At 39.1% G+C, this 70,851-nt stretch overlaps 5 protein-coding genes across 7 annotated transcripts; 1 reads left to right on the top strand and 4 right to left on the bottom strand.

Moving 5' to 3' along the window:
* Positions 1-1,394: 1,394 nt before the first annotated feature.
* Positions 1,395-15,147, bottom strand: LOC109991173 (axin-1). Its single transcript, XM_020643401.3, has 13 exons — positions 14,968-15,147; positions 13,389-14,082; positions 11,672-11,865; positions 11,421-11,576; positions 10,725-10,859; positions 10,509-10,605; positions 9,938-10,075; positions 8,748-9,135; positions 7,008-7,185; positions 6,719-6,895; positions 5,678-5,977; positions 5,447-5,596; positions 1,395-5,351 (listed from the first exon to the last, which is right to left on the bottom strand). Exons 2-13 carry the CDS (start codon positions 14,010-14,012, stop codon positions 5,225-5,227), a joined length of 2,664 nt encoding a protein of 887 aa, XP_020499057.1. The 5' UTR covers positions 14,013-14,082; positions 14,968-15,147; the 3' UTR covers positions 1,395-5,224.
* A 15,216-nt stretch (positions 15,148-30,363) lies between these two features.
* On the bottom strand, positions 30,364-33,507 carry thumpd1 (THUMP domain containing 1). The gene is made up of 5 exons (XM_020643649.3): positions 33,013-33,507; positions 31,868-32,045; positions 31,681-31,766; positions 31,242-31,404; positions 30,364-31,105 (listed from the first exon to the last, which is right to left on the bottom strand). Exons 1-5 carry the CDS (start codon positions 33,214-33,216, stop codon positions 30,768-30,770), a joined length of 969 nt encoding a protein of 322 aa, XP_020499305.1. The 5' UTR covers positions 33,217-33,507; the 3' UTR covers positions 30,364-30,767.
* Positions 33,508-34,268: 761 nt separating this feature from the next.
* eri2 (ERI1 exoribonuclease family member 2) lies at positions 34,269-38,517 on the bottom strand. The gene is made up of 9 exons (XM_020643213.3): positions 38,334-38,517; positions 37,969-38,033; positions 37,770-37,850; positions 37,548-37,675; positions 37,277-37,439; positions 36,919-37,019; positions 36,123-36,204; positions 35,945-36,033; positions 34,269-35,703 (listed from the first exon to the last, which is right to left on the bottom strand). The coding sequence occupies exons 1-9, from the start codon at positions 38,471-38,473 to the stop codon at positions 34,327-34,329; spliced, it is 2,226 nt and encodes a 741-aa protein (XP_020498869.3). The 5' UTR covers positions 38,474-38,517; the 3' UTR covers positions 34,269-34,326.
* Positions 38,518-38,918: 401 nt separating this feature from the next.
* rexo5 (RNA exonuclease 5) lies at positions 38,919-49,278 on the top strand. 2 transcript variants are annotated; one of them, XM_020643192.3, is made up of 19 exons: positions 38,919-39,019; positions 40,056-40,331; positions 40,473-40,599; positions 40,686-40,815; positions 41,205-41,312; positions 41,683-41,771; positions 42,415-42,530; positions 43,049-43,187; positions 43,336-43,430; positions 43,517-43,619; positions 43,763-43,851; positions 44,973-45,081; positions 45,442-45,558; positions 45,646-45,783; positions 45,885-45,977; positions 46,052-46,397; positions 46,481-46,674; positions 47,573-47,682; positions 47,759-49,278. In XM_020643192.3, the coding sequence occupies exons 2-19, from the start codon at positions 40,078-40,080 to the stop codon at positions 47,811-47,813; spliced, it is 2,412 nt and encodes an 803-aa protein (XP_020498848.1). In that variant the 5' UTR covers positions 38,919-39,019; positions 40,056-40,077; the 3' UTR covers positions 47,814-49,278. The 2 variants fall into 2 exon arrangements, with proteins under 2 accessions (XP_020498848.1, XP_020498857.1); XM_020643201.3 differs by having other exon boundaries at positions 38,923-39,019; positions 40,059-40,331.
* Positions 49,279-49,395: 117 nt separating this feature from the next.
* Positions 49,396-60,163, bottom strand: parn (poly(A)-specific ribonuclease (deadenylation nuclease)). 2 transcript variants are annotated; one of them, XM_065955883.1, is made up of 26 exons: positions 60,046-60,163; positions 59,714-59,791; positions 59,538-59,617; positions 59,356-59,423; positions 58,616-58,697; positions 57,616-57,676; positions 56,757-56,922; positions 56,372-56,434; positions 56,230-56,268; positions 56,104-56,146; positions 55,924-56,004; positions 55,725-55,781; positions 54,229-54,306; positions 54,077-54,120; positions 53,916-53,958; positions 53,338-53,413; positions 53,136-53,246; positions 52,968-53,037; positions 52,826-52,881; positions 52,237-52,323; positions 52,081-52,155; positions 51,824-51,998; positions 51,586-51,713; positions 51,052-51,118; positions 50,807-50,967; positions 49,396-50,339 (listed from the first exon to the last, which is right to left on the bottom strand). In XM_065955883.1, exons 1-26 carry the CDS (start codon positions 60,062-60,064, stop codon positions 50,296-50,298), a joined length of 2,052 nt encoding a protein of 683 aa, XP_065811955.1. In that variant the 5' UTR covers positions 60,065-60,163; the 3' UTR covers positions 49,396-50,295. The 2 variants fall into 2 exon arrangements, with proteins under 2 accessions (XP_065811955.1, XP_020499786.2); XM_020644130.3 differs by having other exon boundaries at positions 49,396-50,342.
* Between the last annotated feature and the right edge of the window lie 10,688 nt (positions 60,164-70,851).

Below are 70,851 nucleotides of genomic sequence, written 5' to 3' on the forward strand. Positions count from 1 at the left end.
TGGGAACAACTCTCTTCTCACCTTTGCACACTTGAACTCCACTGTTAAAGTTATTGGTAGTTGGAGTATGCCTTTCCCAAAGACCAGCAGCAACATCAACCTAGGAAATTGTCTAAACTGCGGACACCACAGCTTTAACTTGGCCTAGGAGCCCTGACTTATTTCTCCATCCTATCTCCGCTGCAACATTTTTCCTCAAATTGTTTTATCTGTTCCCTGTCACTCAGGTCCACATTAGACCACCTACCCAAGCTCTCCACTGACTTTTCCCATATGGATGGACTTTGTTCTTCATCTAATAAAGTCTTCCTCTCGATTATCTTCCCTCTGGACACTGTGATGCTTCTAGGTGTATTTATTTTAATTTTAAAGGGACAGTGCATATTAATCAATATTTCTGTAAATATGCCAGTTAGCCAAAAGGCTAGTTTCCATATGTAGTTTAGAGTAGGCTCCCTAAGATTTACCAGGCTTAATCCTTACCCTAGCCCAGTTAATACTCTGATTCAATCTCTCAAGTAACCTTTTTTTTTTTACATGCCACTGTTGTGGGTACCAGTGTCATGTAATCCATGTATGCTCTAATTGGTGGAAGGTACATCCCATTCTGCCGTGTCTCCCCACCTACCATCCACTTAGCTCTAATGATTACTGCCATCACCATTGAGAGTGCTAGTGGGAAATGATGCACCCTGTCATAATGCCTATTTCCAGGTGCTGCCAACCAGTTATAAAACCTGCAGTATGTATACACATTCTAGTAATGCAGACATATGCTTTTATTATGTGTATAATCACCCCAGGCACACTAAAGAACTCAGAGGAATTCCAAATGAGGATGAGCAGATCTAAACCAAACAGATCTGCCAAATCTAAAATACCACATTTTAATTGCTCGCCAAAATGCCAGAACATTGGTAAACCCTAAACTCCAGCCTCTCATTGTCATAAGATCTATCACTACAAGGATGACAGTGAATCTTTAGATTTATTTCATCAAATATTTGCTTTAAACCACCTCCAAAAATTCTTGACTCACACCATCACTCCCTCTGTGATAGAGACCCATTAGCAACCCTTATCTACAATTATTAAATAAAGTCCAATGAAGGACACCATTCAAAGCCCTGGAAAGGTTCCAGTATGTAAAGAAATCAGCTGCCAAGGTTAACCCCCCCCTTCCCCTCAGCTCAAAAGTTCCTACCAGACCCTCTCCAGCCCTTCACACGACGAGATCTGTGGTTGATTTAGAAACAGAAAAAATGTTTTTTCATGTGATGTGCCTCTCTCTGTGTTGAGTGTCCTTGGGTCCTTTGAAAAGCACTGTAACGTTTGACTACTGTTATAACCCTGAGAATGATGACAGAACAATATATATGATGTGAAGCAAGAAGTGTGAGGCAGTTTTTTTTTATTCAACATCTTTATTATGAAGTACCTTTTTAAAAGAAATGTACAAGTGGAACCAGCACAGTGACATCTTGGCGTTTACCTTTGAAAAACAGAAACACCGTGGACATGTGGTGCAGGTCTGAAGACACATATGAAATGATAATGTACATATTTACAGCAGAGGTTCTAACAGGAGTGAGCGAGAATGACTGCAGCTAAAAAAAAAAAGAAAGGAAAGAAAAACAACGGGACTGAGTGAAAGTAAAAAGTTCCATTAAAAAGTATGGATTGGTTCAATAAAGATATTTATAAAGATAACATGATAAAGGCACTGTGTTTCACACTAACTGACAACACAACAGACGTAGTTGTTTGTTTTTTTCCCCCATCAAATCATTATCACAAGAAACAACTCTCAACAAATGTTGTCATTCAACTGTCCCTGGGCTTTCTTTCTCACAAACATAAAATAAATCAGAGGGCCTTAGCAGTTTGCACATAAACATTAAAACAAAATAGATAATTCAACTCATCAGGAAAACATTCCTTATAAAGAACATGCTTGGTGTTTATTAAAATTACATTTTTTTTTTTTATAAACAAACATATCTAATATTTTGTTTTTATATTGAAGGCATAAGGGGTTGAAGCAATGACATATGTTTTTAAGATCCTATGCTTCCCTTGGCGGGCAGCAGCCCTGGACTCATTGTGTTTGACATTCCTGCACAAAGTTTGGTAGGATCTCTATGTTTGATGAACACATTCATTGAACTACCAGCATGGATAAAACAAAACAATCAGCATGAGATCACAACTGAAAACAGACATGATGATGTGACCAGCGAAGGGATTTCTGTTGAGGTTTAAAGTTTTTAAAAAAGTCAAAGTACATTCAGCTTACATAGCTGGTGTGTGATCAGTGCATCAGCTGCACGGTGCTTTGTGGTGTCCTGGCCTCGACGGCCTTTCTGTAGTAAAGTTTGAAGGAGTAGATTGACATAATTAAAAAATATGCTAATGAGTTGTCTCGCTGAAGCAACGCTGATAAAATTACTTATTTCTTTGAATTTTTTCATGAAGCTACAGCCCGCTAGCGGTTAGATTAAATTAGCATAGACACTGAACACTTGGAAACGGCTAGTCTGGCTGTGGCAATAGGCTACAGACCCACAACACATTCAAGAATCTATAATTTACTTGTCTTACCACTTATTTGATGGAAGGAATCTCAACTTTTCTTTTCAATGATGGCAAATAAAAAAATCCTTTGGTTGTGGACTGTTCAGGAAATTTGAAGTTGTGGCTTTGTGACAGGGATGAGCTTTTTTTTTTCCTTTTCTTTTTTACAGTATTTTGAAGCATAATCAAACTAAAATTGTAATCTCTAAAATAATTTGCAATTTGATCAATAAAATTCTCACATAATTTATTCCGTTGGGGTTAAGAAAACTGTGGTGAAATAATTTATGGATGAGTTAATACGTTCAGAAAATATTAAATGATAAAAATAAAGAGTATTTGAAGCTTTATTTTACTTTATGGCAGAAGCCAGGCTTGCTGTGGTTGGTTGGTTGGTTGGTTTGATACTAGCTAAGCTAAGAGCTGTCGCTCAGCATTTGCGATACAAACTTAAATTGTTGTGAATTTTTTCACCGTTTCACAGCGAGAAAAAAACAGAGCAAGTTTCCCAAAATGTCATGTATACTTTCAGAACAAGATGTAGATTTTAATTCAAGTTCTTAGTCCTAAGACCAAATAATTGAGGAATCTGCAAGAAGATTAAGATTTCATTCTGCTCATGATGGGAAAATTGATTCAAAACTCGCAGACTTGGACTGCACAGACAAAAGCATGATGCCAGCTCAAGGGACGCGCGTTATGCTCTTTGGCTGAGTTCGGGTGTACATGACATGTTTTTTTTCCCCCTCACACATACCATGATTCAGAATAAGCTTTCTAGATAGTAATGGCACTGGACAGGCAGGCACCTAGACTGAGCTTGGGAGTTACACAAACAAATGAGGTGTGAGCTGTTAGAAACAATAGATAGTGTGGTCAAAGGTGTCACACATTTTAGTGTGTTTTTATTTTTCATGAGAATTTTTGAAGTTTTACTGTAAAATCCGGTGTATAAGACGCATTTATAAGAACAATTGTTTTCATTTAAAAAGTTGGCTATGTCCTATATACCGGTGCGAACCAATATACCAGTATAAAAGGCTGACACACGTGCCATCATTACAGTGAGTGCCGCCGCCACCATCAACATTGCACGCCACCTGACGCTATTGAACATTTCCCTCTATACATTGTGTACTGCAAGCTGTGCTGGGATACATGGCATCGAAGACCAGGCTGGCAGCCCCACTTTTGAACCTTTTTCCTCCCTCATGAAGTCATGCACTTAAAAGAAAACAGTGGTTTACTGTTAAGTATAAAAAAACTTTGTGGAGCGCTGGTTTGATAGAAAAGATTCCCCAGTAACGTCAACGAGCGACCAGCTGAGCTGTGCAGCATGATTGTTGGGCTTTGGGTCCAACTGTCGCCGTAGCTCAACTACCGTACTGTAGCTCGTAGAAGTGGAAACTCCACAAAGCAAAAACAACTGCCAACTTCAGCTGCACAGGAACGGCACGTTGATGACTTTGCTGAACACGATAGAAATCGCCACGCAGGAGACAGTTTCAACCATTTTCCTCTCTGGGAGACCCTCAAAAACAGACTTTTTCTTACATACAATACTGGTGCGACTTGTATTCCGGATTTTACGGTAATTAAAATCCATCACTTAGGAGAACAAAACTGCACACTCAAAGTTAACAGTACAGAACTGAGGTGAAGATATGTTATTAAGAGGAGAAAACAAAACATTGCTGCCCTGAAATGACTAATGAACTAGCTTCAAAACATACACAATAATACAACATTAAAGTCGAGATACAACGAAATTAGGCTTCATTAATAAGTAATAGTACCTGCCTTGTACATAGACAATTCAAATAAAATGAAACAAGTAGCTAGGGTACTTGCCTTATCAAAAATATGTAGCTTTGGTAAACAAGTTGTGTGGAGAACTGTTGTGAGAACATGTCGGTGTCAGAGATCACTACATGACATCTAGGAATCACGGTGAGAAAAGTTTCTCCTTTGAGGCTATGACGTCGACAAGAGGAGAAGCAGGCTAAAGTTCCACTCCCCCCAAAATCCTCTGTCCTCTTCTCTCCTCCCCCCGCTGATGAGGAACAGAGACAGCAAAAGGCAGCGAGACTCCCGAATGGAACAACAACAACAAAAAAAAAACGCTTTATTTACTGTCCCGAGCACCGATTGAAGAGTTTCCATGGTAATGTAGCAGCATCAAAATGGTCTGCGGAGGACAGACTCCTCCAGAGCAGAGATGGAAGACTACTTACTCCTTTTCTCCTCCCCCAGCAGCCCCCTCACTCTTTTCCATCCATCGTAGAGGAAGACTGGACAGACATCAGATTTTAACAGCGCTCCTCATATATCCACAGTGGAGACGAGACGGTGAAATAATTAAAGTTCCTCTCCTTTGCTTCTGTTTCATCTGGCCGATCTTCTTCGCAGTATGTGTGTTTGATCCAGGCATGATGCAGATTTCCAGATATGCCGTGAAAATGAACCACTTCCTTATTACTTGAGCTTTTACCACGCAGCTCAATTACCTTCTGTCACACATCGCTCCTTCCATCTTTCTACTTTCTGTCGTACATTTTCCCACAGCTGAATTCGGTCCAATCCCAAAGTTCTCTTCCCATCTCCTTTTCTTTTTCAAATGATCCATGTCATCTTCCTGTTCCCAAACATTTCAGTCAACCTTCTCCACCTTCCCGATGATCTTCTCCTCGAAGATGGGCAAGATGGCGTCATCGTCACGGACCTCCTCAAACACCACACCACAGTCAAACTCGTCGCTCACTTTCTTGAAGTAGAACCTGCAAACAAATTCAGACAAGCAGGATAATGTTAGAGGGAAGTGCTACAAAAAAACTCACCATATTTCATAATACATGAGTCAAGATGTTCTTACCTGTAATGGCCCTTTTTGGTAAGCAGCTCTTTAAACTGGCCCAGAGTCACTACACGGCCTTTGACTGATGTTCGGTATGGGATAGGCTCTCCACAGAAGTAGTAAGCAACGGTCATGTTGTCACACACTTGGCGCTTACCAGACTTGTGCCTTAGAGAAAGATGTCAATCCATGTCAATTTAGAAAATAAGCCAACAAAGACACATTTGATTAGTGGTAAGAAAATTGTACCTCTGCTTGGCCTGCTGTATCGCATTCCTCCTTCTCTCCTCCTCAAGCCTCCTCCTAGCCTCCTCTAGCTGGGTGAGCGGGTTGGGAGCCGGGTTGGGTGGCATAGCTGGATCCTGGATGAATGGGTGAGAGGGCTGGACCTGTGTGGACACAGAGCCAGGGAGGGCCGGGGACACGGAGGAGGGGTTGTTACGCAGCTGTGCAGAGACCCAGGGGTGCACAGCTCCAGGTCGCTCCACTGATGTTGGACGCGGTGATTCGCTGCTGGCCCCTGTCCTCCTGGAGCTGCTGGTGCTGCCGCTGGAAAGACGACAGGGAGAGGGAAGATGAGCATCAAGGCTTGACATTAAAAAACAAAAAAAGGAATCTAGAACAGTATTTAATCCAGCTTCTAGAAGTGAAATCCCCCAAACATGATTTTTAGCCTGCTTTGTGTAGAAGTGTGTGCATGTTTGTTTTTATATACTGTATGTGGACATGACAACAAAAGTGACTGATAGAGCCTACTGATACATCCTATCAATTGGAAAGCGTAAGGGGAACACAAATTTGTGGTAAAGCAGTATTAGTCAATATTTTCTATTAACAGTGGATCAATTGAATGTGTTTAATATGAACAGGCTCAATTTCCTAAAAACTTTGAGTGAGTTTTTTCTGTGAACAGCAACATGAGCTTCCACATTCTTGGGTATGTTGTACATTACAGTGTTTCATTGTGTTAACAGTGTTTTCTGTTGCGTTCCTTCAACATCATCATCACCATGAGACCCCATAGTTTGTTACCCTAAATTTCATGTCTTGCTACTTTTGTCATACAACACGTCAGCATTCACAGATCTAGTGAGTCCACTTCTATTGTCCTGCATTTTTAGTGCTGCCTCTTGTCTAATACTTTTTCTTGAATAACTATACTGGCACATCCGTTTGGGCTTGTAAATCAATACAATCTCAATCAAATGAATCAATCATTACTCAAACTATCAATATAAAGCCAAAAACACATTTTAACCAGTTGTAAGACATTAATATAATACTACTCACCCATGTGAGCTCTTCCTTTGTCTATCTCCTTCCATCATCCACTGCAGGATCTTCTGATTTCTCTCCAGATCATCCAGTGGTACCTGGCCCTCCATGCCTCGCCCACTATCATCCACTTTCCCAGGTGTCTCTGACGACTTCTTACAACCTCGCCGAGATAGTGTGCTGCCTTTACTACTGCAGAATGAACAGATGACACAAACCAGGTGAGATAATCAGAACAAAAAACAGCATATGTAGATTGCTTAAGGCCAAGAATATGTGCTAGAATTCAACCACAGTAGCCTACCTGTAACCCATGCCCTCCAGCGTGCTGGCTCCCGCTCCATCGGCGTAGTTACGACTTCTCCCTGCATACTGGCTGGCTGGGTCTCCATTCCATAAGATATTGGCCTGGGACCTAGAGCCGGCCTCCTCCTGCCCTTCTCTTCCTCTGTGGTGGTACAACGGTTTGTGGTGATGCATACCTGAGACAGACATCACAGCGAGGCTAATTAGTAGAGGAAGTGAATCTCTCCTTTACAAGACGATTCAATACGATTGGATCTTCTAGAGCGACGATCCTGATTCAGATCGGTATATCCATACACCACTGCTAATTAGTGAGATAATAGACTCTCTCCATGAAATGTCTATGGCTTTTGCAATTTCTCCAAAGCTAACTTGAGGGATGGCGGTAGAACGGAGAGTTCTACCAAACATAGAAGGCAGAGGAAACAAAGCAGTTAACATGGTCGGCCTCATTGCAATATATAGATGTAATATAACATCCCAGTGATGGTGGGAAAGCGACAAAACACTTTGAATCAAGAGACAGTTCAACATCACATACGAGAGTACTCTGCCTTCCCTCTACAAGAACATATGAGAAGCCGAGTGAATGGATGTTAAAGCTAAAAGCTTCACCATAGACACCTGGAACTCTGATGTTACTGCACAGTGGGGTGCTGCAGGCTTCAAACTTACACAGAGCACACACCGATGATTCAATTTCAACCGCAATCAAAGAAATGCTTTATCAGTTCGTGAAATTTAAATCTAAAAAGAGATGTTAGCCACAAAAAATACACTGACAACAAGGGAGTGCACAGCTTCTGCTGCTTTGCACATACAATGCAGCTCATAGTCAACAAGGGCTCACTGTGACAGCAGAGTATAGATTCTGTTCACATGCCAGACTATTGGTGCACCTTTGATAGAAATACAAGTTTGATGTTGAAAGACATTTACCACATAAGGTTAAAGCACAAGGAGAAACCAACAGAGACAGACAACAGGCAGTCTCACATCAAGATATTTGATAACCCTGTTAGCATGCTGTTGTGATGACACCAGAGCGAAGAAGATTAGCCTTATGCCCAAATAAGCTAAAACTGGAAATATGCTACCATTAAGTTTTTTATGGAAGGAGAAGGCTTCCTCAAGCACATGGAGGAAAGATTTATGAGTAGCAGAATTTTGCAGAACAGTAAAGTGTCTGTTAGTACAGGCTGGTGGACAGCTTGGTGATATGTCTCAGAAGACATAAAGGACGGGAGGTCTGTGTTAGATTCATTTTTTTTTTTACGGTAAAAAGATATAATAAGCAAGTACTTGTTCATAAGGTTATGCAAGTATCTGAGAATTTGGATTACTATAAATGTCCATCTCTTCCAGTCTCTGGACATAAAAAACCCTTATCATCACTTGCAAAACCAGTGTAGACTGTCTGTATTAAAGATCTGATGTGGAAAGCAAATCTGATTTGCCAGTGACCTGAGGAAAACTTAACTGAGGGCAGAGAGGTCGGAAATTAATGGTGAGATGAGCTACTGTTCAGTGTTTGTCTCTCTATGAGATTTGTTTCTAATCGGAAAAATGCAGTCACTTCAATTTGACAGCTGCAAAACAAGGGGATGTGGTACAATATGAGCATATAACAGCATCTTATCTAATGAGAACAGGAATACGTACAACAGAACTGTAATTAAGAGTTAAAGTAACAGAAAAGAATCAGTGCACGTGCCCCTTCAGCCCCACAGCCTCTTACTTTTGACCCCGGGAACAGGCAGAGTGTGAACTCCCCCTCTGTGAGGGGGGAAGTGAGGAGGGCCAATCCCCCCATCAGGCGAACGTGATGATTTGGGAGGAGAATGTCGACCTCCTCCTAAGGTGCTGTTGGTTGCCCCTGGCGACTGGCAGCCTGGCGTTTTCATCACACGCTGCACATGCTCATCCAGGATAGATTCTGGGTCGTCATCAAGGGGATCCTCCATGGCAACAAGGCCGCCATATGTGGCCACCGTTGCTGTGTTAGCAGTGGTCTCTGAGTAACGGGCGCCGTAGAGAGGTTGAAATGATGAGGGGAGGGTAAGTGGTATGCTATGAGAAGACATGGAGGTTGTCACGGAGACGTCAGCATCATCACCCTCTTCTTCCTGTTTGAATAAGGGGACAAAGATTTTAAAGTGTGACCTCACACGCTTAAAGCAGTAAGAACTAAGTTGGTTGGTTGTAGAAACGGTTGATATTCAAGATTCTCTTGGATACTAGACGTTATATAATGATACAATCTGCTTTATTCTTGTGTTTTTCAGTATTGAAAGTACCTAAGCTCTAACAAACAACAGATCTACAGCCCTATTTGAAACCTAACACAGCGGTGGCAGATAGACATAGAGAGGCATTAAGGAAAGTGATCGCCGCCGATGAAAATTAAAATGTGAAATAGAGAAAAAAACTTTGGAACTAATCTAAATAACTTTAAAAGATGTTAGACCTCTGGTGACTGTATTATTTGCTGCTTGCAATTAGTCAGGAAACATCAAATGATCCAATACAATGCCAACCAAAGTACAGAAGCCATTTTTCAATACAATGTACAGGAGAACTTTGTTTAGCTCCGTGGTCCAACACAAATAAAAGAAAACCTGATTAAAACAGTTTCAAATAAGGACTTTCTCCTGATCAGAACAACCCTCTTAGTGACACAATACTTGAATTGCGTTGTAGGAATAAAAAAGTATCCTTTTTTGGTCATGTGTTGGAGGTTTTCCGCTTTTTCTGCATTATGATTTCAAAACACGATATTTCCATTTTTAAATATTATCATCTTCTCCTTTATCAGTGAGACAATTTGCAATCACACACTCTTAAGTAAAAACATAAAATGCTAAATTTGATTCAATATTAATCAAGTGTTTCTCAGGAAACACCACCAGCACGCTGTTATGAACTCACCAGTCGTACTCTCTTCAGCCTCTCTTCAAGTCTTTCCTGAGCCTCCCTCTCTCTGAGAACCGTCTCTAACTTGCTGATAAGCTCCGCAGCAAACCTCTCAGGCTGTACATGGATGTCCTTTGGCATGCGATACGTGCGCTACAGAAAGACAAAAACAAAGAAATTATTTAAAACAAGTTTGCACCCACATCTGAAACTGAAATATAGGTGCCCTCTTAATAAACTCAAATGAGAACTATAGTCAAATGTATCCAGGAAGAATTGTTATAACTAATGTATCAAATGGCTCCAAAACAAACACAAAAATGCCACAAAAAAAAAGAAGTTAAAAATGGAAACCTGAAATAGAATATGCTTATTCCAATTAGGAACAATATTGGGAAGCCATTGTATTTATATTTTGTTATTGATCTAACACAGTTACTGTGTTACAAGATTAACTTCTCTTCGCTATTTGTAGTCTGCAACAGCGTTTGTTACGCACATATTGGAATAAAGTCATCAGGGATCATGTTCCCATTAATGCTACATGAATGCCGATATGAGGCTAATAAAAAAAAAAAAAACTCACAGGTATATGAGGTAGGGGCACACGTCCATTAGCTTTGGCACTTTCATGCATCTCTTTACGATGCTGCTTCCGATATCTGTATGGAGGAATACCATCTCTGCAAACAAAGATACACATACACAATAATCAAACACTGACCTCAGCAGCAAACTAGTGTTGTGATTTAACATGTTTAGTCCAGAGCGATTTATGTAAACAATCTTTATGTGTACTTACACGCTGCTGTCGGGGAGTGACAGTGTGTCCGCATCGCTAGACATGCTCTGCTGCTCACTGTCATTGGCACTGGTCGCTGGAGCACGAGCATAGCCCATGTTTGCGTAGTACGGGTTTACCGGCTCCCGCCATGTTCTGAGAATGAGAAGAGATTATGATCTAGTTAGTTTACATTGAAGTGTTGTATTTGGGACAAAGAAGGCTTCAGCATATCCCCAGGAATAAGTGAAGAGGGTATTTGAATCACATCAAAAATTCACATTTATGAAATAGACCTGTCTCCATACTTCTAAAATACGGTTGCGTCCAAGGCAGCGCCCATTTGGATTGCTGTTTTCTTAAGACTTAATTACTTTCCTAAAGTATTAAAAATTATTATTTTTTAAAGAAAATTTCAAAGAGAAATACTGAGAAGAGAGAGTAGTCACAGTATAAGAGATGAGAACTAATATATAGACATCTAAAACAATCTCCGGTAAAAAAACAACCCAACTTAAATTCAATTCCTTCTAAAATCAGTTCAAGTAAAAACTGCCTGGGTAAAATAACAAGTTTTAAAAAGAGCTGAATATATTCAAAGTCATTTATTCATTCATTCATTCATTCAAGTAGTTGTTTGTTAGTGGTGCATGCATATGTACGTGAGGAAACAATATTAACTTTACCACACAAGTGGCTTGTTATACACATACACACCTGTACTCCCTGCTGTCCGGCTTCCTCCTGTTCGTCGTGGCTCTCTGCGGTGCTGTCTGCATCAGCAGGCTCTGAGTCAGCCTACTAGCTGGTGTGTCTCCACACTCGTCTTCATCTTTCTCTTCCTCCACATCCCTCACACCTCCTCCTCCGCACCTATGATCAGATTTTAGAGCTGTTCGTTAAGCATCATATCATATCACACGTTATGAGAACATTTTTACGTTTTTTTGAGTGTGGCATCAGCTCACCTCCACTCCTCATCCTCAGCAAGTGTGGGTAAGTACCCAGGCACAGGTTTTGCTAGACCCGATGAAGGACTCTGATCACTTGGGTTAGGCTTGGGGCTCTCCCCTCCTGTCCGTGTGTACTCCAGGTACAGATCTGACTTCAGAAACAAAGGGTAGGTGTTCTCCTCCATCATGGCCTGGATCTCTGTCTGAGCCTGAGACGAACAAACACAATGGTCACGGACTTTAGATAGTTCACAAATAATGTTTTAAGAGGTTGCCGTTTTTAAACACAAATTTAAATATGATAATTCAAGTTTAAACGCAGCTTCTCATCAACACACCGCCTATCACAGCCTTAGTTTTGATCAGTCTTAAAAGGTTTGACCTGACTGTTTGCTTGCAACTTCTTTTATTGACTTAAGCATGACACAACAACAACACAGCTTGGATTCCAGCATACAAGTGAACACAGGTTACTTATCTTACTGTCCATAGCAAACAAATACACACTCCAGGCCAAAACAATTACATATGGTGAACATTTATGTAACCTATTATCTATCCAGTCACTCCTCCCAGAATGAAACAGAAAGATACATATAGAGGTAAAACACAATGTAACCATTCTAAAAGCTTTTCTGACGGTCCTCATACAAAAGGTTTGAGTTAAAGTCGCTCAGTAATTTGCTTTGCTGACATGTTTTTAACTAGAAGCAGAAATGTATAATTACTGACTTCTTAACAACTTTTAACCAACTCATAAATCCTCTTTAAAACAGCAATCGAAAAGAAAGCAAGAGAAAGTGTAGGAAATAATTCACTGCAGAGAAAACTAAAATCAGCCTCAATTGGTTCATTATTGAGATTATGTAACCTCTATCTGTGACTACATTTTGTTTAGCAGTGGTGTGTTATGAACTGCAGTTGTAAGGAAATAAAGTTGGAGGGGCCAGGTAGCTGAAAGGGTAAAATACTAACCTCCAACCAAAACGTAACCAGAGTTAGTATTTAGTTGTTATTTACTTAAAAAAGCAGCAAGCCAGAAACCTCTGCAATCTTTACCCCGCTGTTTACAAATATGACTTTAATTTCTACTACAGTCCTTATGGCCACGGTGACATATGGGCAACAGAAGAATCATTTTAAGTACTCAGGTACTCTCAGCGCATTTCAAATTCAGTAACCTAGGTCCAGTTATAGATCCTGGGCCATAGTTCCTGCCCCCTAAAGATTCTTTCCAGGAGGGAAACAACATTCCTGTACTGAATATGGATGGCATATCCATCACAAGCACTTGGCCTGCCTGAACTATTGAGCAGCTTTTACATTGGATGCAAATCTCCCAGAGAAAACATACACCAAACAACATGCTATACTGAAAATGAAATGAGATTTGACTTATGCATGACGTCACTTTTCAAAGATAATCTATACCAGTTTTAATGGAAGCAAACTGTACAGCCCGGGCATCACAGCTAATCAGGGTATTTTCAGGGTGTAACACATGATCATTCCAACAGCCACACTTCAGTTTCAATTGCTGTATATAAAACAATAAAATATAGCATGGGCTAAAGTTGTTACTGCCTAAAATTTCAGGACAAGCCTGGCTACACCAGACCTATTCAAAAAACTAAGATGGACCACAAACACAGATTGTGAAAAATCTATGTGTAATTCAACATACACTGCCCATAGTATGAACCTTTACACATGATACCACTGATTTTATTACCTGTTCAAACATGGCAGGGTCTGGTTGTGGCCTTCCAACACAGTCTCTGATGAAGCTCTTGGTCGCTGCTTTGATCTGCCTGGAGACAATCCCACCGCCGTCCACAACGTACTTCCTGTAGATGACCTTGGCAAGCTTCGCCCTCCTCTCCTGGCTTGTCTTCCTGAACCCCGAGCAAGCAAACCAGAAGTCAAGAAGGTCCGCACACCCTTCCTGGCAAAGGAAGTTTCGGAACAGCTGGATGCCTTCCTGGTCATCTAGGAGAGAGTGAAGTGACTCGGCCCACTTCAGGTAAGGTGGAGTTGGTGAAGCCGAGCCCTCAGGTTCATATCCCAAGTCCAGATCAGGGCGACGCGGGGTCGCTGACGAGGAGGAGGGTGTATAACTTGATGGATCCCCCATTTTAGAGGATGAGGATGAAGTGGGATACCCAAGAGTTTGGGAAAGGGCGTTAGGACGGGTGTTGGCCGACTGGACTGGGGGGTCCACATCAGATCCCTCCTCACCAGGAACCGGGGGTCGCGGAGCATCCTCGGTAAAGTGGGTAGGGCCGCTCAGAGAGGCCACAACCCCGCCACCGCCGCCCCTGTACCCAATCCCATGTAATTCTCTGACAACACTCATGTCTCTGGTTGCACAGTGCAGAGGTCAGATCTTCGCCTCTTGCAATGATTTTGCTGGAAAACAATTCACCCTGTGATGAAAATAAGAAAAGAAGGTAGTTATGGCCCTTGAAGTGAACACAAGGACCTTAAAGGTGGATTACTCATCCAACCCCATTAACTGTGTCAAGTCATAACAACAAAATGATATGATGAGCAGAAACGATACAAACACATAAAGCATTAAACGAGGTTACAGACGAGTGTGGTAAACATTGGGAGAAAAGTCTCAATACTTAAAATAAATTTGCTACAATGCTAAATCGATACACACAAGGAGTTAGCATTGGATGTAGTTAAAACCCTAACACACTTTTAACTAGCAACTAAGACGCCTGTCCCATCAGAAACAGTTCAATAGTTTGTTTGAATTCACATCTGAAGTTCAACTTTAAGTTTTAAGGCGTTAGTTTAGCAGCTAGCTGAAAGCCTTGCGTCAACAGTTGTCAAAATAAAGCTTCGCCTCGATGGGACACGGGTTTCTAAATTACCAAGTAATGTTAACAAGCTAAGACAGCTAGCTAGCCTTTTAGCAATGCCACCACCAATGCCATCGCTTTGAAGTGAGAATCTCATTCATCTTGGCCTGCAAAAGACTGTGGGGGGATGGGTACAGAAACAAACTCTACAACCACACAAGACGGGCCTGCGTGCAAAAAAAAAAAAACACTTCAACCCAAGCGCACTTTGTAAATCCATTCATGCTGAGTTAACTCACAGAGAAGGAAGGTAAACTTTCGTACCGACAAACACCAACAAATCTGCCCATCTAAGATCAATCAAAACAAGAAAGCGAAGGCACGTTTTTCCACTCTACTGGCTGCAGCGCCAGCTAGCCTGAGTGTTAGCTTGTTAGCTGGCTAGCTTAGCTAGGTACGTGAACGTCCCGTGTTTTCCCACAAAAGTATTCCTCCTACCGTCTCTGAAAGCCCGGTCCCCGTAATCCACTGCATTGGGGATACTGGCGTGAACTGTTTGCCCCAAAACGCAGCATATGGATAACTTTCTGATATTAAATATTAACGAAAATAACCCGTCGAGTATCCCCTTAACTCCCCATGGTGGCTGCTGTCTGAGCAATAATACTGAGCCACAGAGACGTCGTGCGTGCACGTCGACGTCGTGCCGTACGTAAAACTTATACAGGCATCAACAAGCCCTCAGTCTGTCAGAGGTGAAGTACTAATTTACATCATTAACCTTAGTTAACTTAAAAGTTGCAATATCACAAAAGTGCTGGGACGCCTTCAAGTAACTTTATTTAATAACGACTTCAGTCAAAGCGAATTAAAGAAAATTCAATTTAAAAGAACCTAATAGTCATGGGACATTTCCTTTGGATCTTTTATAGTCTACTTAATTTGATCTATCATTAAATGAGAATAAGTTAATGTTGTTAATACACGTTTTGAGAAAAAATGAATGTTAAATAGGCTAGATTCCAGTGATAGTGAATTTGTAATTTGAAAAGTGATTATAGCAGACAAAAGATTGCGGTATAGGCAAGAATTAGGCCTATAAGATTCCTAATTTTGGTCCAAACCTTTTCATTCACACTTATCTCTTACAATATTTCCGATTATTATGTCATTCCTCTATTGCCCATTGTTTGATTCCCATATGCAACCCCAAATATGTGACAAGGCCTATTGGCTCACTGTCTGAGGGATCAGTACATACATGTTAATAGTATCTAGGCTATATGTTGCCTTTGAAACTATATACGATATTTAAGCTATTCTTTGTATAATTTATAATAATATAATATCATTATAATTAATATAGGCTCCCAACCTCAGTTAAAATCACAGGTAATAGAATAGATCATAACGGTATATGGCAGAGAAAGATCATCCAATTAGCGCCCTCTACGGACACCAAAAGGTCATTACGCAATTTCACAAAATAAAGTGAATGGTACAGGCTATCCGTAGCCTTTAATTGAGACTAATTAGTATTCTTGACTATTAGCCTACACTGTTTACGGCAAGTTTTTAGTACCAAACGTCGCCGTCAATTTAAATGTCATTGCATTGTAGCCTATTTAAATAATTTTAAAAAAGCACCAACACAGGCTACGACACATGCAGGAACAGCACTGTACTCGGATATTCACACTGCGAGACAAATCTGAGACTCCCTCATGTCAGGTGGAAACTGTGACAAAACAATCAGACAACCCATCGCGGCTTTTCTTACCTGAGTAAAAACAGGTGTTCAGTAAACGGATCCCATCTCCGCTGACGGTAGTAGGGTGAGTGACAGGACACAGAGAGCACATCGCCGCCGACACCACCTGAGCATCCCGCCTGTCACTCGCCTTCGCCGGGCTGTCAGTCAGTCAGTCAGTCAGTCAGCCAGCCAGGAGCTCCGAGCTGCCACCACCGCTGTGAGTGTGTGTGTGTGTGTGTGTGTGTGTGTGTGTGTGTTTGAGAGAAAGAGAGAGAGAGAGAGAGAGAGAGAGAGAAAGAGAGAAAGAGAAATGAGGAACAGTGGAAAAAGACACAAAAGAGAAAGACAGAAAGATTAGCACACAGTTAAGTGTCATTAATTCCTCTCTTAATGTCACCAATAGATTTAACTTATCCCTAAAAACATGTGAAACTAATGTAAAACATATTTCTTATTCAGAAGCTGTTGTTTTCATTTGTGATGCAATACATTTTTCACATTAAATTCGTCTTTTTAAAAACCTATTTTTTCTAATGTTGAATGGTCTCAACTTAACTAATGTTTGAATCAGACCAGTTGTGAGGAAATTAAAACAATACTTGAAAAAAAAATGTCATGTCAATGTCAGCCCCTTCAAAAGGACCATTTAGTAGTTGCCTATTTTTTTGGGTGAACTCTGCCTCTTCCAAGGTCAAACTCAAATTTGAACTTTAAATCAGCAAAGTACATGCTTAAAAGAAATATTATTTTAAGTGTATTTGGATGTTCAATCAGTGTTGATTCCTAAATGCAACCTATATTGACTATAAATGAACTTACTTCTGGATTAGTGCTGGCAGTGGCTACATGTACCAGAGCAGCCCCTGTCTATACTGCATTTCTTTGGCTGTAATGGGGTGGCAAAAATGAATACGGCTAAACATCACAGTAAGCACTGTAATAAAGTTTTTCATCCCTGACATCCTCTGAACATTCTCATATTTTTTGTTCAAAGCTTTGTTTTGTAGCAAGTTTGCAAGGAGACAAGAAGTGCTGTTAAGGGATAATATCAAATAAGTGCGCTGGTGGCCAGAGATAAAAAATGTTGCAGCTGGATTGAGCTGCACTAAAGAGGCATATAAACATTAATATTATTATTTATTTGTTTTTACAATTTTTAACAAACTTGGATGGAGAGTGGTATGGTTGACTTTGACTATCTACAAACACCCTTTACAAGAAATTCAGGTTGCTAAAATAAAGCAACAAAACACTGAATTCTTTAGCAAAAATCAGTAATAGAAATACAAATTAAAGGTAAAAATATCTCATGTTCATTACATTCCAATGTCTTTGAACAGTTAAATCAACATACAAATGTTGACAAAACACACTCAAGAACATGCAACTCTAATAATCCAATGTGAATTAATGACTCAGGAATGAATGAATGTCTGATGAGCTGTCTTCAAGCAGCTTCAGTGTTTGTCTCTGGAGACATCATAACAACACTCAGCTTCATGAGAGGCTAAAGGTTTTACTGTATTATATGAAGAAACTGCAATTACATAATAAACAGTGTGATACAGAAGATAGAGTTCATCTTCTCCTTTTAACCTCTGAATTAAAACATAATGTACCAAAGTTAGCAAAGACGTTTACCATGTCTCTGGTGAGACTAGCTGTTCAACGTGGACAGGGGGGGTCAGGTGGCTCAGGTGAGGTCCACATAGCTGTCCTCATCTCTGTGGACAGTTCTTCCATTGTTATCTGAACCTGGGAAATAAAAAAATAAAAAAACAGCTTTAAGACATCAAACTGAGTACCAGAGAGGTACTTTCTCAAGGGCACCTTGGCAGTGCTCAGGAAGTGATCTGGCACCTCTCCAGCTACCAGATTTGGTCCACACAGGGACTTGAACCGGCAACCCTCTGGCTCCCAACCAAAGTCCCCACAGACTGAGATACTGCCACCCCAAGGTAGTTCCCTGACTGGGAATTGAACACGGACCGCGGTGGTGAGCGCACAGAATCCTAACCACTAGACCACCAGGGAAATAGCCTTAAATAGCCTACTGTAATATATTCCTGAGAGATATTGAGGATATTGGTTAGAAAAATTGACTTGGTTTCAGCAAACCAATCAATCAACTTTTATTTATACTTGTGAGATCATTCAGGAGCAAGCCTGAACAATATCAAGACAATAACAAAAAAAAGGGAAAATGGACAATGAAGCGTTTGGATAACCAGAAAAGACAATGATAACATTTAATTCAAATGTAAACTCCACGGCTTTACAGAAAATAAAAGCAAAAACAAACCATCATGACCTACATGTGAATACACACCGGTCCATACAAAGATAAACTAAATGCCAAAGGCCTGAGGAAAAATCAATGTTTAAGGCCACTTTTAAAATAACATAGTGTCTCCACAGACCTCAGGTCAGCTGGCAATTTGTTTCACAGATTGGCACCATGGTGACTAAATGCACCTTCCACCTGATTGTGTTTTAATTTTAGATACATTCAGGAAGCCTGTACCTGATGATCTCAGGGATCTGATTGGGCTGTAGTCAGTGAGCTGGTCAGAGAGCTATTGAGGGGCCATACCATTAAGAGCTTTATAGACAAGAAGTAATATATTGAATTCCATTCCGTACTGGACTGGAAGCCAATGAAGATTTTTCAATACAAGAGATCCTGAGAAGTGTTTCAGTGGGAAGTAATAAAGACTGGCAGCATTGTTTGCAGTATAGCTTTCAGAAATATTAATAATTGTTTTCAGTGTGCTTGACTGGCAGACCTTACAGCCAAGCTAAACACGCTCCATTATGTAAATATATTCATATAATTTTGTTTTATTACCTCAGCAGTTAATACACACTCACTCACACACACACACTCACACACACGGGCACACACACATGAGCAAACAGGTTCTAGTTGCAACAGGCTGCTGTTGTTATGGTTGCTGTGTTACCTCTGGAGACAATGAGGGGAGAGAAAGGAGACACTGAGAGAATACTGAGGAAGATGAACTTGACCTTTATGATGTCTTGGTGAGGAGGGGTTGGGGGCATGTTGTTACTTATGAATCTGTAATGAATCTTGACTTTGTATGTGTGTGCACGCACGTATGTGTGAGTGTGTGTTTGCGCGCGTGTGTGTGTGTGAGTTTGTTCTGTAGAGGTCTAAGCTCTTAGCTGAAAAAGGTCATCACTCAGGGGGGGCACTAATACACCTGGCTGTATGCTTCCTCTGACACTTACTCTATCTATGGATCTATGAGAGCAAGAGATATGTGGGACTCTTCTTAGTCATCGTCGTCTTCCTTAGAGTTTGAAGAAACTGCTGATAACACTCATTCCACTTTTAGCTTAGCTTAACTTAGCTTAAAGGCTGGAAACTTGGGTAACTAACCCTTCTTTTTCCAAAACAAAAAGATACAACAAAATACTCCTTGCATCATCTTTGAATGTCACCAGTCATTTTGTCTCTACAAAAAAACTAAACTAAACGGAACATTTTATGGAGGTCCAGGCCTTTTTCCAACTAGGTGTAGTGATTCCCACTGCTGCAAAAAAAATGTTTAAATTTGACTAAAGTTTAAAAAAAATGTTCTGTCATGATGTTGCAGCAGTTACAATTTGGGCGGCAGTAGCTCAGTCTATAGGGACTTTGGTTGGGAACCAGAAGGTTGCTGGTTCAAGTCCATAGTCTGGAAATTGGTCTGGTATAGCCAGTCTACTTACTGAGCATTACCTTGGTGCCCTTGAGCAAGGCACCGAACCCCCCCTACCAGCTCAGGAGTTTACAGCAGTGCTTGCTGTGGCACCCCTCACTCTGACATCTCTCCATTATTGCATGTCCATAGGATCCTATTTGCGCATTTCAGAAATGTGTGTGTAGCATGTTCAACAACAGAGTGTAAAAACCTGTGGCTAAGGTGACACGATCATGAAGGAGTGAGAGTGAGTAAATGCAAAAAAAGTATTACCCTGTAAGAACCATTTCAGTTCTAGCTAAATATAGTATGAGCAATTTTAGAGCATGTGATATTATGTTTGTCTAGTCAGTGTAATTTGTGTTCGGATTTCTTATATGTATTGACTATTGGCCAAAACCATTAAATCTAAAAATACCCTCTAACACCAACTATAGTGATGATCTTTTAATGGTTATGCATTTTCCCCCAAAAAACACATTTGCCACTCCAGTTTTCTTAAAAGTAAGGATGAGCTGCTTTTGTTGTTATTTAGGACAGCAAATGAAGAGTCATTCCAGGCTGGTTTATTATGCAGATTATAAATTGTCAACAAAGTCAATGTTCAATTGTATCCGTAAATACAAAATACTGCTAACTTGTCAACCTTCACAGATGTGTAGTGCTTAAATATCTACAGTATGGTTGTAATGATATGTCTCTCTCACAGCACACATGTTGTCTTATCATGGAAGAAAAGAACAAAGGTAACCCAAATAACATTGTTATTGAGCCCGAGTGACCTTGAGACCACATCAACAATACCAGGACCCCAAGGTGCAGGACAGCCTAGAGGTCGTGTTGCAAAGCCCCATACACGGAGGCTATAGTCCTCATTGCAGTGGCCATGGGTTCGATTCTGACCTTGGCCCTTTGCTGCATGTCGTCCCCTACTCTATCCTCCCAACATATCGTATCTCTTCAGCTGTACTATCAAATGAAGGCAAAAAAGGCCCAAAAACTAACAAAAAAACAAAACAAATACAATACCGGGACCCTTATAGTAAAGCAGCTAAATAAAATTCAACAACCTGCAATTTTATCATACACAGTTGTGTCTTTATTCTAGTGTATCATTTATGAGTAGATCCTTGCAGTTAATCAGTGAATTAGATTTATACCAGTAGACATTGAAATCAATTTTTTCACACCATTCATTCTTAGTAGTTCTTTATTTTTTATTGTGACACATTCTGTGGCTTTAGTTTTTACAGCAATAGCCACAGTGGAACCATGACTGGTCAATTACATTGTCAATGATTAGTGGTCAATATATACCCATCAACTGCTGCCCTTTCTAGCTAGTCTGAACTACTTTTAGAGTCATATGACTAGAAAAAGAAGCCATATGAATTACTCTCTTTGAATAGTCAACTATATGATAAAAACAACTATTTCCAAAAGTGGATTATCAATTCTTAAATTGAGGCAGCCCCTTTAGACTACTGAGATGGGGCTTTTTGTCAGCGTGCTGGTGTAGCTCAGGGGTCCCTTTGTTGCAGCTGCCACAGCAGATTTGGGTGTCTGTACGGAGGCCTGTCAGAAACAGGCTTATCTCTTGGGGGCCTCCCAGCACAAAGACCCATTTAGATACTCACAGAGAGTGAAATCTTCATTATATACCTCTTGAAAGAGAAACAGACCTCTGCTCTTTAAGAAAATTAATTGGACACAAGTTTTCTGTTTAGCTGCTAAGAAAGCTACCTAACAAAGGACAAGGAGCAGGCCTCGTCGTGTACAGTGAAACGTTTCATTGTTATATATGGAGGATATCTGATATAATGTATAACTATATGATGAAGATGAAGATATTTATTTAGACAAAGACATGATGGACACTAAGAGATGAAGAATATGTCATTTGTCTCTATTTTTTGTCACAATTCTACAAATCCCTCTGTTTTTCTTAAAATACTTTTAAAAAGTTATAAAAGAGGAATGGATAAACTGTCAAATATAAACCATGACATTAGTTTCAAGGGTTTCCAACCTTCTATGCGATTGTCTCTTATCTCTATATCATCTATCCAAACATCCATCTACCCACCTATCCATCCATCTGTTGGCCTTTCCCAGCCATGCCTGCAGTGAGAGTGTCAGTATATCTGCCATGGCGTCCTGCTGATGTGTATTGTGATGGGGTTGAATACTCCAGCTACCAATATGGCCTTCACCAATACTGGATTAGCCACAGTGGATTAGCTGGCTGCCCTCCTGCTGCTTATTCAAATATTGTTTCACGTATTGTCATCATTGGGGCAGAGCTATGGCCCTGTAGCCTGCAAGCCACAGAAAATTCTCAAAGAAAAAAAAAAAAAACAGAAAAAATATCTTTTGCTTCAATTTCCCCGACAAAAGCGTCTGATTTTATTTTTCGGGGATGGGGAAATGTGGAACACTCAGGGATGGGAGGAAATGTCGATGGGTTTTGGGGAGCGTATGCAGCCCTAGAACACGGAGAAAAAAGGGAGGATGGAAAGATGATGGAAGCAAAACCCAACCAGGGCCAAAATCAAGCATGAAAGCGTGCCTTGATCTTTGATACATGGTGTTCTTCTTTTTTCTCCTCTCTCCCTTTCTCTCTTTCACCCTCACACATACACTTGGGAGTCAAGGCAATTGATGTGCTGCCTTTGATGGCAAAGAGAGGCCTATATTAACAGCCAAAAGACCATGATAAAAGGGCTGAGAAAGAGAAAGAAAATGGGTACAAAATGTGTTATCAAAAAGAATGGCAACTCATGATAAATAGTAGGGATGGAGTGGTGGTAACCAGACATCGGTGCGTCCACAGTTTGATGGTTAAACAGCAGCGGAGGAAAGACTAAGGTAGACGGAGAGCTTACCGTGCTAGCCCAGCGGTAGTTTGGTGGCTGAGGTTGGCTTGGTTGTTCCAGTATGTCATGCTGGTGGTCATCCTGTTGGAATAAGGGCAGTGAATACGCCGCACGTCCATGGTTCAAACTGGGGATCCGAAGGTCTGGATGCTAGTGGACGTCCCATTGCAGAAGCAGTCGCCATCTTTGTCCCGTTGTTGTCTTGGATATCCTCTCCTGCGTCTTCATCCCTCCCTCTCTCCTTTGATCATGCCTCCCAACCCTCGCTCTCTGCCGTATGACATCATCACGCAGCGGTATCGACAAACATCAAAGAACCTCTGGGCAGGACTGTGTATCTGTCCGTCTGTGCATTTGAAAGGAGTGTAAATATGGAGCATAAAGGGTGCTGTAACCCCCCACCCGCTCCCCACATCCACTGTTCTCCTCTCCCTGCAGATGGATGGTTTATTAGGCCAGTACCAAACTAAACACACACATGCACACACCCACACCACCCAACTCTCAGACGGGTGTATCCCAAGACCCCCTGCTGTGCCTGCAGCGTTTGATGATGTCTTTTACGGCTTAATTCATCCCAAAGCTAGCTCCTTTTACAAACCCATTTTTTTGTATCTCTCTTATCCATGTGTCCCAAGCTGTTCTAGCAAACACCAATGTGTCTTTTAGTAAACTTTGTGGCTAAATGACAGTTAATTCCTTCTCAAACCGATCTATAAACACTCCCTCTTGCGTCTCCACCCCTCCTTTCTCCCACTTTGACTCTCATCCCCGGCTCTTTCTCTCTTACCTCTTACAGCTGGTGGGTACCATTTCCAATCCTGTTAAAAGTTGTATGTCCTCTGGAGGAGCCCTTCTGTTTGTCTGTCATCTGCCTGAAAATCACATATACATGTTTCACTGTCACACTCTCAATCCTCTGCAGCAGCTGTTATCCAATCCAAAGAGATCTCACCCTGAAAACATACATAATTAGCAACAGAATAAGAAGCGTTTGACCAACGATTGTGTTCCAGCAAACAGAATAAAGCCGATCTTTTACACTATCAGCATATCTTTGACAAACAGTTAGTTTCAATAACAGACAAACTGTATTCTTGTGTCTGAACTACAAAGGCAGAGAGCAGTAATACAGTGAAGTGGACAAAAAGCTGTTTTATATTTCAAGGCTAGCTTAAAGATGAGTTACAGATAGAAAGGTTGTAAATCCCTTGTATATCCATTTCAAGGCTAAATTTATTACCTAAATTTAACCACAGAAAGAGGGCAGTTTCTGCTTACTTGCTGGGTTAGCCTAGTTTTATTTTAGAAAAACTAGTTCAGCTGTTTTTTCTTTGTCATGGGTCGGTTATGCTACAGCTACACTTGCTAATGTTAGTTTTGATGAATAGATAAAAGATATCTTTTATCTCTTTAATAATATAATAAAACATGTGCCCTCTTGCAACCTTTTTATGAAGACACTCTTTGTTGTAGCATTTTTGCAATTTAGTAATAAGATATAAATGTGTACTATAGATTAAGCTAGCAAATTAGTTAAGCAAACTCAACATAAGCCAGTAAAGCAGCTGAATAAATAAAATCAGCTACATTAAATCAGCTACATTTTGAAATTAATATATTAATTATTAATTAATTAATTATTAACATTTTTTATTAATTATACAGAAAAATAAATGTGTATGACACACAAAGCCTAACTAGTGATCCAGTGTTGTTACTTTGCCCTTTGACACTATGTACATTTAAAACGTTATAAAGTGAGTAGGGAACAGTGAACTAGAGAAAAGTTTCACACAAAGCCCATGAGGTGTTTTGTATCTTTAAAATTTTTTTAGAGACATTGGCCCACAGAGGAGAAAAAAAAAATCAATTGAAAAACTCATATTTTTTGAGTGTGTGTAAATGATAGTCCTCTACATCTTAGCTGTAATGCATTTTCCCTGTTAGTACAGAAATAAAGAAAAGTCACAGATATGTGTTTGTTTGTGTAAATGAAGGTGTTGGAATAAAGGATTTGTCTAAGAGGTAACACTATTAGGGACAACAGTACAATGAAACAGCCCTGCCTTAGATTTTCATCATTTTAAGCTGTGATAGTGTGGGAGTAGTGAACATTAAGTTTTATGTATTGAGGTATTTGTGAGAGGTGGATTTGTGCCACACTGCAATAATAGAGACAAGTTTCTTCTATTCATGCATGTGTAAGAGGGAAGGACAAAGTATCAGTATCATCTTCAGTACATATGGACTCCAGTGCAACAACAATTTTAAACAACCCAAATTAAAAAAAAAAAATAACCACATTCCTCAAAGCCAACTATCTAAAATAAAATATAAACCTTGTGAAGGTAGTATTCATGGCAATGCTTTTGTATTGAACTTTAATATAGTTTAAAGGAAACAAATTTTCAGCTGAGTTCATCTTTCCTTCAGGAATGTCTAAACTATATTGATTCCTTTAACATCATAAGACATCATACCATTCACTTCATTATTAAGCTCTTCTGTGTGAAGGTCATCGGCATAAGTCTCCCAGTCATTAGGAAAGCAACCTCACCACTCACAAGAATTACTGAGTAAATGTGAGTGTGTGTGTGTGTGTGTGTGTGTGGATGGGAACAACTGCTCCTAAATTTGTTGCACGACCCTGATTTTCCATCTCTCCAGCTTGAGAGACATTTGCATCCACACATCAAAATGTCTCTTTGCTTTCCTAAAAAAAAAAAAAAAAAAAAAGCCTTCGCCCTCATGTTTGCGCTCCAATCATATAAATATGTATTTACATCCAAAAAGCAACCTCATTCCAGGTATTAAGAAAACTAATTTTACCACATTAAAGGAACCCTTAAAAATACCAGTTTATTTCCTCCACAAATTACTGTTCCCATAATCCCCATCAACTAAATCCATCTGCTGGTTGCTCTTATTTTCAGGGACAAATATGAATGTTTGGAATCAATGCGGCCACTCTTGGCCTACCTGTAGGATTGTTGGGGTAACCGCTAATAGCACCAGGCTGACAGGCTGGAGACGGTTGATAAGCATTTCTCATTACTGAACCCTATTCACATAACTGGCTGCCACACACATATATAGCACATACACACACACTCAGACATCTCAGAGAAATAGATGTCCTCCAAACCATATTCCCATCAGTGTAACAATAGATAGAAATAAATAATAAGAAATCATTGGTATGTGCATCTATTGCCAGTGCATGTTTGTGACAAAAGAAAAAGCATCTGGAAAGCAAACTGACACCTTGTGGTGGACGAAATAACAGAAAAGCCTCACCATACAATAGCTCTGCAGTAAATACCCATTTAGCAAAGCTCATAATCCGTTTGGGTTGTAGCTGACAGATGTTAAGGTTGAACTCAGTGGTCATGTTTGCAGCTATCTTTTGTTTTCATTGAAACTACTTTCACTGTCCATCAGTCTACGTCTTACTGCCAAATATGCCATAAGTTTCAGCTGCTGATTTTAAAGACCCTGCACTTAACAATAGCGCACAGACCTTCATTAGAAATGACTGATTCACTATGAATTCTTATTCATAGTATATGATATAATGTATTATACATAATCATATATATGAATGCAGATTCTAAAGTGTCTCTGATGGAAGTTGTTTAAAATTTGTACATGCCAAAAGTCGCTGAAACATTAAATCAACACCTTTTTTGAAATCTCATGTAACTGATTTGTAAACTCATGGTACAAATATGGGGCAGCCATATGTCGATGTGTCCATGGGCAAGACACTTAACCCCAAGTTGCCCCAACTGCTTCGTCATCAGCGTGTGAATTTGTATGAATGGATTTGTTAAAACTGATGGACACTTGACATAACAGCCTCTGCCATCAGTGTGTGAATGGGGTGTGAATGAGTAAGTGTGACCTGTGGTGTAGAAGCTGCAGGTCACACTTACCTTTCCCTATTGCCAGGACTGGACTGTGACTAAAAATCTCTGCTGGCATTTTTGGTGCACAAATGATTGTCCAAAACATGACCCAGCAGTGGCCCCTTAGTTACCCCTCCTGTACCCTGTGTCACCCTTGGCAGACCCCCCTGATGAATAAAGGTTGCTGAGGAGTACACAGTATCCATATCAAGCAGAAATATGTAAGTATTGATCATCAAAGAAAAAGCTTAAGTGTTCAGAATTAATCCTCATCTCCAAAAGTATGTTGTGCTTAGACGAGCTGCTTAGTATTCTAGTCTAACGTGACAGCTATAATTCAAATCTAGCACAGCTTAGAACATTGATAGCAGTAAAATACATCAAGCACGTTGATGATAATACAGTTGAACACAGGACTTTTACTAGTTAAAGCTCGTTAAGTCATGTTGACGCTGCAGCTTCAGTCCGTCTTTCTCTCTGCTTTACTAAACACACACCTGATCATCCCGCTCTCAGCCTGCACGGATGCAGATGTTATTCTTCTGGCCTCTACCATAAAAATAACTCTGTGGCGGCGCTGATGTCAGGTACCTTCCTGCACCAATCAATTTTTATTTTAGAAGCATTTGGATCAGATTGTGATCAGGTCACTCTCAAAAAAATATAAAGAAACCACACCAAGAAAGGAAGGCAGCTGAGCTTTACTCTTAAAACATATTACTGTATATAGGAAGGCCTTTAAATGATTGATTGCTAATTCATGTTTCTGCTCTGATTTATTTAATTCTTACTTATATTATTCATGATTTTGTAATTCGCCCCTGTTTTCATACTGTGTATTTTGTGAAGCACTTTTAATCTACCTGTGTTTTCATTTTGTTTTATTCTATGCATTCTGTAAAGCACTTTGTAACCTTGTTCAGATAAATGCTATATAAATAAAGTTATTATTATTCTTAAATATAGTTTTCAGGTAATAATCTAGAGGGGTTGTATGGTTTAAAACCAACATGTGCTGGTTACCTGGTTACTTTTTAAAATCACAAAACGCAGACATGGGTTACTAAAAAAAAATCTCTAAAGCTCAACATTTTCATTCTGGAACAGGCAGAGAGAGGCGGCTACAGTGGTGAGGGGGTTGAAGCCATTGTTCGGGTAAAGTGAGACAAATGAGGCCCTGGAGAGCACTACTTAGCCACTCATAAAGGTCAGATATGGAACCACACCAATGGATGCTAATCCTGACCCCTGGGACTGTGTGCACATGCGCCTTTCGGATGCATTTGTTTCACAGGCCTGTGACATTTAAACCTGAATTAGAGTACAGTCCTGGGTGGCAGACCAATGCGTACGTGTCTGAATGCCTGTTTGGCTGGAGAGCAGTTGGCTTTAGTTCCCACTGAGGTTTAATTAGACATGGCCTTGGGTGCAATTAAAACATCAGAGGCTGTTTACTTGTGTGGACAACACCAAGTGGTTAGTGCTGTAAACATTCTATTGATTTTGAATGTGCTGTTCCTGATTCAATGTTAAAAGCTGTAAGCTTTCACAGGATGCTTTACTTTGAATTTAATAAAATAAAAAAAATATGAATAAGCAAAAATGTCCTTTGCACTTTCACTTAATCTTTTAAATAGCCATATTGTGCCATTAGGATTTCACCTGACAGCAGGAATCTTATTAAGATGCTGTGATATCATTATGAGGCACCACTGTATGTGAGCCATTACGTAGGCTAGTCACACAGTGTAATTGGTATTGTACTAATAATAACACTGGCAGGCTGAATACATCCACTCATTTCACCCTCGTGTTGCAGCTGTAAGCCTGTCAGCAGGTCACACTGATCGGAGCACCTGAGAGCTCGCAGGAATGCAATTTGTGTTTTTTAGCTGAACAGGGTGGAGATAACGACAGTCAGGTCACAACAACAGTGCAGCACAAGTTTAATGAGCAGAAAGAAAATTCATATTTCTGCTAATGTGTACATGATAGAGATAGAATATCTCAACTGTGTAAGTTCTTACTATGATAAATGCCTTTACTGAAAGCCTATAGGAACCTAGTTATATTGCACCATTTTCCCTGGGGAGAATATTTTAAAGTCCATTTCCTTTTCAGATATTTGTTTTTTATTTGCCTAACCTCAAATCTTTAAACAAAGTCAAGTTCTCCTGGTAATATCTTCAAAAGACAAACTGTAAAAGTGTTCATGACCTTTGCAGAAAGGCTCGGTGGACAAGGAGGAGAAACCCAGAATAATTAAAACAGAAAAATGGGCGTGTAGTAAAACCACAAAATGAATTAAAAACTCGTGCAAGGGGCATACGACCTATCTAATCACAGTAAACAAACAAACAAGTTCATACTCATATTTGGTTGTGTTATTCTAGTGGTGTTTTCTAATAAGTCCACCAGTTTGATTTAGACAGATATCTGAATTAGTTGTAATGAAATGTTGTTCAGACCTTGAAGCTTTATGAGTATTAGGGGCAGCAGCCTCAAGAACATTTAAAAACCAATTATACTGATTGCATTACAATGATCATGTCAGATGATAAATGATTTTAACAATGGTGTTCCCCTGATGTTTTGAATCTAATACAATCATCATCTCAACAAAAATTGAAGTTGTCAGATTATTTGGTTTGTGAAAAAATATCTGCAAAACTCTGTGATACGGTCAGGGTCGGGCCTTATTGTCCTCTTATTTGAAGCTAATGACAAATGTTATCATGCTACAATATACTGGTGGAACTTACATGAATTAAATATTTCACTTTATATAGGCCTACAGTTTAATGCTGCAAACAATCAACATATTCACAAAGTCGTGAATTGTTACTTCATTCATTGATATTTTTATTGATACTTTTTCCAACAGTGTCTTACGATCATAAAAATGTTATTTGTGATGAATAATGATCCGTTTTTAAATTATGTTTGACTTATTCTTCACAAACTCACCCCAAATCAATGCAGTAATTTAGCATCGCTAGCAGCAGTGGATCTTGTTCCTTTATCACTTTCCTGCTGTAAATGAAAAGTCTAAATTTACGACACATCTCCAATAACAGATAATATATCTTTGATATAAGAGTCATGTTTCTCCTGGAATTAAATTCTATACATTAATCATATTTCTACATTGGGCAATGAAGCAAAGATAATTGGAAGGTCGTTTTAAAATATTTAGATTTAGATTTATTATACGTATACACCCCTGAGCAATAACCACGCCATGTGCCGATGCCCACAAAGTAAAGGATTTTACTCCATCTTGTGGTTCAGAGAAGAACTTCCAGTTTAGTCAAAGTGGCAGGAATAACAGTCGAAAAGGACATGATGTGAAATGACCAGGTGTCAGTGGTCTTATTGTAAGTGTGGGCAGACAGTCTGTCTTATTGTCTTATAGTCTGCTTGCACATAGTTTTGTAGTTTTGTGAAGATGATCTGCATCCTGGTGGTTTGAGGCAGCAAAGTGTGTCCTTACTTTATAAGGTTTATGTATTTCTACATCCCCCTCATACTGTGCCAGCTGCCAACAAATGAAGAATGTTGCATGATAAAAAGGGAAGGGGTCAAACACACAGGAAGCATTCATTCAAGGGACTGTTTTAGAGGTTACAAACAATAAGCCACACCAGTTCACCTGAACAAAACTTTATGACTTTGTGTCAAAACACAAAAAATAAAATGACACTGAAATTGAAAACTCATTTCATCTTTAAAAAAAAATTAAAAAAAACCCAAAAAACAAGCTGAGCCTTGAGCTGATGGAAATAAAAGCTGCAGATAGCTAACTTGTAGATTCCATTGAAAACCTGCTTTTTAAAATGAATCATATCAATAAAGTTGGAAGTATTGTATTACAGATAGCTATGTTAATATGAAAAAGGAAATATTACATTAGAAATGCATGTGATTGGATGCTGTGAGCTCAGATTTTTTTTTTTCAACCTTCCATTGAAAACAAAAGCACAACAACTAAAAGCAGCTTGAGATGATGTTTTAAAAAGTACAAACTGACAGTTTCTCTGAATGGGAGCCGTTACTCCCTATCGACTTCGCCCTCATCACCTTCCTTGTTGTCCTGTGCGACGTTTTTGTCATTTGTGTTTTCCTCCTTGCCTTTCTTCTCCTCTTTGTCCTTCTCCTCTGTATCACGTTTCTCTTTTTCTTCAGCTGTATCGGTTTCTGTTTTTGCTGTGGTCACATCAGGCTTCGGTGTGTCCTCCTTTACGACTTCTTGAACATTGTACTTTCTATACAGTGTATAGTCTTTTACCACACTGATGCAACACACAGCCCTGATGACCTCCACAATGATTGTCAGTTCTGGGTTGGTCAGATCAACTTTATTCTTTGGGTTCAGCTTCCCGACTAGACCTGGAAAACATAAAAAGGAAGAATCAGTTTTGTTAGTTCACTCCTCTCTCCCTCCCAGTTGTCCTCCTACACTCATCTGAAATGTTTTTTATAATATCAAATAGATCAAAAAATAAATAAAGGACAAAATTATTACCTGCAACAGATTTGATGATCTCATCTCGCTTGTTGTGACTGCTGTTTCGGGCCTTGAAGGCGATCTGGTAGGTAGCACAGTTTGGGGTTTTGAACCAAGGCTCCAAGTAAGTGCCTAGGTACTTGACTATGTCCTCCTGGAAGGCCTTACAGGTCCCTGTTACCTGGATGAGAAAAAAACAAAACGAGGGCTAGAGGTTGCAGATGACAGCATCCGACTAAAACGATTTTAGTCATGATATATACTGAAATAAAAACTTTAAGTTACCAGAAACTGCTCAATGCAATAAACACAAGAGAACAATTGATGTGAAAACTTGGCCTCGCGTATCATTTTTAAAACCACTTCCTCGTGTGTAATAAGCACAAGCACTTATTAAATTTCAGTCCTGTAAAAAAGATTTCCAAGTTATGCTGAATGTTGTGATTTAGCTTCTCACCGGTAGCATACGCAGGATCACTCGTGACTTTTTCTTCTTGGTGGAGTGGAGATCCGACAAGATGTGATGAACCAGTTTGTCAGATTCTTAAATGAAATAAGACAAAAAAAAACAAAAAAAACATTCTGTCAAAAATGAAGTTCACAAATAAATCCCACGAATTCTTTTGTCAGTAAAAAGGTCTCACCCAGATTTAGAGTTCTGATGAAGATCACATTGTTTGCTCCACTTTCAAAGGCCTGGAAGCGCCTCTTCCTTTTGGCTCCAGATGATTTCAGCTGTGCAACTTCCTTCTTCAGCGCCTCAGTAACATCCTCCTCCTCGGCATCCTCTTCTTGACTGCTACTCTCGTTGTCGTCTTCAAACTATGACCATAAGATTGACACATTATTGATATGTTAACATGACAAAACATCATGTCGGTAAAACAGTAAAAACTAGGACTGAATAAGTTCAAATCAGCTGTGTGTTATTGCAATTCTTCAGTATTGTTGTAACAATAAGTTTGATAATAAACTAACAAACATCGAAGCTTTCATTTTTCTCTCTTACTTACAGTTTATCTGTTTTTTTGCTGGTGAGCAAGCTTTACACAGTAATCATCAATCTAAAGATGGCGAGCTGGAAATTAAGCAAAATTATGTAAATGTAAGGCCTGTGTTCGCAGGGCTCTCTGAAAGGTTAAAAATATAAACGCTCATATGGCATCTACACATTCAGTTGTTTTTCTTGTCGCTTCTGAATAGTTTTATTTTCAGTGTAATTATTGGGCATGTTCTCATCACAACGAGAACGTCGAAGACAATGAACTCACTATCAAGATAAACAAGCAATTCCTGAATGGGTTTACATTTCAGTTTACACACAAATTTCACATGTGGAACCTGAAAGATTTTTATTATTTTTTTTAAAATCATTTTAAGCTGAAGCTGAAAGATCCTTTAAACTATAAACAGGGCAATAAGGTCAACACAAATCTAGTGATCCCAACCAGATGGTCACAATCTAGTTGTTTCTTAAACCATGGTTACATCCATCAAAGAAGCAATAGTGACGTTTGCATGAGAGTTTGCATGAGAGACCAGAGTCTATTTTCAAGGAATGCACAGTTGATTAGTTTTGCTTGACTGCCTTCATGCTGCAACACAAAACCAAAGAGCAATTTGAAAATAACAAAATATGAACCTTCCCTTTCCCCACTGCTTGAACAGTGAGCAGTTCTTAAGTGTTTACTTCCACAGAAACAGGACCAAGTGAACACCTGCCATTTAAATAACAAAGATTGGGGTCTTATATGTGAAACAGGACACATTAAAGTACTTCTGCACTCACCTTCTCAGGCCCATAGAGCTTGTCTGCGTACTCATTGAGCAGATTAAAGGCCTCCGCGGTGCACTTCCTCTCGTTCATGTTACATGTGATGAGAATCCCCTCCATGCCGACCTCCAGGAAGGAGCCTTTCCACCTCTTGTTGGGCTGACCGCCCCCGTACCGCTTCTTGCTCCGCTTTCTCGACTCGTTTGCCACGGCCGACATGCTAGCAAACAAGGTTTCTGTAGAATTAAAACCTTGTATTTAAGCTATACAGCTGCGGGCTTCCTTGTTAATCACAGTATTCTCTCCGGTTTTATGAGTCGATAGCTTGAGACTAAACAAACGCTTGAAAGCTTTGAAGCTGCAACGACTGGAGCCACAATCATGTAAAGTTTACTGTATGTAACAGCAGTCAGTGGTCTCTACGTGAGGTTTAGATCTAAACTGGGGCTGTTTTCAATGGACGAGCTCTCATTCAGTCACAACATAGCACGTTTTTTGGTTTAGCTGTACGGTGTGCGAAGAGGTACAAAAACTAGTCTTCCGCATTCTCGCGAACCTTGCGCACTTTAAATGACTGTTTGCGTTATAATATTTACAGTCTATGGTAACTCCATATCTAAACCGTGAAATTGAGAATGCAGGGCTTTCTCTTTTAAAGAGTACTTTTTTTAAAAGCTTAAACAAAGAGAAGAATATGACGTTTTTGGTAAAAAAAAAAAAAAGAACAATTACAAAATTAAAAATAATTTTAGTTAAGTTATTAAACATTTCATTTGACATTTCAAGGCACACATCCAAAATAACAATCTTACTGTACTGTTTAGATACATTTTTTCACCATGTTAGGCTATGTAATTCCACTGTCTATATAGTAGTAAATATTTATTTTGGTCCATGACCACAAAGCATAGAACATACACGAACAATAATAAAAAAAATAACTAAAAAAACAATGGCAGAACAGGTGTAGGATGAAGCCGAGGCTTATTATGCCTACCCTTTGAACATTTCATTTATACAGTATATCAAAACAAGAATAGCTGCAAAAAAAAAAAAAAATCAATTCATCAGAGGTAGTTTAACTTCATTAAAAGCCAATAAACATTTGAAGATGGACTCAATAGATTCAATTAAGCATTCTTTATGTCGATAAAATAACAGTTCGTGTTCATGTACTTCTGTTTTCAGTTCATAGTCAAAGATCATGCTCTTTAGTTTATACCAGTTTACAAAACATTTAGAAGTGAAAAAAGAGGTTAAAAATGGTTAAATAGTGCATTGATCACTTTGTACGGTTTATTCAACCAAGGTAGAACATAGACATTCAGTTCAACAGCTCTTTCTTACTATTGACCTTTGAGGTCGACCACAGCTCAGTGTCGAGTTCATTTGACAGAGTGAGACAGAGGACCTGAAAGCAGCAGGGGACACTGAGCTGCTCTTCATCAGAGCTGATTCCCACTTAAAGAACTCACATCCCTTCTGGATCCTGCCTCCACTGCCTGACCGGCGGACCGGACAGCAATAAAACCCTCGACCCTGGTTTGGACCTCCATTTGATACAACTTGACGTTTTGCACGGCGCCCGCACGCACAAAGAGGGGATGTGATTTTTTGTCTTTCTTTTAATGGACCAGTAATTGAGGACTGATTGGCACGTGAGGAAAGTGTGTTCGTTAACAAAGAAGAGAGGACATTCTTGGAGCCATACATGGAGGAAGAGGAGCGTTTTTCTTGGTCAGTGTAGATATTAAAAGAAGATTTGGGGGTTACGTTGTGTTTCGCAGGTTTGGTGATGACTGGTTTGGGTTTGGCAAAGGAAGTATAAGGGGTGGAGGTCTTTTCTGGGATAAAGGGTTTATGCCTGAAAGGAAAGGGTGTGTTTGTTTTTGAGTTTGTATTGGTTGCTTTTGACTTTTCTTGTAAATGCAAAGAGGTTTGAAGTCCTGTTTTGTGCTTGTTTGATTTGGAGTCCAGAGGTTTTGGCACAACAAACTCAAAACTGGATTCTGAGATTGCTGAATTCTGCCTGATTCTGTTAAAGTGATTGGAAACAGTAATGTTGGATCTGACATCTGCCGCTGAATGTGTGTTATCACGCTCTTCTTCAAAGACATGATTTTTGCAGTCAAACCCTGACACATACTCAGTATCAAAAGCCTCATCTGTTTCATTAATAAATTCAACATCACCCTCCAAAACCACATCATCATATGAACCACATCTGTCCTCCGTTTCCACAAAAAGTTCTGCGCCTTCCTCTTCTTCCCAAGCACCAACTGTTGCTGCTGTGCTTGAGTGCTGGTTTGTCCGAGGCAGATTTGTAAGGCAGCCCATAGTAGTCGAGCACAGATCAAGGCTGATGTTGTTTTTATTGTGTGTTGGATTTATCATAACCGAAGAAGAAATATTAGGGACAGCCTGTGCTGCGATAGACCTCCTGCTGCGTCCCCACACTGTCGTAGTCGTCTCATTCAGCAGTGTTTTGGGTGAGATCAGGCTTTGACGGACTGGACTTGTGTTCTCCTTCCTGTCTTTATCTTTTGTAACTTTTTCTAAACCTTGTTTTATGTCACATAATTTCTGAGGAATCTTACACGACGAGGGTTTGTTTGTGTTGTGCGTGTTTTCCTCTCCGTTGCTGTTCTCTTCTTTCTTGTTGTCTGCAGTTGTGTTCCCAAACAAAGGTTTGACCTTTAATTGGGTCTAGAAGAAGAAGATGAGAGATTCAATCAGTGACTCATAAAATAGCATCCATTTTTTAATTTGTGATCTGTTTAAGTCCAGAGATATATATATATCTTTATTTATAAAATATTTATTCACACTTTTGAACAAATAAAGCTTGAATCATGAAGACTTTCATTATAGTAGTCATTATCCTGTGGTACTCAGAAGGGAGGCCAGGGATTTAGGAGTTGAAATTCCGTGTTGGACGGGCACTCACCTTCACCAGACTTCTGGTAATCTTCATCACACACCCATCCCTCATCATCCTCGCTGCCAACTGAGCTGTATTTCTGGAGTCATCCAAACCTGAGAAAATCAGTCAATTAAAACACACGAGTGTAGTCTTGTTTCTTTATTAAACGTATTCTTTGTCAGAAGGACTTATTTTTTCCTACCAGAGTGTTCTCTTCCTGAAAACTGTATTCCGAGATCCTGTAGTGCCCCATTAAGGCCTTTAGGTTTCCTATCATAAAACAGCTGACACATAGAAAAAAAGAGCATTAATAAACAACATTGAAAGTGCTGGAGGTGCAGGGAATATTAAGTCATCAAATGTCATTAACAATCATTTCTTCAAGCTAAAGCCCCTATGATGACTTTTAAGCTGGCTATAAAATAGACTGAAATAAATACAGATATATCCTTAAGCGCTACAAAAGCAAACCCGACCATTACCACAATAATTGACTTTTATTATAGTTGTTTGAAATGTCAAGAGACACTGCCAATAGGTAGTTTAATGGCAAGCCACAGAAATACACTTTTATTTACAATTTCGATGGAAAAGATTCTTGGTGAGCCATACATCTGACAATTTAAAAAAGCTAGATGAAACTTTTCTTGAAAGACACAACTGAAAGATGTACAGGACAAAATCAGCAAAGAGACAAGAGATACCACTTTGTTCACAAGTAGTGAACTGAGTGGTAAACTGAAAGGTTCCTTACTGGAGCTTTAAACATTTGTCCATGTTTATTGCAATTAAAACTAATATCTTTAAATTTAAAATAGACTTTATGAACTTCACTAAGAGCTCTGGGGATTGAGTAGACTACAAAAAAACAAGGAAGGAAGTTACTGTATAACTAAACCGTTTAAAAAATATTTGTTACGGCGATAAGCATGAATGAGAAAGCATGAAGTAATAAAACAGAACATAAGATGTAAAAAGGTGACTGAGCCTCTGCTTACTCTGTAGGTGCTTCTCAGGTCGATCCAGCTGTTGAGCATGTCAGGTTTGTAGAGCTGCTTACGTTTACACTCGTACTGCAGACAAACTCCCAGATCCCAGTCTGATACGAAACACCAATGGAGGCAAGTTAAAAAAATAACAATGTGTTTATTTCATATTCTCTCCTTAATATTTCCAAATCCAACAAGGCAAAGCTTCTCTGTCCCAATAGCAAAACATTTTACAACAAAAATGACAGTAGTTAGTTAGTTTATTTCTACTAATGTGTGTCAGAGGTAGAGACCTACTGTACCATCATAAGATTGTGATAACTGAAGGTAACAACAAAATGTTTGCACAAGGACAGCTGACTTTTACCTGACCATGTGACAAAGGCACACAGTTTTTGAGAGGGTGAAGGTGCAGAGGATTTCTGTTGTCGGTCGGAAAAGACCACACCCTTCTCAAGTTTAAGACTTTGCAACCAGCGGCCAAATCGAGAGAGGCAGATCTGAAGGGGGATCCCCGCTTCAACTTGCATCTGTGAGACAAAGAAATGTAGTTGTCAGATATTATGAATGGAGGACACAGCACCAGCGAGTCCATTTGTATGCTTGTATTAGTGTATAAAATGGCTATACACGGATACCTGAGTGATCCCAGTAAGCTCAGTGCAGAACTCGGACAGAAAGGGGTGTTCTTGCGGTTGAACATACGTATGAAACTCAGACTCGACCTCCCAGGTGGACGTGTTCAACAGAACAGCAGGAAACTCAACTGTTCAGTAGAAAGTAAGGAATGAGAGAAAGACTGAGTTATAAACGTGAACAATTACAAACGATACAGACATAACATATGCAGGCTTACTTACTTATTTCCTGCCCGTAGTTGTTTTTCTCTCTCCAGCAAGTTGACTCAAAATCAATGACAATCAGGTAGGAAAATGTTTGATCTGGAAAAATAAAATAATACTATTTCCGATCACAAGGGCAACAGCGTAATACAGTTTTGCAATCAAACAAACAAGAACTATCTGTATGCATATTATCAATTTAAATGATCAGACTTACTTGTTACAGTCGATTTCCTGGATCCACAAGAGGACTGGCTCCGCTGCCTCAATAACCCCAGTTCTCTGTGGAGAAGGGGAATTTAAAATGAGGTTAAATATATATATATATATATATATATATATATTACTACAACAAACCTGATGTACAGATTCACAAAGGAGCATCAAACTGGGACACATAATATTTGTATTCACACAAAAGTTCAGGTTTTTTTTTTAATCAATATTCAACCCCTCGGTCAGAAACAGATGCATTAACTTTCTTGTTATCGCAGAATTCAAAACTACATCAATGATTCGTTGTTTGTGTTTGTTATTTGTTTTTGTTCATGTTAGCTGTTAAGGTGTAAATCGTCTACTTACTTGGCTAGTTTCTTTGTCGACATCTCGTTATATGAACCCAGGAATCCAACTTTACAAAAGGATTGGAACAATTCAATTCTTTTGCCAATGAAAAATAGGAAGAAACACCGCGCTGTTTTTTTTTTTAAATCTTCATCCATCCGTCTGGGATTGATTGTTTCGTGCTGCAAGTCATATAAATTGACCGCGGAAACATCGATCCCAGCTAAGTGGGTAATGTTAACGGAACTTAACAATCTGCACTTCCGGTATTTCCTCTTTTACCTTCGAAACAAAAGACCTAAATAGTGGCTTTAACAATCAGACCATATTCAACCCAGGATGAATAATATATATATAAAAACACACAAGATTAACATTAGTTTAATTTTACAATTAATTACTTTAGTATGTATGCAATTCAAGCGACATACATTGAATGTGAGTCAATACTAAGATCGCTTCAACACTTAACTTGAAAAGGTACAAACCGGATGTACGTATCGTACTGTAAATATTACAGCACTACACACTCTTGTGCAGTAGGTGGCGGTATGTACCTTTAAGCTGTTTGCGATACCCCCACCCCAAAATAAAAAAAAACACGCGAAGAAGACGAAGCAGCTCCGTGAGTTAGCCATGTGTTTGTAGCCTCTTCAAGAGAGATATAAGCATGACTCTGGAACAAGCAGGACCAATAACATCTGGTATTTATCCATTTTGTAGTGCTTACTGTTCTCACACGTACACTTAACGTATTCGTTCCCCTCAAGTTTGATTGTCAAGTAATTTCAAAAAGTGTAATATCAAACTAACATAAAGTCTTGAATGGAGGTTTTTTTTTACCTCTTAACCAGCTCAGTTTCTGAAAATCACTTTCGGACTCTGCAGAATTAAAGCAAACATCATGAAGAAGTTACGAAATATTGCTTCATGCACATTTACATTCAATCTTCCATATTTAATCTTCCTATTTAAAACTAGTAATGCTTAGTGAAATCCTGGTTGTATATATTCACATTCCTATTTCTGATATCTTTTAGTACTTATTTACTTTGTATTTAATATTATATTAAATTTAGATTTGCAAACATTGTGTTTTTTTTACTCATTGTGTGTTGGATAACCTGCTGCTGTAACGCCACAATTTCCCAGTTTGGGATCAATAAAGTAACTTTATTCTATTCTAAAGCTGACATATATTCTCAGTGGGTTGGAGCTCCCTAATAACATCACTAACTTAAACCTTACTATGTATAAAACATGGACTGTGAATATAATAAACCTGTGTCTGTTTATACCCACGTTATGAGTACTAACTAAACTTCATCTGAAATGCTTTTGGGAATGACAACATGTGACGTAGTTGTAGTGTTATTCAGACCAAAATGAAACCATCATTATTTCGTCATTAGGGATATATTGTCCTTAATGGAAGTATGAAACCCTTACCTCCAAATTCCTTCATCATGTTCTCTCTGTTTCTTGTGGCTTAGCACAAAGCTGCAAAAAAATCTCTAAGTCATTGCTTTTATTTCAAGAAATATCTGATCAAAGAGAAAGAATATAACACTTACATTATTAAGCTTTTAATTTTCGATTGTCAGTTTTAGAAAACAATTTAGTTTCAATAGTCATCACTTATTTGCTGAACACCAGGCTTTCCTTTGGACGTTTGACATTGTTTGACAGACATTTGTCATTATTCATATCTTATTTATTTATTTATTTTTTATCTCCTAGTAGTAGAACAATCAGCCTGAATATGGAGCCTTCCTCATCATCAGAAACATGCAACAGTCAGAAAAGAAAGAACATTGACCTGACAGCACACGAGAAGGCCAAGAGATTAAAAACTGTGCAGGATGGTGAGGAGTTGCTGGAGTGTGAAAGTTCCTCCCGCCCACCGAGGATCTCTGTGCTGCCCGGCCACCTTCAACAACCAATTACAGTGAATGAGCTGATGGAGCTGCTGCATTACGCCGCTCTGGGGAGAACAGGTGGCATTAAACAACCCAGGTAATGACTATGGAAGTGAGATCTCATCAGCTCTCATCAACTAAGTCTATATAATTTAAGTGATGTCTGTCCCCATGCTCTAACAATAACCTAAGCGATCTATTTGAAGTCTTATGTCTTCTCCCTCTGTGTCTCACATAGTTGGTGCCGCCTCCTTCATCAGAGGAGGATTAAAGCTATAAATGTGGTCATAGTGGAGGGTCTGACCCAGAGCCACTTTTACAAGCACTACCTTTCTCTGAAACACCTCCGGAAAAACTACTCCACTGTAAGTTAAGAGTGGAAATGGAAGAAATGAGATTCACAGTGTCATTGTTTTTGGTTAACACTAGTCTTTGTTTTATATCTGGTTAGAGGGTCACCTTCACTCCATCGTCTACCAACCTGGTCTCGGCAATCTTCAGCAATAAACTTCCTGAATCAGATGTTCTAACCCTTAACCAAAGACACAATGGAAGCAGTTTAAACAGTGGATTGCACAGAGGTGAGAGCCCCAATATGCTAATATGTTCCTACCATGTGTGTAGAACTTATGAATCTATATGAATAGAGTGTCTATAAAACATCAGACTAATGTCTTCACCCTTCTCTAATTTGTAAAGGTGGTATGAGTATTTTCTGAACGTATGTAGAAGATTAAAAAAAACAAACACATGACTAACATCATTTGACTCGTCATAACAAGCGCAACAGTTTTAATTGTTTTTATCTTCCTACTCCTTTAATTCTTGTCTCTAAAACCTTGCAATGGGTTTTAATTGTGTTTCTAAACTAAAAGTGTTCTCTAATCTTATCTTTAGTTTTGTGTTTTCTCCCTGTGTTTTGCTTTTTTTTCTTCTCAAATGTGTGTGTATTATTTTTGCTCTTCTGCAGCACTGAGGAATCACCCAGTAATCACTAAGTTTGGGACACAGAGGAAAGGATTAACAGCGTATACTCTCCCTCAGGAGGAGATGATCAGACGACATTTCCCTGTCAAAGGTGAGTCTCTCTGATCTTGTTTTCACACACTGGCAACACGACGGAAAATCTCTAGAAAATGTCTAAACTGGCCGCCCCTGAAATCTGGCAAAGTCAAAGTGAAAATAATCCATCACTACTCGTTTTACACATGCAGAAATATATTAATGAGGTTTTTTTTAAACCTGTGTATACACAATTCAATTTAATTTTCAGGATTTCTTTGAAAGATGAATTGCTGCTTCATGCAGATGGAAGCTTAGTATACCATCAAACACTGTAATACAATTAGGGTCAGAGGTTTTGTCTTTGATTTGGTCTGTGTAGTGTTACAGTTGGTTCGCTCTCCATCTCTTCTTTTAACTCTTTTGTTTTTGTTCATTTAACACAGGGATGCCGGGCTATGAGGAATTTGTGTGCACAGAAAGTGTTGACTGTGTGACTAACAACAGCCCTCTTTATGGACTTGACTGTGAAATGGTGAGACAATCTCGACTTTATGTCTGATTATCTCATTTAATTGTAAAAAAAAAAAAAAAAGAATAATCATAACTTCAGTTTTAAATAATAGATATTTGGTCTTTTAACAAATCCATATGTCATAAAATATCAACAGACAGGGACTGTCTTTGTGAGATTTTCATTTGTAATCTATTTAAAATCAGTTAATAATACATTTTTTTTAGCAATGTAAGCAAAGTAACTCGATTATTATATTAGCATGGACCATTACAAAAACAGAATTAAGGATGATTTGACCAGAGAGGCCACTTGCTTGTTGTAATTTCTGCTAGTCACAGTTATTTGTTCTCTTATGTGAACATTTCAGTGTTGCTGCCTTAGCCAGAAGTAATCTGTGAATTTTTTTCCTCAATGGAAAGATGCCTAGCAATTTAAACGTTAATATAAACAAAATGAAAACATCAGAATTGTGTCATAAAAAAAACATCTACATTTGTAATATAACATTTTCTTCCCTGTTACCTGACAGAATGAGCTCCATCACGTTATAGCACCTATATATCTATTATCACTTTTGTGTTCCAGGTGTTAGAATTGCGTAAGTTATTCCAGTGTTTCCGTCCTGGTTCCATCAGTTAATCGATGTGTTGTTGTGCCTCAGTGTCTGACAGAACAGGGAAATGAGCTGGCTCGAGTTTCTCTGGTGGATTCTGCAGGGAACTGTGTGCTTGATGAGCTGGTGAAACCTCAGAGACAAATCCTCAACTACCTCACCAAGTAAACACACACGCACTCTCACACACACACACATACTCACACACACACACACACACACACAGACACACAGTAGCATAACTTCTTCCATTCAACTCACTGCACCACCCGCCCGCCTGTCCACCATGGGGGTCCAGGGCCTTCAGCCGCTCTGCCCCCCACCTCTGGAACTCCCTCCCACCACAAATCCGTAATCTCGACACTCTCTCCATTTTCAAATCTCATCTCAAAACACATCTTTTTAAACTGGCATATTCAGTCTGATCATTCTCCACCCGTTCTCATAACTCCTTTACATCCTGTACATTTGTGTTTTTTAATGTTAATTTTATCGTTGTGTTGTTACTTTGTTGTTTTTATCTCTGCTCTGTAAGGTGACCTTGAGAGTTTTGAAAGGCGCCTTTAAATAAAATGTATTATTATTATTATTATTATTATTATTATTATTATTATAACCAACAACTGTGACAAGTGTTAAAATACACCTTTTGTTTCCTGTATGGCTCGGTGCCTTCTCAAAGGTTCTCTGGTATAACCGCAGCAATGTTGCGACCAATCAAAACCACTCTGAGGGATGTTCAAGCCAAACTCAGGACGTTGTTGCCGAGTGACGCAGTCCTGGTGGGCCACTCGCTAAACAATGACCTAATGGCTCTGAAAGTGAGTTACTGAAATATACTTTACTGTGAACCTGAGGGCAGCGGATGCTTTATTAGTTTTTGTGTGTATTCAGAAAAAAATGTGATGAATTTGTTGAAAGTCTTTCATGAACAGTTTTCACACACACGTGTTTGGGTCTTCCCTGTAGCTGATCCACCAGCACGTTATCGACACGTCGCTGATGTACAGGAGAGAGTTTGGACAGAAGTTCAAGCTCAAGGTGTTGGCTGAGACAGTTCTGAAGTGAGTTGTGTGTCTGTCTCTGTTGTGTCTCTGTGTCTCTCTCAGCCAACATGGCTTAAACTGATTTTGTTCTGCCTGCGTACCAGGAGGCATATACAGACTGAAGAGAAGAAGGGTCATAATCCCATTGAGGATGCTGTGGCAGCCCTGGAGCTAGCCCAGTACTTTATTAGAACAGGACCTCTTCAGGTAACACATCGCTCTGTACCACACACACACACACACACACACACACACACACACACACACACACACACACACACACACACACACACACACACACACAAACACGCAGAGTTAATATGACAAAGTATTTGTTCCCTCACTGTCAGGTTGTAGAACTTCATTTGGAGGAGCTGTGGGGATACACGATTGATGAGGACTCACCTGACTGCGCTCCTGCCCCTACACCAAGTCTCAGGTAATACACACTGAGCCCAGATAGACCAAAGATTCAATTAAAGATGAAACTGTTTTGGGACTTTGTAGAAGATGACTCGGCGTAAATTGGTCCTTTTCAGCTCAAATCTGGCTCACTGACTACATCACCTGTGTTTGAGTTTAACATAAGCTTTCAGCTAAGTTAGAGGGAAACTATCAGCTGGTTAGGATCTCTTTATGTAACAGCTGTGTGCGTATTACAAAAGCCTTAAAGGTATGATAAGTAGAGTTTGTCAGTTGTTGTTTTTTTCTGGCTCAATGAGGGAATGGAAAGCATCGGGGGTTTAGCAAGCTCAGGGCTGACAAAGGAATGTATCGATTCAGAGTAGGGATGAACCAACAATTGTTATTTCATCATTATCGCAATATAAGCATTTGCAAAAAACATATGTAAAAGTCTGATGAAAAGTTATTGTAAAAAAAAAAAAAAAAAAAGCAATGCCTTCTCACTAAGCATGCAGAAATTTTACCTTCTGAATAGAGGCTTGGGTATAACATGCTCTTACTCTATTTTGATGCACTTAGATGACGCGTAAGCTATCTATCAGCTACCCTCACATTAATTGGTGCAAATTCAGTGGTGGGAAAAAAAGCTTTTTGGATTGAGGATGGACAAGTTGCAAACAGGTGTTGTGTAAAACATCCAAGAACAGCAGATACACATAAACAGTGGGTTATAGCTACTGTTCACTCTTCAGTTTTATGTTCAATCATCCAACTTCATTGTTTGTAGTTATCGTAAAAGAATCCAGCCCAATTACACATTTTATCGTGCCCCTCTGGTTTATGTGTTCAGGCCGCCTTCAGCCACACTGACACCTGACCCGGGGCTACAACACTCGTGTCGAGCAGACAACATCTCACCCAGTCGCATTGATGCAAATGTTTGTGTTTTAAGATGCTGTGTACAAGCGCATTGCAGGGAGATGCAAGTTACAACAAAGACAAAGTTGTTGTTTTTTTCAGGGAAAAATATATAATATATACTTTATTTCTTGCATGTTTTAGATTTAGATCTTCATTCATTAGTTGAATCCAACATTATCTCATATTCTGCTGCTGGTGTATTTGACAGATTATCTGTCTTTATTTCTTGTTCAGGTTTGCTGATATACTGCAGACCCTTGGCCGCTCCGTAACCTATTTAGGAAAGCGCTCTGACATCACCCTGGCTCTGTCCAATCAGCAGTGGCACAACTCTGACAAAGAGGTGAGACAATATAAGTCTACTACTTTCTGATTTTTCACTGATGGGACCCTTGATATAAGCTTTTTCTTGAATTAACAATCGTTTGATGCTTTTGTGTTCAGCAATTCAACAATAAAGAAACATGACAGAGAAAATAAAGATGACTATAATTGCCCTTTTTGTTTAATGAATCATGACTTTGTCACGGATGATATCATAGGTCAATGTTCATAGTGTTTTAATTCAAATCAGAGGTGACAGACTGCTGCATTAGTGCCCTTTTCACCCCCCCCCCCCCCCCACCCCACACACACTCACTACATGTCCTGTTCTGTTTCCTCTTCCATCTTAACACCGGTTTCTCCATCCTGTCTTTTTCAGGTTCTGGCCTCTTTCAGGAGAAAAACAAAGTGTGCATTCCTCTCAGTGCTTCAGTTTTCTTCAATCTTAGACCACCTGAAAGGATGCTTCCCTGCACAGGAGCACCAGCACCAGAAGGCGAGACAGTCTTTCAGAACATTATGAATTTGAAGTGTCTTTGAGTGTTTTCTGAAATCATAAATAATGTGCGTGTTTATCTTGCAGCTGTTTGCAAGTCTTCAAGAGATGTGTGTAGTCTATGCTGGCCCGTTCCCTGCAGGCATCTCTGAGAGGGAAGTGAGGCAGCTGTTGCGTTGCTGCGGACCTGTTCGGAAAATAAGAATGTTGAACACAGCGTTCAGGGTAGAGCTCATTTACATTATGAGTCTTTTATTTGATTTTTTTGAAGAGAGATCTGTTTTCTGAGCTGTGTTTTTTTTTTTATGACGATATCTGGTTTCCAGGTTCATGCAGAGGTGGAGTTTGAGCTGCTGGAGGGAGCTGTGTTGGCTTTAAAAACTCTGAATGGACTTCATATGCAAGGACAACCCATCAAGGTAACTGTTATCCCATTTTCCATTTCCTTCTGTGTTCCCCTTACATCACAGCTAAACCTCTTCTTCTTTCTTAGGTCCAGAGGCCTGTTAATGAGTCAACGCTGGATTTGGATCTGACTCTTGATGTTCTGATGGAGGACAGCAATCACATATATGCTGTGAAATTAAAGCCTAGAATGGCTGAGTGCATAACAGTTTCGGAAAAAGTCAATGGACACACGCTAGAAGCCGAATGTTCAGGTGTTGCGACGGTGGACACTTTGCCTTCAGCTGAAGTCAATGGTCAAAGTTTACAGCCTACAAACACAAAATCTAAGCTGTGTGAGGAGATAATCAGCGAGACATTTAATCCCTTTGGCACCGTGGAGAGAGTTCTTCTGCCTGCCAAACCAGGAACATTTCTGAGACATGCAAACATAGGTGAGTAAAAAACATAAAAAACATTTTCTTGTCATGTCTTTCTGTAAAAGCTCATACAGAGTTTCTGTGTCTCTTGTTGACAGAGTTTGAGACTTCAGAAGGCAGACATGCAGCTCTCAGCGCCTCTGACGAGCTACTGAAGAGAGGCTACCTAGTTTGTCCATCGCTAACCCCGCCCCATCTATCCTCATGGGTTGCCATGGCAACAGCATGTGTGGGTACAGACAACGAGGCAGACGGAGTCAAGGACATGACCCACATGCACAACAGTCCTCAGGTAAAGAAGTGCTGACTTCAAAGGTACAAAGTCAAAGTCTTTCAGAGTAGATGTCAGACTTCAGCACCAGTCTCTCAATCCAAATCACATCTGTCCCTTCAGCGCAGCGCCCACCTCCCCACTCCTTCTTAAGTGTGCCCACAGAGTTCAGACGTTTCTACAACTGATCTCTATTTAGATATTTAGCCCAAAGTTGACTCTGTCCTTATTTTTTTTTAAGTATTTTAAGTAAGTATATTAAGTATTTTATACCAAAAAAGTCTGATCTTCAGTTTGGAAAGTCTGTTGGTTCTTGAGTTGTGTCAAATCTCCACCATTGTGCCTCTTCTAAGAGCATCCCTGAATAGGCAGGGCCCTTCTCGCTTCCCTTCAGACAGGGAGGGTGTCACATGAATGAAACATGTTTGAGCCTCTGAGCGAAACATGAACAAGCTGAAGGAAGCGCCTGTGTATGAACTCAGAGCCAAAAACAACAAACCCAGAGGGAGTTTGACTTCATTGATATTTGCTATATTAATGATTAAAGTGTCACATAGTATACCTTTAAGATTGTTTTAAGGCTTACACACCATGACAGCCTCTGCTATAATTATTGTTTTCAGGTCATTTGTCTGTTTTTGTGAACAGCATATCAGGATTATCTCGAGGAAACATCTTCAAAGATCTTCTCTTGGACAAGAATGAATTGAGCAGATTTTAGTGGGATGCATACACCGAATACACTAAATCAAAACAGTTTGGCCTTAATGTTGCACATCAAACAAAGTGATGAGGATTGTTGGTACATTGGTAAAAAAGAAAACTATTAAGTGCACACAAGGTAGAGTTATCAGTATGATTATTTGAGCACATTAGATTACAACTCCTGTATTATAACTTCTGTATTTATTATGTGCAGGACCAGGAAATGGATCTAATGATGGCCAGGTTGGACCGCCATCTAAAGAAGCTCTTCAGGTCTCTCTCAGACGGCACCTTGTCGGTTGTTGTGCTTCCTGGACACATTAGGTGAGACTTCTGACAGCATATAAGAAAAGCTGATAACAAAGTGAAACATTTCCAAACCTTCTCTTCTCTTTCCTAGTCGGCATGGCAGCCTTCCTGGTTTGTGTCTTATGGAGGTAAAGCAAGCGTCTTGAGAAGAACAACCCTCGATGGAGAAGATTTTATTCCTACACTTAAAATGTGTCTTTCAGTTCAGTGCTGCCTGAGCGTGTGTGTAACTTGAATCAAGTTAAATATTTGGAGATAAAAAATAAATCAAATAATATAAGAAAAAGAATAGCCAGCCACAGATGAGCATCTCAAACAACAAGATACATTGCCACACTAATTGATAAACACTATTGATCGGTAAAGGAAGCAGTGGGTTACTCATTAATGACACGACCGGCCATCTGCCAGTGTTTGCGATCATTCAGAGCTGAACAGAGACAGGAAAACAGCTGCCAATTTACAGGATAATTACACTTAAAATTAAAAAGGCAATTCATTTACAAAATCGAGCTCATGAGCCAGCAAGGTCTCAGTGGAAGATGTAGAGGAAGCATATGATGCTTTTCTGTAAATACCAACTGCTCTTTATAAAGAGTGACTCAACCATCATGATAAAAAATAACATTTAGAGTAGTAACAGACAAACTTGTGTTGGAAATCACATATAAACAATATTACATCAAATATATTGAATCATTTGCAATTTTATATAAATTCCAAGATTTTCTAAATCAACCATCACAATACAGTTTGTGATATTATGAATGAATGAAAAAAGGGGGGATGCTAAATTGGTTCTCTACTTCATCCTGCACCCTTTCCCAACTGAAATTGTTTTTAAACAAGTTGTTACGGAAAGTGTGTCGTAACTTTTTATGTATAAATTGTTTTTTAATAAAATCCAGTGTTTCGCGGCTGATGATGCTCGTTTGTGTACGTACGAGCGAGCAACAGGTTACTGGTGCAGTTCCCCTAACGGCCTGCTGTATCACTACAAACGCAGTATTTTTGCAAGTTACGTATAGCCCCTTTAAGATGTTCAAAGTAAACAAAATGAAATGAATAAATTACTTTCATAATAAAGATGTTTTTTTTTTTTTTACTAAAAAGCTGTGTTTTATGTCTGCATGATTTACTTTTCAACCTCTACTATTTCTTGACAATTCATAATTACTCCCATAGGCTGGAATTAGTTAAAGCTACAAGTAATCATTTGTTACCAAATTATTCACCTAGTGTATTTCGATGTTACCTGGCCTTACATGTTTATTACTTGCTCATTGAGGGCTTCAAGGTTTGTCACGTGTATTTCCTTGGCTAAATAAAAAAGTGTGGTCAGTCAGTTAAAATATGTCATCATAGAGAATGTTGTTACAGCAGGATTTGATTTGTCTGTTTTTTTTCCCTCAGAGAGACTCGAGTCTGCAGTGCTATCTATTTATTTTAATTCCACAGAACTGTAGACTAAGTTGTATACAGTATCATGTCTTCCCTTCTGTACATAATGACCCGCTCAGTCACCTAGGCTTATCTGTAAAATAAGCGTGGGTCTCCATGTGTTATAATTGATAGTCGTTTTTTTTAAAAGGATAATAAAAGGTGAAAAGGGTCTCGCATAAGCTGTAAAGTCATGACTACTCTGCGTAAAAAAAAAAAAAAACACGTCGCTAGATGAATTTGCAGTTGACATAAAAGTGCTCTGTATTAAAGACAAACAGTCAGAAGTACTAAGAAACATTCTTTTATTTTTTTCTCCCTTTCCAAGGAAATATTTAAGAATTTTAAGTGTTTTCTTATACAAAAATGCATTCGTCATTTTAACGTTTTTACATATTTTGCATTAGGACATACTTGACACGGTTACAAAACATTCAACACAAAAAAGGTAAAGAAACCAATTCTGTACAATAAACAACAAGCACCTCTCCTGAAGGATCAAAATGCCACCAATAATAAACATCAAATTGTCATTGAGAAGCTTATACACGTTGGCTAAAACTGGGGAAGGTGACCGAATGTACTTTTTAAAAATATCCGACTGCATTAAAAGACCAAATTACCCAGATGTTGTAATCAACAGGACCTATTAGTTGGTGGTTTTGTGTCACCTTTCAAGAAAATAATTTACAGGGAAATAAAGCCTAGAGGAAAAATAACATCTCCCGTACATGCACAAACTCACACACAACATATTTAAGACTGATCGAGGTGACAGTGTTGTCAAAATTAATTTCAAAGTGATAGCACTGCTGTGGCGTCAGATTCCAGTCTGAGAAAAGTGAAGAAATGAACATTTGCTGAGTTTCAGATTGAAGTTGTGAGTGTAAGTGTATGCAAGCGTGTGTGTATGTGTGTGTGTGTGTCTCTTTGTGTTACCCAGAAGAGTTTCCTGCTCCTCTGTAACAAAATGCAAGTATGGCAGCTGTCATTATGGCTTGTGTTCTCTCTCAACAGTCCAAACAGCTGGGCTGGAAGCTGAGGTGTCCACAGCTGCTGAGTGAACAAATTAATTCAGGATGCGCACCACTCCCTCTGAAGTACAACTTTACAGGAGAGCGCACCAAGTGCTTAAGAAGAGACTCATGACAGCCGTTCACTGTTGGACATCAACCTCCCCACCTCTCACTACCAGACTTCTGGGACTTCAAATAGTGACGATGTAGATTCCGCTGCTGTACAAGAGGAGACAAAAATGAAAGTTATCATACTGTAATATTTTCAGTTGGTACATTTAATCTTTTGAACCCTTGGCTTGTCTCATTTATATTTGTTTTGCAGGTTTGGATACAGTAACTACATGTCTAAGCTTGTCAAACCATAGCTGTCATGATCATTTGTAAGAAGTGATGGTAGGAAAGGACAGCACTTCAAAAAAAAAAAAAAAAAAAAAAAAAAAAAAAAAAAATGATCTGTATGACTTTGAATGTTGTCTTCTGCCTGTATGTCCACAGTAACCCAACACAGCACAAACACATGTACTGCATTTGAATGGATGAAGTGGATTGTCCATGTTACAACGATATAAATACATTTGTTTTTAAGAATATCACACTTTATGAAATAAATACAGTCTTAACAATTTGAACCGTGTCAAGCAGATTCAAAAGTAAAAAACAAACAAACAAAAAAAACACACCTTCAGTCTGCTTTTTCTCATTCTTTTGACCTTTCCTCCCTTGGGCAGTTAATGAAGTTTGTTGCCAGGTGACCATCCCATCAGCATCACCTGTGCTCTCAGGATCCTCCTCCTCCTCCTCATCAAGAACCGGACTTAACCCTGCCGGATGTGATGAATCTCTGCAGGGCACAGCAACCGTTAGAAGACTTACCAGCAAACTGGATAAAGGTGACAACATAAAGGATCACATCCAATTTACTCACGCCGTCTTGAGCCATCCCTCTGAGGTTTTACTCTCAACAGCTTCAGCATTTGCCTGTTCGCTTTTGGCTGTAAAACAGTGACAAGTGTATTATACCTCTTTTTTACTAAATTACATTTACAGTTTTACTACATTAGGAGGGAAACTGTCACATCACAGGGTTAAAATAAAGACATTTCTCAGGAAAACAAGAAAGGCTGGAGTAAGAACTTATAATTAATGAAGACATTTGAAAAATCAAAATGAAAATATATATACACAATTACTTTTTGTGTTTGAGGAAAAATATTTCCATCAGGAATCCATCTGATTTGTTCATATTGCAGCAGATAGCTATAGATATTATATAAAATCATAAGTTAACTAATTACTCAGCCACCCTTCACTTATTTGATCTCATGTGTTGTGACAAGTATTCAAAATGTCATCTGCCCTCTCCCTCAGGGGGCAACCTCTGCTGAGAACCTTCAGTAAACCTGAAACTTGTTACCACACTGCAGTAGGAAAGTACTTAAGCACATATGCGTTCACACACCATCAGTTTTCATCTTCTTGCTGCTCGTGTTATCCGGGTATGAGTAGTGACTCCAGCCGTCTGTAATTAGCCCATCTCCAGTCCCCTGCTCTCCCTGAACAGGACTGATGCTGCGTTTCCTCAAACCTCTAGAGCAGAAAACATAAGCCATACTTAAAACAAATGAATGGAAACTCTCAAGCCCAGTTCTATACTGAAATGCATCGAGTTAAAATTGCAGCTTAAATCTGCAGTGTACCTTGTATATCCAAAACCAGAGGTAGAGGATGGGGTGTAGTGAGATTTGGCCCAGCTGTCATCTCCCCATGTTTTGGGTGTCTGATCGAGCTTCTCCTTGTTCTGCTGTCTGCCCTGGATGTACTCTGCATACGTCTGGATCCTGTAACTCTCTGCATAGCGGCTGGTGTTCATAGCTGTGTGAAGAAAGGAATATATAACAAACCGCATCAACAAGTCCAATATGGTGATTGTAATCACAAGGAGTGTTTCACTCACCTATCTGTACCTGGTCTGTTTGACTTAGAGACACAAATGCTGACGTGTCATCGATCCATGATACCTGGATGTTTCCTGTGTGGATAGCACAGTGATTGAAAAACAACAGGTGATAGCTGTGTGGAAGCAGAATTATCAGGCAGAATCATGTCTTACCAAAGGCACTGAAAAGCTGGTAGAGGTCACTTGTCTTCCATTCTTTTGGGAAGGTGACATAAAGGACATGGTCTCTTTTAGGTTGCACTGCAAGAACAGAAAAGTAAAAAGATCAGAGATTGCTGAAAGTCGTTTTCAGTATGAACTGTTTGTTTGACTTGTGTGGGTCGTACACTTCCTTGACCCATGCGCTTGAGAGAGATGGGCTTCTGTACAATACGGTTGCTCACACACGAGCACAACGTGGACATAACGTATAGCCTAATTGATGTAACTGTAAGTCTCGACTATAATTTTAAACGCTAGCATCAAAAGGATTCTTGTTGCTCAGATGCAGAAGGGACGCGAACACTCAGAGTCAGCTGGATAAAACCCACAAGAACTTAGAGGTCTTTGGGAAAATCTGCAAATATCCAGTATTACGATGTGATGACAGATGTAGAGGAGGTAAGCGTGCTCAGGCCGGGTTGGGCATTCAGTAATGCGAGTGCGAGCGAGGGACTGGGGAACGGTGACAACCATGGTTCGGAATGGTACGGGGCAACTGAGCCTAGTGTGAGTGCTCCCTTTGAAACATCATTTTACTCACAATCTGGCCCTGTGATGTTGAGGTAGGGAATATCTATAATCCTCATCAGGAAAAGCCTAAAGGAAAAAAAGACAGGTGTTATACGTTTTAAGCAGTAAATGAAAAAGAACACACATTTTATAATTATGAGTGCGGCTCGTACTTGTTAAAGAAAGGCTCAATTAGTTTAGAGCGTGCTGAGATGTAAGCTTTTGGTGGAGTCAAGAAAGAGCCTGAAAACACAACATTGAGCCAACAGTTAAACAACATTTACGGTAATGACACTTGTTTTTTATTTGCCAACACGATCAGTGGGATGTTCTTGTGTTACCCAGGTAGTTTGCCATAGAGATGAAACAGAGGCCAGTGATGTAGGCATCGTAGCCGGCTTCGTGGAGCTGTTCCTGGGCTGTGTCATAACTCTTGAAATCCTCTGCCGTTTCTGACAGGAATGAAACAAAAAGAAATCAAGTTGGCGGGAGTTTGCACAACTTTTGCATGAACCTCTACAAGTTCACATTGTATTTACTCACCAACATGTGGAGACTTGAAGGGGCTCTCCTTGAGCTGCTTCTCCAACTCTGCCAGGGATGTGTTGTTAATTAGCTCCTGAAACACAAACGTCAAATACAACTTATCAACATCACCCACCTGTTCACTCAAATATGACGGGAGCTCAAGAAAAAGACTGCAACATGTAGTTCTTTGGTGTGGTAGAGTCTTGACTTTGCATATTAAACAAAGATTTTGTAAATGTCTCAAACGAAGAATAATTATGTTTTAAACAAAGTCCAATGATTTTTAGTAGCTGGATATGTCAAACCAAGAGATACATCTCTATAAGAGATGGCCAATTAATATAGATTCAATTTCAATTTTGGCTGCCCATTTATTATGTTTATATATACATTTTTTTATGCAAGCGTTCAGAATGTTATAGTTTAATAAATTAATGTGATCCAGATGTTGTAAAACCCACAAGTTTTAAATAGTCTTGACCTCAAGATCAATCAAAATAATCGTGATAGTGATTTTTGCCTTATTCAAGCAGCCCTGATCTCCAGCAGCACCTTGGTACCTCGGGTATTCTTTTGTACTGATGAGATCTTACCTTAAAAGGCTGAGTAGAGGCCATCAACTTTGTGTCCAGAAGTCTGCAAGCAGACAGTCAGAATTCACAAGCTGAACAATATAAATCACCCAAAGGCTGAAAAAGAATCTTCTTTAGTAAGTATACAAATGTATCAAAAAAAAAAGGGATTTGATTTTTACCTTGGAAACACACACCTCGTGACCTCTTTAAAGTCTTGAAGATCCTGAAGAAGACAGGCATCAATTATTCATTAAAACATTACTTAGCCTAAAACACTATTTTATGCAGCCAAAAAGGCTCGGTATTTAAAAGATCCAGTTTTAAGTTTTACCTCAGGCAGAGCGCAGTAGAACTGGTGGATGGTGTGCATCACATCCAACAGCATGTTATGGCCAACCACAAGTTTACCCTGTTTATTGAGAGCAGAGGTTGGAGTCCAAGTCACATTTTTCAAAAGCTGAAACTCTATTCTTCAAATAGTGCAATGACACATGGGCTGGGTTTACATTAGCGGATATCACCAATCACAATCGACACACTAATGAACAGTCTCCCTTTGCTCTCCACCCCTCTCGCTTAAGTGTGTCATGTTTGACACCTGCTCTGTAGATCAGAGGGAGAGATTTAAGTCCTTAGATTGAGCTGCAAGGTCTTAAAGATGAACCTTCTTATGCTTTCGTTTCCATAATAATGTTTCTCTGCACGTTTAGTTTTGGGTCATTGCATTATGCTGAGCAATAAGAATACGTCCACGCAGGGTCAATTGGACATCTTTATAAAACATGCTGCTGATGAATAGGCTGTTGTCAAAATAGCAAAAACAGGCAACAAGAAATATAATATAAAGCTGATCAAAAAAAAAAAAATTGTATTAAGAGAAAAGATGGAGGGGTGTGTATGCAGAAGTGAACGGAAAAGGTGATCAGATTAAAGTAATTTTTGAACAAAGCAGTTAACCAACCTAACCTACTTTAGGTATAACCTCACCTTGTATGAAAAATGTTTCTCAAAATGTTCTTTAAACTGACCCCCCCTCACCACAGCACAGGTACAGCATCAATTCTGTGGGAAACCACTTGTTAAGAGCCCATATTATGCCCTTTTTGGGGTTCGTATATTTAATCTATGTATCTACTTTTGTACGTTCACAATAGCTGAAGTCTGAAAAAAGTGTCTGTTTTCATGTACTGCTCCTCCTTGCTCCCTCTCTGCTCTGAGTCCGTCATCTACGCTCTGCTGAGCCCCCACTGTTAGACCCCACGTGGGCCAAGTCTGCTCTGATTGGTCTGCCGATCCACTCTGTCGTTATTGGTCAGTTGCTCAGCATGCTTCTCTGAAATTTCAACATGAGCTGCAGGGCTTGCCACAACGAGCCAATGGGCTTAGATCAGTGATCTCACACTGACAATGACGCAGCACTGACAAATTTTTATCGAGGGGGGCTAGAACCGAGCGTTACATGCAGCTAATGCTACAGCTAACAGGAGGACGTAGGAGAAGCCGCGTTTCCGCTGACTTTGAATTTTTGCACAGATGTGCCTAAACATGCACAGGACACTTGGAAAACACACTAAAGAGCATATAAAACCAGAAAAAGCAGAATATGGGACCTTTAAGAGTTTGTGTATTTTGTGTGCATTTTATTGCGGTTAAAGTCGTGTTATGAGGCAAATAAGGCTATTCAGATCGTAGTAGTAGTTGAAAAAAAAAAAGGTCTAGCATAAACTCTGCACATGCGTAATGTATTCTAACTGCTAATTAAAGATGAACAATGTTTTAACTATAGGTTGATTTAAAGTGAACTGAAACAAGTCGCTGCTTACTCACAGATTTGGAGATGGCGTGGATGACTCTGGAGAAGCCAACGGCATCATTTAGCTCCTCCTATGGGGTATACAGAAAATGCAATGGAAAATACATACAAAAAAAATAGTGCCGCCTCAGGTTCTTTTAAATTAAAGGAACCTAAGTGTTTGATTTTGACCAATACATTACAATTTAACTGCCATCTTGAAATTAATCTCACCTGCTCCCTCTCCAGTCTCTGCTGCTCCCTCCTCTTCCTCTCCTCGTCGTTGACTTTGCTGACCTGAATAATGCGCTCCTTCTGCACTCATGCAGAAATCACATCAATATTGTACAAACTCACAACACACAAACAAAACCCAAGGGCAAAATCTGTAAAGGGAAAACCATGTTTTTTTACCTTTTCTGTCTCCACTGTTTCCACATGAAGCCCCTTGGGAAACCTGGAAAATATTTTTTCTTATTCTTTGCAAATCAAATACAACAACAACTACAGTAGTACAACAAAGAATTTAGTGAAACTCACTTCCAGTTCAGGGTCTGGTAGATCAGCTTTCTCTGAAACCTGTTAAGAAAATATAGATACATTAAAATATGGTACAAAACCGTACATTATAAATACAAAACCAGTGAAGGGCTGGTGATTTCTAGAGAAGGGGCTAGCTTACCCTGTGCATGGTTCCAAATCCACAGTCTTTTCAGAGTTGGTGAAGAGGGCCTCCACCTTCTGTCTGTGGGGAAAACAGCAGAAATGATCAAAACAGAGACATTAACATACTTATGAAAAAGCTGAAGTTGAGATAATGTTTTCCCAAAGCAAAAGGAGATGTGTGAATCTTACTTTTGGGGCAAAGATGGGATATTTTTTTAGCCATGCTCATAATGTTACAAAATAAAACTAAGTGGCTGGCTTATATCAGTGTAAAAGAATTAAGCCGTACACAACCCTCTGATAAACCACAGCTCTTTGTGCCTTCATGGCCTGAAACATGAGCTTCATGTCTGCCTTTGGTGTATGTATTGTCAAACAGACAGAACAACAATAACCCTTACATGACTTTGTTGATGAAGTCTTTATGTTCCTCTGGAACGTGTGCAGGACCTTTGGAGGATGGAGAGATGAAGGATGGCGTCCCTATACCATTAGCATGTTGATTTCTCCTCTCCTCTGTCTGCTCCCTCAGCTGGGCTTCCTCTTCTTGATTAAGGTATGGGATTCCTTTTTAAAAAAAAAAAGAAGATTAAATCTGACAATTTAATGGTGACCTGGAGTTTAAGGATTACTCAAACGACACGTCAGACTGATGACTTCTCTGAATGAGTACTGCTTGATGGAAAAAAGGTTTTCATTCTATTCTTAAACATTCAATATCATCTGAAAAGAATCCAATGAACAAGTAAAACAGAGCAATTCCAGCTCATGATTAGTGAGGCCTTCAAGGGCGTCATTTGACTGTATGTGTAGTAACTGACAACATAACCCTTGACCTTTAGAGGCAACAAACATCTTAGGCAGTCTAGGAATTAGTTTTTTTTCCCATGCTATGTCAAAGATCAATTACTTTCTGCAAAGAAAAGCTGAATAAGCAGATTGTTGATTGCCATTTAATTTATTACACACACAAAAGTAAGTATATTGAAATTGTGTGACTTTTTTGTTGTCATTTCAGCAAAAAACATATTTAAGAACTTTATACACGACTATATCACTATGTACTGGTTACAGTATGAAATTAACAAGACTTTGATTTATACCAGGAGGTTTCTTATCAAAGAAATTGACCGAGCACAAACTACCAACTTCCTTTAATGAAATGTTGGACATAAACACAATTTAGCTGCTTCACTAATATTGAGGGTTGATATCAATCACTTCACATTATTAAACTAAAGGTCATTTCAGTGTACTCACCATTACAGAACACCTTGTTGAAGTCAAACCCCTGACTGGCCAGAAAGTCAATACTGGAACTCTGAAATAACAAAAGATGATCTGACATTTCACAACTTTCAAACTAAATGCCAACCAACACATCATGGCCCTTTCCGAATTGTCACAGCTCAGTATGCATTACATACTTTTCAGTAGGGAGTTTCAGTATACTGAACTTTCGTGGTCATTCAGTATGCATTTTTTTGGTCCACCTCAGTATACTGAACATTTCAGTATGGATACTAACTTCCGGGTTTCATGCAGTATGGATCGGATGCGTGCTTTCAGGAAATGAATTGTATTTCACCACCCACAATGCTGTGGTAAAAGTTACCACACGCAAAAGTTAAACGCTAAACATCAGTTCACATGCACCTCCAAATCAAAACTAATGAGCATGGTTTTATTGAATCAATTTTTAATCTAGAGTTAAAGTCCCGACTGAAATCGCTACTTTTAATTAAACAACAGAAAATGTAACAAATGTCTGCATTATTATAAAACCTTCCCCCCCTCTATTTAAATAATGATTTAATTATTTAAATGCATCTTCATTGGTTTATTTTACTTTATGTTATTTAATCTGTTTTTTTACTTGATTTACATTGTGATATTGTTATTTTTTTTACCTGACTGTTTTTTTTGGTTTAGCTTTATTCAAGAGGAGTAATGCAAACAAACTAAAAAAATAAAAAAAACGGGTGGATGCGGCCAGTTCAGGAAACGCAAATGACACCACTTCCATACTGAATGAATCAGAAGAAGTGGGGACAAATATCTGCCTACTGTGCACTCCTACTGAATAGTAGGCACCAACAGTATACAGCACGGATAGTAGGTACTGACTACTGACAGATTGAGTAGGTACTTGGCAATTTGGATGCACCCTATGTCTCTGCTGCTGACCAGGCATAAGGAACAACATATTAAAAGTAATTTATCTCACTATCAATAGCCCAAAGGAGCAACACAGACTTACTTGGCAGATGAACTTTATGTCAGGGGACGTCCTGTTGAAGGGTTTCGGGAATACATAAAAGTTAAAAGACTTTGTGATATACCTGCAGAGACAAGGCGAGAGGAAAAAAAGCAATGATGACCAATTAGTGAGGCCATTGTAGTAGCTAGGAGTTTATCACAAGTCAAACAAAAGCTGGATGTCTTTGATTATTAGCATGTGGTTGTCTAATGTTCTCGTAAAAAAAAAAAAAAAAAAAAAGGTGGGAAAGTGAAGAAGTAAATTGCTGCTATTTTGGACATTTTACACACACACACAATACTACCAGGTCCTTATGGTGTTTATTCAGATATAATCCGTTTTAACTCATAATACATTTAGATAAAATGACCCTTCCTAAACCACAGCTTGAAGATCTGGTAATGAGGGGGCCGCTTGAGAATCCAACCATGCTCAATCCAGAAAACTGTACAGGAGTACCTGAGATTTGTACACTTATTTTGTCTGGGTGCCAAGTACAATAATTATTTGCAAGAGGACTGGAAACAAGTACTGCAAGCTTTTCTCCAAAGAGGAAGAGAAAACCTATTTAATCTGAAACATTACTCTTAATTGATGCAAAAAAAAAAAAAAAAAAAAAAAAAAGCAGGCATTTTAATAACAACAGGAGACAGTCATAGGAGTGACATGTACATGTGTTTGTCCCAAAACATCAATTTCAGATTTATAATATTGTATCATTAAAAACATATTTCACTCACTTCGACTTTGCCTGGTCGTACTTGAATGTACATAATCCAAACTGAAACAGCAGGAAGTCCATGGAGTGCTAGTGGACAGACAAGATTTTAAATGGAGATATTAAAAAAAACTTGAGATGTGTAAATTGGTATCTACAGGAAGCATTTACGCTGTGCATTTATTTCCCCCCATCATTGCAAACCTTTTTAAGCTTCGTGTATCTCTCCTCCGGTGTGTCCAGTCCGTTTGTTAGTGCACTGACATTAGGACCGTCGCTTATCCCTTAAAAAAACCACAACAAAATGTCACAATTTACATGCACAGTCTTCAGATGTTAAATCTAACTCTCTCTATTAAAACTCCCACACAGCTGCTCACCTGAAAACTCTCCATCGATGGCAAGAAAGTCAGCCTCCTCTATCGCGCTGTAGACCGTCTTTAAACTGTCTTTGTAATCTGTAAAAAACAAACAAAAAAGGGAAAGTGTATGAACACCATCAGCATGTTAGCCCGATGAGAGCGTGTTAGCAGAAACCCCGCAGCTGTGCAACTAGCTGCACAGATAGCTAAGCTAGCAAAGCTGCACAAACACCGAGAAACGATGAAGCCCCGTTTTAACATTCACACCAAACTGAGCGCTCTGTCGTGAATTATCATCATGTGCTCGGCGAGCTGTGAATTCAGTGAGCAAAACCCGGCTGGTAACTTACTCTTGCGTGTCACCTCCATCCCTGCACAATGAGTCCGACTGAACCCGGCTGACAGCTAACGTTAGCCCGCGACGTCACCTGGCTTTTAACCGTGAACAAACACTTCCGGGGCCGCGGCCGCACGCGCCTCACAGAAAATGTTGCTGCATGTCAGTAAAAAAAAAAAAAAAATACATTTTACAGATGATGTTATTGAGAGAGAAACCATCTAAGAATTGAAAATTTAAATCTGTAGTATGATCATTATTTTTCTAACTAGGCGTTTTGCTGCACAATGACTCAGTTCAATGTAATTTCGACCTGAGTTGTTTTTTAAATATCTAATTTTTCATTTGTGTTTCCAAGTCCATGATATTTGGTTCAAAATTAGCTTTAAGATAATGTGGCTGTACACTGGGCTCTTGCTCCATTTATGCTCCATGCTCCATCTAGGCATATCTATCTATCTATCTATCTATCATCTATCTATCTATCTATCTATCTATAGGCATACCTATCTATCTATATCTATCTATCTATCTATCTATCTATCTATCTATCTATCTATCTATCTATCTATCTAGGCATATCTATCTATCTATCTAACCATCCATCCATCCATCCATCTATCTATCCATCTATCATCCAGCCATCCATCCATCCATCCATCCATCTATATATCTATCTATCTATCTATCCATCCATCCATCCACCCATCTATCTATTTATCTATCTATCTATCTATCTATCTATCTATCTATAGGCCCTACAAATAAACACTTCAAATGGTATTTTAGCCGCTTCTTATACTCTATTTTCTTTTCTTTCCTTTCTTTCTGCAGCCAAGCTGTCCTTAGATGAGGGAGGCCAATGGAAATGTGCCCAGTATGTGCCAAAACCCATGGAGAATACCAATGTACAGTACAGAGTTCAGAATGTTGTGCTAATTCCCATGGTTACAACTCTGAAATAAACAACTTAAATTTGTTTCAGTAGACATGATGAGTATCATTTTCTTGTACAGAACAAAGACTGTGTAGTAAGGCTACTTATGCTGCATACATGTGTTCATTCAATGTGGTCCAATTGTTTTCCAGAGCTGTAAAGTTGTTCTTCAGACTTTGGTGAGCTCTAAGTCATACATTTGAAACTCCCTGGATGCTTGAAATGTATTTAGATCACTTTACATGCACTTGAATGATGGGTTACTAAATTTAACATACTATAAATTACCATGACCAAAAATGTATGAAATGCATTAATTCACAGGTTGTTTTGAATGATCAACCCAAAGTTTACTTTTCTTTGCCATGTTTCTGTGAAATATGAAAAAAAGTTTGTCATCTCAGCAAGTGTACCAAACTTTTATCTGACTTTAAGACTTGTTGATCTGCCTTTATGAAGCATTCATTTGAATTCCCAATCAAAAATACATTTTTAAGTTTATTTGTATGTACTGTAAATTCTATTAAACTGAAATTCAGCTAGCCAGACTCCTGGAAGATTGCAGCAACCAAATCTGATTTAATTGTACATATGCGCATATCAGTAATGTTTTAAGACAGACTTCCACAAAATGTGAACATATTCTTTAATTAACATTGACAGAGGATTGGGAGATGATGAATGGCATGCATCACAACACAAAGGACCCTGGCTGGATGTGAACTAATGTGCTGTCATATGGCTTCATCCAAATTTTGAGGCTGAGACAGCACATACTTTGGCATTTCCAGAATAAAGGTCAGGGTTGTAAAAGTAGTGGTAGTAGTTGTTTGGGTAAATTTGGTGTGATTCACTGTTGCCAACTTTTAACTCACAGCTGGATTAACCCACTGTGGCCTTGGGGCAAAATTGAGCTGTGTGCACTGTATATGCAGTCCTTCACTTGTAACAAGTGTCAGTCAGGTTCAGTGCACACACACAAACTTCACATGACAGCATCATTATATCCCGCCTGCAGCCCCATATCCAACCAGTGCAGACAATGCTGCTGTATGAACTGGTCCCAGGTTTGCAGCCTGCTGTCAAATAAGTTTCCACATATTTTAATATGTACCATGTGTGAAGTGTAATGATCAAACTGAATTTACATAACATTTCTCTTTAATATTCAGTCTGACACTGTGCTCATGCTAGCCCTTTCCTGCTCTAACCAGAAGCAAGTGACATGTCTGTTCAGACTAGACTATATATAACAGGGAGAAGGCAGAATATTTCTTCCTGTACTCAGAAAACACTAAAGTTATGATCTCGTTCAGCATTGCTCTTTACTGTTTTAAGAAAACAAAAATACACACCAACATCAGCAACTGACGGTGGTAAAATGCAAGGTTTCAACACACTACCAGGAATCAATTCAACAGTTTCAATTTGACGATAGTGTTGTTTTAGTTAATATCACCATTTCTGCTAAACAACATTAATCTCTAGTTAAAATACTACCACATATAATCCTCTTTTGAATATTCATATAAGTATTTCTTCAAGGTGAATTATTGATAGCTAGTAAATTATCAAAGAAAAAGAACCAGCAAAGCAGTCATAAGAAAGACCAGAACCAAATAGGAGTACCATTAACAGTAATATATTGAAAAAATCCTCATCATAATGCTATGAATAACTTATAAGATCAATTTGTGTTTTTTTGGTGAAGGTTTTAAGTTTAATTAGACAAAGGTGTAACTCACTGTAGTGGACAAAGCAGGCAAGGCAAGCGAACACAGGTTAAAGGTAAAAAAATCTGGTTTCTTTATTCAAAAATGATTTTAACAAAAGCAAACCAAAAATAACTCAATCAAAATGTACAGGGAGAGAATTTGTGAAGTGGTCAAAATAATATAACTCTACTGAAAACTTATGCTAACTGAACAAGATAAGAACTCCACTAACAGACCTAACTAAACGAGAACTGAGGGGGATATTTAAGCCACCTGACCAAACCAAAACCAACACACAGGGGAGGACTACACACACAATAACTAAAAAGTTAACGCCAAGGAACCCAGATCCCCCCATGCTGTCCGAGCACTTGGTATGGTCCTCTTCCAAAAAGCCAATCTCCACCCTCAGCCTCATCCTTTGTTCAAAACAGGAAGGAGAGCACATCAGCCAGGTAACTCAAAAGAGAAGAGATATTAATATAACTTTACTTAGTAAACAAACAATGACAAAATAAATCCCCTTTGTGTACTTAAATCAAAAGTTCTAATAAACAAATGCTAAACCAAACTCATAACCTGTGTTATTCTTTTAAATGGCTGCAAATAAAAACATGCGAGTGTTGTGGTGAGTTGTGCGGCCTACAACCTTTTACTGTGTGGCTGTGTCCATCACACTCACACTATTTACAGCACTAACATACAGCATATTTATGAAACCATATTGCCTTTTATTTTTGTCATGAACATGAATCAATACTATAAAAATTGTCTCTATTAACTTCTTTTTTTATCAAAAGGTTCTCTACATAAATAGAACATTCATAATGTGTTATGTTGTTTGTTGATTACATTTTTTGTTTTTTCTTATTGCGATTTTTCAATCTTTAGTATTTACAGTTTTAATTTTAACCCCTCAAAAAACAAAGCAGGATCAAATTGTTGAGGAACTATTCCCTGACGAAATTGAATACTTTGCTTAGCTTGGACTTCACCCATCGATTTAAAATGAAATGAAATTCTGTGGTTGTCCTTCAGGTGATTGATGCAGCCAGACTGAAGCAGCGGGTTGGGAACATGAATGCCTTCATCTTGTCTTTGCAGGACTGATTTGCTGAGAAATTCTGTTTATTGATGGATAGCCGCTTGACTTGAACCATCTCGTTTTCGAGGGGGTCGAAGAGCATACCTTCACCAAGGACGCAAAGGTATCGTTTTCAGGATGATGGACGGGGATTTTTATTGTCACTGCTATCAGCATCACGTTTGTTGACATGTGAAAGTAATGGTAACTATTTGCATTCTTTCTTGTATGTAAGGAACACTAGCGACAGATTTTAACAACATCTAGAGTATGACACTAAAATAAATATAGTTCAGTTATAAAACGTTTTTATCTTTCTGTCTTTCGCAAAATCATTGCTCAAAGAATCCAGCAGTCCCAAAAAAAATTCGAGTTCAGTTTTTAGGTGAGGTCCTCTCTGACAGGGCTTAAACACAGGATTGTATCAATATGGAACAATAATTAACAACTAAATAATAAAAAATCCCTTGAGTAACTTGTGGATGATGACAGACAAGTAGCCTATGTTTTCTTTGTCAATAATGAGAATACATAATTGATGGTTTGACTTTATTTTAAATATGGCCTTTGGTTGACAAAACCAAACTTTTTCTTCCAAAGGCTTGCAAACCATAGGAGAGTTTGTTTAATTTGTCTTGTTATGGATTTTACATGGCTCTAAGACTTTAGAGGGCTGAAAACCATTCTTCCATAATATACGGTACTACCCCGTGGTGTTTTAAAGATGGTGTCGCAGAACAGAATCAAAAACATTGGTTAAAAGTCTTCCAGAGGTAACAATCTGGGGACTGTAAAGGAAGCAGTCTGATTCACATCATTTGTATACACATCATCAAACCCTTTATTGACCGCCTATGCTCTGTGGATTGGGGCTTTGTCAGCCTGGAGAGACATCAAGGAGAATAATGCATTAGAGGATAAGGACACTCAGAACAACTTTTTTTTATTGATTTACAGTGACTCATACATTTAAAGGAATGAGTATACAAACATTTTTTTTTACTCTTGCGCATTGGCTTCATTTTTCAAAACCCGAGGATGCGACTTCAACTCAAGCTAAGGGTGGAGAGGGCCCATTTAAAAGAGGGCAGGTCAGATTTTGACAATATGATAATGAAATTGTTACACCAGAGAAAGACTGTCTTCATTAAGAGGTAAAACAATAAATGCAAAAGTTTATTGATTGAGTTGGCCAAGACGGCTTTTTGACTTGTAGGCAGAGAAGTTAAACTTATGCAAAACTTATGATAAAGGGTTCTCTGGAAATAATAAACCATCATTTAAACACAAGACAGCCACCACAAGGGAGCACTATACTCCACAATTTGAGATAAATTTCAGTCTATACCTCCACTCCACACACTCCCCCCCCCCACACACACACACACACACACACACACACACACACACATGCACACACACACACACACACATGCACACACTCACACTCACACTCACACACACACACTCACACACACACTCACACACACACACTCACACACACACACTCACACACACACTCACACACTCACACACTCACACACACAGTTATCTGCATGTGGATACTTGAGCTCACCATAAAAGCTCTCCTCTCCTTCATTTTTTTCCTTTTTCATCCCAATACATCACAGCTTTTACAGTGAAAAAGGAGCACAATGGGGGAGTCAGGGACTGGGCCGAGCCAGGAAGTGAATGAGAATGCAATATTGTCAGACTGAGATGAGATGAGTGGGATGAGAGGTGGTGAAGAGGCAGTGAAGGTGGACGAGCTGCAGTTAAATGAGACAGAGAGGAGACTAATAGTGTGTGTGTGTGTTTGTGTTATTTTTCTTGTGATCCAACCAGCAGAGGTGGCAAAAGTATGCTTTCTTTATTCAAGTAGATGTACAGATATTTGAGTTTAATAAGACTTATTTTCAAAGTAGAAGTACTGATGCAACTGCTTTAGTATAGTGAAAAAGCTCTGAAATATACTCGTAGTATATTAGAAGCCCCCCGAAGGACATTTCTATAGACTGTTTCATCGCAAAACAACATATATTTTTTTCATACAACTGCAAGTAAAAAAAAATAAAAAATAGAGTTTACAATGGCTTACAAGGTGCGTTGACATAATAAGGCATTTGTTCTTCATTCTCAGCTCTTGTGGTAATCAACATCTTGAGAGCGCATAACGAAGGAGAAGAGGAGAGGCCACCAGCGATAATAGTAGGAAAAAAGTTGGTGAAAGAATCAGAAAGGTTGGTTGAAAGTCAAGACTATCAAAGCAGCAGATATTAGAAAAAGGGAAACTTTAGACTGAAATAGCACAGGTGGGAAAAAGAAAATGAATCATGTCTAAAGTGACAGTAAGTGGCTCAATAAACATTTCTCTAGACTGTTACATACTGTTGTATGAAAGTGCACACACACACACACACACACATACACACACACACACACACACACACACACACACACACACACACACACTCTCTCTCACACACTCACAAACACAGAGAAAGAGAAGCATTTTTTTGTAACCTCCTCAGACAGTTGTGTTATTGCTCTCCTAATCATGCGTGAGATGAGGTGGCAGTACACGAGCAAAAACCTGCTGTTGACACGTCCTATTCCATTTCATCACACACACATGCACACACACAGATTTGTTTTACTGGTCCTTATGTGAATAGAAACTGATTTGCTTTCAGGCTAAATTGAGAAATAAAAAATGGTGGTTTATCGCTCTGTAATTGCATGGGTGGGAGGGAAAAGGAACAGACACAGGGCTGTGAAAGGGACAAAAGTTTCTCACAGTTGTGGAAATGTAACAGATAAGTTAGAACAAAGACGATGAAATTGATGGCAATTTAGTGAGAGGAGCTTTGCTGGCTGCCTCTCTCTGGTCTGCTTCTTTGTTTGAAAAGAACTTGTGGGAGGATGAGGGGTTTATGAAAGGACGAGCTGCTGTGAATCTCAGCAGTGGAGACGATATGGAGGAAGTCTCACTCTCAGAGGTGAGACCTTAATTTGTACCCACCAGCTCTCATTACAAGTGCTCGGAAATGTATTTTGTTTATTGGTCGTTTATTTGGGAATCCTACATTTTAAAAATGATGAGAAAAGTGCAACAAATTCTGAAAATTCCTCATCATATTTACTCTGGACTTTTTGGTTCTCTCCGTTGTTTGCTGTAGATGCAACCGAGTTCTCAAACCAAACACGTATGAACTGTGTCAGAATCCAAATTAGTCTAATTCAACAGCTCACAGGCACACAGGGATAACACAGACTTCAAAACTGAGACCAAGAGATCCAGACAGTGATTATAATACTTAGGAAAATCTCAATACACTTCTGGGAATACGGTTACCTTCATTATTCAATATTTCATTGATTTTCAATATATTAATGGTTATATTCATAAAAAAACTGGCACCAATCAACCTGAATTTGAAGCATAACGTTGAACTTAAATGCCTTTAACAAGAACACACTGATGCGCTAAATCTCGGTGAAAAAAACGCTGCTAATTACAGCTTATTTTGGCTGGAGCTTAACTAGATTCTAGTTTTGTCAAAACCACAAACCATATAGGTAGCCAGTCTGTGACCAAAATGTGTTATTTAAAACTAAACATCTTATCTTTGCTAACTGAGGTACACAGGCTATATTAAACCAAATTTGCCACAACCCAAAATGTGTTTGCACTGGCCCTTAGATCTTTGTTGGATGTCTTAAGAAAAGTTATGTAAGTGAGCAGGAAGATAAAACGTTGTTTTTATAACACCAAAAACAAGGGTGATCTAAAACAATGACAACGAACAGACAGATAAATTGCTGTAATTTTGTCCTTTTGACAAAGAAAAAGAGAAGCAATGAATGGATGACAGAATGATGCTTGGAAGAGATAATTAAGGATCATCATAAGGCAACAGCAAAAGTTGACTTACATCAATGCATTATGCAACCATGTATCAATGCAGTAAAATTATGAATAGTATGCAGTAGTACACCAAATTATCTAATGTTGTGGAGATACAGAGAGTCTAAAAAGCCGGAGAAATGTAAGTGTTGTGGTTATTATCTACCCTTTTTTACCTTTCTGAGGTTTTGAGTCTGTATATTGTTTTTTATTCTGAAATTGACTCATCCACTTACACCTAACAGATGTCAATAGATGCACAATCTAATATTTACTCCACATGAATAAGGTAGAGATCAGAACAGCTCAGCCTTTAATGTTACATTACTAAAATCATCCAGTACTGTTTCTAAGGAAGCATCTATTCCCCATTATGTTAAATAGACAAATAGAGGCCTACATGACAACTAGGACCTACGGCTGATGATCTCCTTGGTGCGTCAGGGCCTGATGTGTTAAACTTTATAATTGGTTGTATGTATAGGCCAACAAAACTCAAAATCACATCACTAACAAACGGAACAATGAGGCGACAATGTAATGACACAATTAAGTGTCTTAGTACTACTTTTAGAGGCCAAATAAGTTTCTGGAAAACATTTTGTATTTTGCTAAGCATTGGATGATGATAATCTCAGCCTGTGACTGAACTCACTGCAATGGTTAATATATGACATTGTCTTCCTATGTCCCAGGACTCTGACTCTTAAAGACCGGATGCAGCTACGATACATTCTCCTGAAAAAAAAACAACTGCCTGTTACAACAATTTTAATGCCCAATACTGTACTGTAGGGGCGGCAGTAGCTTATTCTGTAGGGACCTGGGTTGGGAACCGGAGGGTCCCCGGTTGAAGTCCCAGTGCAGACCTCAATATGTAAGTTGGTCTGGTAGCTGGAGTGGTGCCAGGGCACTTCCGGAGTACTTCCAAGATGCCCTTGAGCAAGGCAACAAACCCCAACAGCTCTGGTGCGCTCTCTGTGTAGCAGCCCCACTCTGACATCGCTCCATAAATGCATGTCCAAAGGTCCTGTTTGTGCATGTGTGTATTTCGGGCCTATGTATGTGAAAAATAATGTCTCTCAATAAGAGTGTAATACTGAATTCCCCACAGGGATGAATAAAGTTGTAGAAAACAATCTCTATCTGCAGGATGGATGGATGGATGGCGATAGATAGATAGGGTACAAAGAGCATCTACACCTTTGAAACAGCTCCATATTGTTGCACTCTCTTTCATCATACAGCTGAATAAGAAAAGCATGCACCCCTGCTTACTTCCTCCTTTCATTCCCTCTGTATCTTACACACTCACACACACCCTTTCTCGTACACTCTCTGATGCATGATGAACAACAACACTAGAGCACAACTGGAATGTTTGTGGTGGCCTAGTTGGATAAGATGTGACTTTAACATGGTATGTTGTTTGTACCTTGCAGGGTTTCAAAAGTTCAAAAAAAATGCAGCACCTTAACATTTCATGCCTTGACACAGCTCAAAGTAACAGAGGGAAAGTCATGCGTATTATGTTGTCAAGGTTGGTAAACAGGAGTAAAGCAGGGTAAAATATGACGAGCACACATTTGATCAACTTCAGAAAAACGCTGCGTTGGTGTTTGATTGCAATCATTAGCCTGCTAAAAAAATATTCTGTGAGGTTGCAGTGTTGTTTTTTTCAATAAATCAGTTCAGAAATTTTCAACAAGGGTGCGTGGTTTAAATGATATGTTTGTGAAAATGATGTCTATGACGCACCCTTTGTCTAACTCTGGTGCCAAGCTGGATCCAGACTTCTCACTTATTCTGACTGGATAGCCCTAATGTAATGCTCAATCTCTCTTCCAAACACGAGGTTCGAGACATCCTGAAACATTTGCTGCGAGAAGGCAAGGGGCAAAAAATGCTACTTTTCACAATTACAATTTAATCAAGAGACGCAGTTGTACCGCTTCTTCTTTATTTTCTACAAACTATTTGTGGGGTAATGGCTGGGTTTAATACACGTGATTGGCTATGATAACTCTCTGTGTTTCCTCAAAGGTTAGCCCTGTTACTAGCACTTTAACTAGCAGGTATGGAAATAGCACCAAACAGGACCGGTTGACTCAGCAAAGAGTGCTTAATCCTGCCTATATACAACTGACTGTGCTGTTCCTTGCATTATGTGTATTTAAACCATATGCTGCAATCATAAGGCTATACGACAGTGATGATTTTGTCTCTGCTGGGGCCAGGTTGAAGATATATTTTACTCACTTATTGCTCAAAGTTAGATTCCATTTCTAGTCATTTTTCTTCTCTCTCTGTCTATCAATCTTTCTTTATCATTTTCAATGGAATACCCAGACATACATTTCAACATGGTTGTTTTATCTATTATAATGTCACAAATAAAAATGAACTTAATTAAATGTAACTGGCTGCAGGTGTGTTCTTAACTTTAAGCCAGTAAACATCCTCATCCTTTAAAAAAAAAGTCTGGCTCCAAATACACAATGTAAGCTTGGACAAATCTGACCATCTGGGCTCTCAAACTGGCCAGTGGAAACTCACAGTAACTGACTATTTACATCGGCTGTGACCGTCTTCCCTTTTTATTGCAAATTTAACTTTGATCTGTCCCTTCCATGGCTATATACGAGATTTGATTCATGCACAGTAATACCTCATGCATGATTGAGCAGCTGGATTGCTGTATGTGACGTAAAATGCCAAGAAAACTCAGCGAGTCATAGCTGAGTAAAAGCATTTACGGTTCATGTCCAAAGTGCCCTTCGGTTATTAGATTGAATCATTTACATCTTTCATTAGAACCTATGAATTTATTTGGGTAAGCTAATTAGAAACTGTCATATGCATTTCTAACTGAAAAGATTGTTTTCATTGAATTCATGTCAGAATATTGTTTCCATTAAAATTTCATCTCTTAGTCCACTATACCGTCACATTGTGGAGGAGGATAGCAATCTGCAAATCAAAGTGGGTGGGTTTGTGCTTGTGTGTGACAAATAGAGGGAATATACCTTTAATGAAGTCAGAAGGTGTTTGAGTGGTTGTTTAATAGCGCCTGTGTGTACTGACGCTCAGGATTGAGTGTATTGTGTGTACAGGCTTGTTTATGCGATGTACCTCAATTATCTTCAAGCGGTTGTGTGGCAAGGCACAAGGGTGAC

The sequence above is a fragment of the Labrus bergylta genome, chromosome 1, assembly GCF_963930695.1.
Source record: "Labrus bergylta chromosome 1, fLabBer1.1, whole genome shotgun sequence".
NCBI lineage: Eukaryota > Metazoa > Chordata > Actinopteri > Labriformes > Labridae > Labrus > Labrus bergylta.

What these genes read in the sequence shown, in the direction of transcription:
- parn (XM_020644130.3), bottom strand. An exon ending in AGAGACTGGAGAGGGAGCAG is followed by an intron (nt 55,782 to 55,923) that starts GTGAGATTAATT and finishes TATACCCCATAG; the next exon opens with GAGGAGCTAAATGATGCCGT. An exon ending in CCAGCTTTTCAGTGCCTTTG is followed by an intron (nt 52,156 to 52,236) that starts GTAAGACATGAT and finishes CTATCCACACAG; the next exon opens with GAAACATCCAGGTATCATGG.
- thumpd1 (XM_020643649.3), bottom strand. Translation starts at nt 33,216, where the DNA reads ATGTCGGCCGTGGCAAACGAGTCGAGAAAGCGGAGCAAGAAGCGGTAC. An exon ending in CATCAGAACTCTAAATCTGG is followed by an intron (nt 31,767 to 31,867) that starts GTGAGACCTTTT and finishes ATTTCATTTAAG; the next exon opens with AATCTGACAAACTGGTTCAT. An exon ending in TGATCCTGCGTATGCTACCG is followed by an intron (nt 31,405 to 31,680) that starts GTGAGAAGCTAA and finishes TTTCTCATCCAG; the next exon opens with GTAACAGGGACCTGTAAGGC.
- eri2 (XM_020643213.3), bottom strand. Translation starts at nt 38,473, where the DNA reads ATGGATGAAGATTTAAAAAAAAAAACAGCGCGGTGTTTCTTCCTATTT. An exon ending in TCGACAAAGAAACTAGCCAA is followed by an intron (nt 38,034 to 38,333) that starts GTAAGTAGACGA and finishes CCTTCTCCACAG; the next exon opens with AGAACTGGGGTTATTGAGGC. An exon ending in TTCAGGAAGAGAACACTCTG is followed by an intron (nt 36,034 to 36,122) that starts GTAGGAAAAAAT and finishes TGATTTTCTCAG; the next exon opens with GTTTGGATGACTCCAGAAAT.
- LOC109991173 (XM_020643401.3), bottom strand. Translation starts at nt 14,012, where the DNA reads ATGAGTGTTGTCAGAGAATTACATGGGATTGGGTACAGGGGCGGCGGT. An exon ending in GCTGAGGATGAGGAGTGGAG is followed by an intron (nt 11,577 to 11,671) that starts GTGAGCTGATGC and finishes ATCTGATCATAG; the next exon opens with GTGCGGAGGAGGAGGTGTGA. An exon ending in CCGGACAGCAGGGAGTACAG is followed by an intron (nt 10,860 to 11,420) that starts GTGTGTATGTGT and finishes TCTCATTCTCAG; the next exon opens with AACATGGCGGGAGCCGGTAA.
- rexo5 (XM_020643192.3), top strand. Translation starts at nt 40,078, where the DNA reads ATGGAGCCTTCCTCATCATCAGAAACATGCAACAGTCAGAAAAGAAAG. An exon ending in GGTGGCATTAAACAACCCAG is followed by an intron (nt 40,332 to 40,472) that starts GTAATGACTATG and finishes TGTCTCACATAG; the next exon opens with TTGGTGCCGCCTCCTTCATC. An exon ending in TTGGCTGAGACAGTTCTGAA is followed by an intron (nt 43,431 to 43,516) that starts GTGAGTTGTGTG and finishes CCTGCGTACCAG; the next exon opens with GAGGCATATACAGACTGAAG.